This window comes from Thrips palmi, unplaced genomic scaffold (genome assembly GCF_012932325.1).
Source record: "Thrips palmi isolate BJ-2018 unplaced genomic scaffold, TpBJ-2018v1 HiC_scaffold_3, whole genome shotgun sequence".
In the NCBI taxonomy this organism is placed as follows: Eukaryota; Metazoa; Arthropoda; class Insecta; order Thysanoptera; family Thripidae; genus Thrips; species Thrips palmi.
The window spans coordinates 7,338,262-7,407,249 of record NW_023144630.1 but is presented as its reverse complement, the minus strand read 5'-3'; the positions used below and the strand labels follow the sequence as shown (position 1 = coordinate 7,407,249).

General features: G+C 47.9%; 5 protein-coding genes and 1 pseudogene across 12 annotated transcripts; 5 read left to right on the top strand and 1 right to left on the bottom strand.

The window, feature by feature from the left end:
* Positions 1–1,566: 1,566 nt before the first annotated feature.
* LOC117648490 lies at positions 1,567–6,772 on the top strand. Its single transcript, XM_034390996.1, has 7 exons — positions 1,567–1,597; positions 2,770–3,047; positions 3,348–3,563; positions 4,136–4,630; positions 5,324–5,398; positions 5,697–5,786; positions 6,139–6,772. Exons 1-7 carry the CDS (start codon positions 1,567–1,569, stop codon positions 6,202–6,204), a joined length of 1,251 nt encoding a protein of 416 aa, XP_034246887.1. The 3' UTR covers positions 6,205–6,772.
* Positions 6,773–7,930: 1,158 nt separating this feature from the next.
* On the top strand, positions 7,931–9,633 carry LOC117648079. Its single transcript, XM_034390277.1, has 3 exons — positions 7,931–8,086; positions 8,388–8,424; positions 8,994–9,633. The coding sequence occupies exons 1-3, from the start codon at positions 7,981–7,983 to the stop codon at positions 9,340–9,342; spliced, it is 492 nt and encodes a 163-aa protein (XP_034246168.1). The 5' UTR covers positions 7,931–7,980; the 3' UTR covers positions 9,343–9,633.
* A 1,357-nt stretch (positions 9,634–10,990) lies between these two features.
* Positions 10,991–18,166, bottom strand: LOC117648071 (annotated as a pseudogene).
* A 1,554-nt stretch (positions 18,167–19,720) lies between these two features.
* Positions 19,721–26,462, top strand: LOC117648090. Of its 8 annotated transcripts, none has more exons than XM_034390296.1 (6): positions 20,605–20,699; positions 21,555–21,651; positions 23,081–23,248; positions 23,654–23,824; positions 24,455–24,628; positions 25,958–26,462. In XM_034390296.1, exons 3-6 carry the CDS (start codon positions 23,156–23,158, stop codon positions 26,150–26,152), a joined length of 633 nt encoding a protein of 210 aa, XP_034246187.1. In that variant the 5' UTR covers positions 20,605–20,699; positions 21,555–21,651; positions 23,081–23,155; the 3' UTR covers positions 26,153–26,462. The 8 variants fall into 8 exon arrangements, 7 of the variants coding, with proteins under 7 accessions (XP_034246188.1, XP_034246187.1, XP_034246189.1 ...); XM_034390298.1 differs by lacking the exon at positions 20,605–20,699 and adding an exon at positions 20,862–20,909; XR_004587855.1 differs by lacking the exons at positions 20,605–20,699; positions 21,555–21,651 and adding exons at positions 21,675–21,802; positions 25,718–25,860 and having other exon boundaries at positions 24,455–24,699.
* A 2,939-nt stretch (positions 26,463–29,401) lies between these two features.
* On the top strand, positions 29,402–34,561 carry LOC117648202. The gene is made up of 9 exons (XM_034390544.1): positions 29,402–29,511; positions 29,918–30,061; positions 31,398–31,663; positions 31,807–31,973; positions 32,251–32,416; positions 32,705–32,923; positions 33,538–33,606; positions 33,779–33,868; positions 34,187–34,561. Exons 1-9 carry the CDS (start codon positions 29,478–29,480, stop codon positions 34,241–34,243), a joined length of 1,212 nt encoding a protein of 403 aa, XP_034246435.1. The 5' UTR covers positions 29,402–29,477; the 3' UTR covers positions 34,244–34,561.
* Positions 34,562–35,453: 892 nt separating this feature from the next.
* Positions 35,454–64,366, top strand: LOC117648129 (phospholipid-transporting ATPase ABCA1-like). The gene is given in 41 exon segments (XM_034390378.1): positions 35,454–35,597; positions 40,840–40,919; positions 41,078–41,171; positions 41,430–41,565; positions 43,982–44,017; positions 44,290–44,433; positions 44,635–44,743; positions 44,828–44,904; positions 45,185–45,281; positions 45,558–45,706; positions 45,909–46,026; positions 46,109–46,215; positions 46,828–47,050; positions 47,504–47,659; positions 47,904–47,912; positions 48,398–48,691; positions 49,294–49,526; positions 49,667–49,798; positions 50,070–50,175; positions 50,737–50,908; positions 51,099–51,284; positions 52,044–52,252; positions 52,736–52,787; positions 53,205–53,356; positions 53,560–53,712; positions 54,643–54,777; positions 55,542–55,654; positions 55,744–55,816; positions 56,459–56,637; positions 56,937–57,111; positions 57,459–57,574; positions 57,878–58,022; positions 58,107–58,221; positions 58,845–59,101; positions 59,669–59,824; positions 60,299–60,454; positions 60,941–61,075; positions 61,929–62,125; positions 62,703–62,820; positions 63,204–63,320; positions 63,742–64,366. Coding segments are annotated over 40 exon segments (5,442 nt in total). The 5' UTR covers positions 35,454–35,597; positions 40,840–40,853; the 3' UTR covers positions 63,787–64,366.
* Positions 64,367–68,988: the final 4,622 nt, after the last annotated feature.

Here is a 68,988-nt window from a genome sequence, read left to right as displayed (position 1 = left end):
TTTACCAATTTGTCAAACGGACTCATGTAGACTAAGGTTGAGTTATCTCCATTTTCCAATGAAATTTAGACCGAAAAGGGTTAAGTTGAGTTGACCTTTTCCATGTGGATTTCTCCTAAACTCTTGGATTGGGGAAAATTTATGAAATGATGGAACCATCTAAGGGGCAACACCAATAGTAAGACTCTTTTAAGTCAAGTTATTACTCCCGCTTCCTGGATCATTTAAAGCAAAAATTAGATTAAGTTAACATTACAGTTTGGGTTTCTACAGAGCACACTTATTTTTGGAGCGAATTCGCCATTACTGATAGAAATGATTTAAAAGGGAAATTAAAAAACTGCGAGCGAAGCGAGCTTGAAGCCAAAAATCAAAGAATTAGCCACTTTGCTGTATTTTTCTCCCCATTACGAGCTCAAAATGGCACTTTTGTGTCTAAAAATGGGGGGGGCGATGCCCCCCCCACCAGATTTTGGGGGGGGCAAGTCGCCCCCCCGCACCCCACTTCCGGCGCCCTTGAACGCAGTGGAAACACGGTTCCCGATCAAAATGAGTACCAAAATCATTTTATTTCAAAAATAAGGAAGAAAACGCAAGAAGTCTCAGTTTGAAGCTTGTATGGCCGTTTTTGAGTCCGGAACCGTGTACCCGGACGGTCGTCAGAGACATGTCCAGTCCGGGAACACCGTTCCCGTACGTAAAAGCGGCCCAGCAAACTAAATGAGAGTAATTTGGAATCAGCGGAGCGAGCCAGGCATTCGCACACTTTTCGACTGTTTTGAGATGTTACAACCATTTTCCGATTTCCACGCCCGCGGCCTTCTTGACATTAGCAGAATCGGGCCGGTCAAATCGAGTTGGTTGTAACAGCTCAAACCAAGTCGAAAAGTGTGCGAATGCCTTTGCTCGATCCGCTGATTCCGAAAATACCCTCATTTAGCTTGCTGGGCGCTTTTACGTACGGGAACGGTGTTCCCGGACTGGACATTCTCTGACGACAGTCGGGTAATCATGTACCCGTACCAAATTCATCGTACGAGGTCCGTTCAAAAGTAACTTGCGTCTTTCGTTGAGGGGTCCAAAAAAATTGTCTTATGATCGTGACAATTCTGTGAGGCGAAATCGGAAAATTGGATCTGTCCGAACGGTGTTCCCGGATGGTCGTCTGGACTTTTTCCCGTACGGGAACGCGTGTTCCCGGACGGTCGTAATGTGTTAAGTATGTTTCAAGTGTGAGGTATCATCTGCTAAAAATAGATGAAAGAGAATGGGACTTGACTTACCACACTTATTTTTGGACCAAATTTTCGCTCATGTTTACTTGATAGAACTGATTAGAGGTCACTGAATCAACTCGACTTGACCCCTTCATCCGCTTCCTGGATCAATTCAAGCATTGCGTTCCACTTCGCGGATTTCCCGCGGGTCGAAATAATTACCCTCCCATAGCCGAGCCAGCTCGCCATCGACCGCCTCCTCGAGCGTACCGATTAGTGTCCGCGCCGCCCCAGCGCGCCGCCTGCCGACGAGGCAGTGCTGCCAACGGCGTGGCGCGGCGAGGAGGCGATGGCCGACCGTCGGGGCGACGAACTGGCAGGTGCAAAGAGGAAAAGAGCTTTTAACTTTCAATTTGGGGACTAAGTGCAATACACTGCGCAGAAAAAACAACAACAAACCTACATCGATTTCTGTTTTTTTAAGATTAGGAATGGATGTACTTTGATAAGGTGCTACAATTGTGCAATGCACTCTCGGTCAAGGAACGTGACATCACGTTCAAACGAATGTGACGAAATGTCACGTTCCTTTGAACATTGTGGCACATTCATTTGAATGTGAATAATATAACTTCTGAGGGAATAAGCTAATCTATGGCTGATTCAACTTCAAACGAATTTGACACAATGCTCAAAACAACGTGATATTTTGTCACATTCATTTCGACGCGATGTCACGTCGCTGGAGTGAGAGTGTTATTCTTCAAATATTGGGCCGCTCCCATACTGCGCAACTGATTTGAGGGAGTGGAGGGGGTCTAGCCTTGATACTACGTCTTATCTTTAATTTATGAAAGTTAGGTTGTCCAGGTCACGAAGCGGTGGGAACGGGTGAAAGATGCATCTTTCCGTCTAGACCATGGTCTAAAATCAGCAAAGTATAGTATGCATACGACCGCTTAAGAGTCTGCAAGTCTTTTATCACGGCAGTTTCGTTTAGAAAACACGGTCAAGTTGTGACTAAACCATTCTCGTATAGAATACTGTCTAATGTGTTTGCCAAGAATACACTTAGTAATATTACGCAATCAAGTATAGAGAGAACGAGGGAGAGAAGGACACTTTGATAATGCTGGGTGTATCCACACTGCAAGAAAAAGTGTGGATAGTACAACAAAAGTACAACAGGGATTGCAGAAAGTAACGAGAATTGTACAAACCACAACGAGCCCTGGACTGCACAGCACTCGTCATGCCGGTTCCATTGTACTTTGTACAACAATTGTTGTACTTGAAAAGTACACTAGATTCCTGATAAAAAAATTTGCCAGAAATTTGTGTACTTTTGTTGTGGTTATTTCCTGCAGTGCATACAGTTTCCTGTGGTTCAATGCCCCGCGTTGCACGCTGACAAGCGTGAGCCAAACCGTGTCTCACCCTTGCAAACGTGGGACAAACGCGGATCACGCTAAATAGTGTGATACTGTCCCACACACTTGGATTTGCAGTGTGGAGTTGTTTGTGAGTGCTCCAGTGTTGTGCGTGCGCGCAGGCGGCTATTGGACCAAGCTGTGGACACTGCAGTGGCGTGCCGTTCTGCTGCTGCTTCGCCTCGGCGGCCGCAACTGCAGCTCGGGATGGCCGCCGACGGCCTCGGCGTGGTGGACGCGGTACGCCGTCGTCGTGCTGCTCCTGTCCATCGTGGTGGGCATCGTGAACGTGGGGAGGAACATCCTCGCCCCCCGCACAGTGTCCGAGACGGCGACGTACCTCGTGCTGCTCAACACGGCGGACATCGTGGTTAAGCAACTCGCCACCGTGGCGTCGCAGGTCAAGGACACGCTGCGCAAGCTGCGCAGTGGGCCACAAGACCGGCGGAGGCGGTCAACATCCCGGACGGGGTCTGACCTCCAGAGTCGCTAAATTGGACTCGAATCGAACGTTTGACCCCACCAATGGATTGCTCCCCGGACGAGGAATCCATTGGTGGGGTCACATGTTCGGTTCGAGTCCTGTTGAGCGACTCTGGAGCTCAAAACGCGTCTAGAGTTTCGGCCGCCTCCACGTGGGGCCCACTTGGGTAGATTATAAGCGTGAATGAATTTTGAAAGGTGGACCCTCTCGCGCCAGGTGATGACGATCGTGCGCCGGTCCGAGATCGCCCTCCTGGTGCAGGACGTCGCAAGCTACCTGTCGGCCTACCCGGCCACGTTGCCCTCGCTGCGAGGCATGAACGCAATCCTCGGGGTTTACGTGCTCAGCACGTTCCTGCCGGGCATCTTCTCCCAGGCGGTGAATTACGAGGTGCTGGCTCTGGCGCTTGACTCTGAGGGGGTATTCACTCAGGTAACCCACTTCACTGCAAGAAAAAGTGTCAGCCAAAATACATCAGGGATTGCAGAAAGTACAACGAGAATTGTACAAACCACAACGAGGCCCGGACTGCACAGCACTCGTCATGCTGGTTCTATTGTAATTTGTACAACAATTGTTGTACTTCGAAAGTGCGAAAAATTCCTGATAAAAAATTTGCCATGAATTTGTGTACTTTGGTTGTGGCGTTTTTTTCTTGCAGTGTAAATTCTTGCACTGTAAATGTCTCACGGTGAAAGGCTGCACCACCACATTATGGTGGAGATTTTCTCCTTAATGCAAACGAAATTCGTCATAATATCTGTAAGGATGGTGAATTCTCAATGATGGTATGTTATAAAGTCAGCTGCACCACCATAATATAGAACAGTTTAACCATAATACATAAATTATCTTCTAAATTTTCCGACGATCGGGAAATCTGGCATTCGACGTCTCTTCTGGTTATAAAAAGCCTCAAAAATATCAGGGAATTCGGAGGGAGTAGAGGAGTAGCTTTTCTTATTTGAGATTGCTTTTCATTTTCGCTCACCGGACCTCCTCAGTCCATGCTCTCCATGGCCGTCCTGCAAGACACCCTGGAGCACGTGCTGCCCTCGCTCTACCTGGCGTTGCTGGAGTGCGCGTTCGTCGGGGTCCTGGTGGCCGGGGTGTTCCTGGCGGCCGACGTGGCCGACGACGTGCAGGACCTGGTCGCCAAGCTGTCCTCCACGACGTGGGGGTCGTTGGCGTGGGACGGCGTGACCCTGGGCAGCGTCGAGGACAAGCGCGTCGCACTGCAGCTGCGCGAACTGCGCGCGCGGCAGCAGCGACTTCACGACGTGGTGGTGGCCACCAACTCCGCGCAGGGCGGCGTCATCCTCTGCTCGCTGCTGGTGACCGTCATGGAGGCGTGCGTGTGTGTGTACACTGGCGCCTCCCTGCTGACGAAGTTCGACTTCGAGGACGAGTCCCAGGGCTTGGTCAGCGTCGTGTGGGGTGTCAACCTCATACTCAGGTTCATCGTCAACTGCATCCTGGGTCAGCGACTGTGCAACAACGTGAGTGCCCTGGCGAAAATTGAGAGATGAGAACTTTGAAGGTGAGGTGTGGGCTAATCGCTTAAATTCATTCATTTATTCATTCAGTCATTTATTCATTCATTCATTTAATATTGAAAATGGTTGAATTGATAAACACCTGGACTAAGAGGGGTAAATTGGGGATGGAAAGTACAGGGGTAGAAAAGTCGAGGGGTGAATATTTCGGCGTTCTGGTATACGAGTACGAGTGAGTACACCTCACAAAACTCATCAATTTCACATTTTTTAAGTTTTTGGAGTTAGTTAAGCGTTCAATATGACACGTAGCACCCAACCGTGCCCTAAATTTGCAATTGTTTTTGTAACTTGTGAGTACATCGAGTACACGCTTATGGAGATGGAACCATGACTTTGAGCCATCCCTCGACCAAACTTACGTATGAGTGTGAAATACCTGTCAAGTGCCCACAGTGGGGCGTACTTTTCGTGCCCTATACTTTTCTCCCCCAACTTACTCCTAGTAACAAATTCACAAAAAGTATTTGGCGTGCTTTAGTCCGTTGTCTCCAAGAATTAGCTTAAAACTAGCTAATGCACCAGCTCCGATTGGAGGGGTTCTGGGGATCAGTCTTCCTCCCTTCCTCATCCTCTTCTGCGCTAAACAGATTTATTTTCACAGTGGTATTTGAAACGATGATCGTTGCTCTACAGCACACGAGAATATCCGTTACGCTGCAGGAGTTCCTGGCAGACAGTCCAATCCTTCCCATCCGAACGAAACAAGAGGTACTCTTCGTCGTGGCCTGTACACTGTTATTCAGCGAATGTGACAACGTTACATTGTTTAGAACGCGAACTTCGCCACTTTCGTTTGAATACCATGTTCATTGCAATGTGACACGGCCGTACCAAGAGGATGTCAGTCGTTTGGACACGAATCAACAGGCAAACGGATGTGACTTCATATTCAAACGAACGCGACTAAATTCACATTCTTACGAACATGACGTCACATTCGGTGAACACTAGTTCATTTTCATCAGTAACTTCAGTCTCAGTGTCCTTAAACTGTGTCATCTTGCAGGTCCAGGGATTCCTGCACCAGGTTCAGATGCTGGACAATCGGTGTGGCGTCTACGACCTCTTGTATTTCGATTTGACTACTATGAGTACGGTGAGCACATGATTAGCCCCTTCTCAATTCCCAACCATCGATCCCTCTTCTCCAAGGGGAAATCACTGTGAATTTCGGTGCACAAATATAATGTATTTCATTCAAAATTCGATGTATTTCAGTCAAAACTCGATGAATTTCAGTAAAATTTCGATGAATTTTAATGAATATCAGTTAATTTTACATATTTGATGAATTTCGGTGTACAGATCTGGCTGGAGTTATTTCCCCTTGCTCTTCTCCCTCCTATCTAAAACCGAAATGTTAGACCCCTCCCCTGTCGGTGTGCATATTTGTTTTGTATTACCTCGAAACTGAAATACTTCTATTGCTTTTTTTTATGGTCGCACAGGTCATTGCGTCCTTTGCAACGTTTTTGGTGATGCTGTTCCAGTTCGATAAGAAGAAGGCCATCTAAGTTGCATCTAAAAGAGCCAAGTGAACTCTCGTCAACCGGAGACTCCAGTGACTCAGTAAAGCTCATTCGTCATACCCACCAAAAATTCAAACTAAAGTTGAGGAACATCTTTTTTCGTGCCACATGTCACTGGCATCACGCCAGTCTCTCATGCGCGCACCTTTAACTTAGTAGTCCACTGGTGTTCAAAAGGAGGTAAATCAACGTCATCGAGAGTTAAACATTAAACCCAACCCTACTGCTTTCAGCGTCTACATTCGCGATCAAAATACTTCAACAATACCGTAAACCGGGGTAACTTGAGACAGCAAGGGTAACTTGAGACACTTCTGCTTTTCCACCTATTTGGAGCTGCCGCCTGGCTCGGCACGTTCAGAGGTCAAAACTGCCCTAGCACTTTTTTTCATACTTGTTTGGAAAGACGATTAAGCGTGTGAACGGCGGGTTGGGACCAAGCTGGTCAGATCTAAAACGATTTTTCAATTTTAGTAAATTTAACAATTTTAGAGAAGTGTTACAAGTCTCCCTTGGTACTCGAAACACGTCTTGCTGAGACCCAAATGACTGTAGTACCTTCCAACCCTATTATTTCAACATTCTAAATGCAGCATTGGTTTTGAGGGAAACCCATCATTCATCGGGTAATACTGACTTTTATAGAAAATGGTAACAGTGCGGGGTAACTTGAGACACCAAATTTCATTGAATTTGACGGAAGTTGAGTGGCGTTACTTGACACTGGCACCTCTTTGTACTACAGGGTGGTTTTAAGTAACGGACCTCTCCGTTCTAAGATCAAAACTAAGCCGCATTTGATCAGGAATCACTTTTTTAGACAGTGTAGAGGGTCCCAAGTGGATATGCAGCTTCAAGTTGGAGTGTTTTCTCAACTACACACGGACCAGATGAGATATAATAAATCTTGAAGTCTCATAAGATGAGGAATTTAATTACCTTTCCAACGAGCTAAATGTCATTGAAATCGGACAACTTACAGCCCAAGAACCGTCGATTTTTGAAGAAAAACAACTGTAAAGATAGTTTAAGGATTTTGAGTAAATTTTAAAAATTGACTAAGACTATATACATTTGCAGGAATGGACTTGTGTACGTAGAAATAAAGAAAAATGTCTTAGCAGGTGTGAGGGTTGGATGTGAGTTGAGAGAATCGCAGTACTTAGTTGACAGAGTTGGATGTGAAATGGGAGAATCACTGCGCTTCTGAAGTGCCGTTATCCCTCAAATTACCAAATGTAACTTTGATGAAAAAATCTTAATATAAGGATCAAAAATCTTCTAATACATTCCACAAGTAGTAATTTTCATTGAAAATGGGTTAAATGTCTCAGAAAATCAGTATGGACTGGCTAAAACCCCACTTCCGTGAAAAGGCAAAGTAAAAACTAGGTGTGTCTCAAGTTACCCCATATGACGGGGTAACTTGAGACAACTTTAGAGGCCCATTACTCTCATTTTAGGAGACCCCCAAAAAATTCGTTGGGTCCAAACCGAATTTAATCATGTGAAATAAAACATAGTTGGGATTCGGGTTGGTGAGAGAAGTTTTGTGGACACACGGTCCAAAAAACGTGAAATATTGTCTCAAGTTACCCCGGTTTACGGTACTAATTTTTACTGTTTCAAAGAGGATCTTCGCTATCACTGATCAAAACGACTTCCAAACGCCTTTCCTGTATGTCTGCGTCGGTAATGAAGGTTATCTTAGTGTTTATCTGAGTGCTCTCGTTGGAGCTGTCGCTATTATCGTTCGTATAAATGAGAACTCCTTTTCCTGTAACTCATTTCTGCGTTGGAAGACCAGAAGAAACGTTCACAATGGCGCGAGTCTTAGATGTTGTTCCTCTGATGCTTCTCCTGGCAGGTGAGCTCATAAGTTTTATGTCACAAAATCCATGTTACACAGCAAAATTTGAATCTATTATGATAAAAATTTCTGTGACTGTTGTTAATGAAAACTCTAGGCAACCATGTCACAAAACGTCTGGATTGATTTTTCTCAATTGTTACGCCACATTCGTTCGAACCTGAATAAGTAAACTCCCACGTCCAAATGAATGTAACACGACGAGTCTGACATGGTTCAAGTCGTCACAAATGCGTCTACTGCTGCGACGACACTCTACTTCTGGAATTTAACGATGAATACTGTTTCTGTCACACAGCTACCAGTGCGCAGCCATCAACTTTGGGGGAACCCGGGTATAACTTCACTTCCATAGAATGCTTCCACACTGTGCGAAAAAACCACAGTGAATCTTGGTTATTTCTTTGCCACGATTTACTGCAGTTCAGAATACAGGATTTACTGTACCTGGCTGCAGGATTTATTGCACCTTGTACAGAATTTTCCGTGCTCCACCTCTGTTGCACAGTAAATCCCGTAGAAGTACAGTAGATCCTGTAAAAAGTACAGCAAATCCTGTATTCTGAACTACAGCGACAGCTGTACTAATCGGTACAGGAATTACTGTAGTTTTTTCGCATAGTGCAAAGACATGGCAGTCGCTGCCATGACCCTGGAAATCTGAGAATGTAACATCACAGTCGTTGCAACGTGAAAACTGCCATGGCCATGCATGATTAAGATACTAAAGCAGCAAACGCAAATGTCACTTAAACCTACTAGCATATGGGTCACGTAAGTTAGTCATGCCACATTAAAATGAAGGCGCCAGTTGTGTTTTTCTTGGGTGTAGTGTTGATCCACGGCCGTTTTGACGTTGAAACAAATGTGACGTCTCCACCATAGTCAAAGAACTTATTTACAGTGCTGCAAGCATAAGTCGCGTTGGCACCAACACGGTGCAGTTCGCCTCGCCCGCCACGTACCAGTTCATCATTGTCACCATCTCGACCAAGTTTGGCGCTGCGGATGGTGGCCACACCAACTCTGCCCGCTTCAGTGTGGAGGTCAACGGCCAGCGCCTCGAGACGATCACCAACTCGCTCTCCATCCAGAAGGGAGGCAACAGCGGCCATTACTGGGGATACGAGACTTACGCCGTCTCTCAGAAGATGCTGACGTACGGAGTGTTTGCTGGCAACAGTGTGAGAGTCAATTTCCTTGACGGAAACTTGCACATTGCCAGTGATATCCGTGTGGACCTCTCTAACTAGATTTAATGTGGCCCCAGGCCACCGTTGCAAAAAAAATTATAGTATATTTTTATTCAATTGAAGTGAAGCTATAATCCTCATTGCAAAAATAATTAAAGTGTTAACTATGTTATTAAAATTCTCAACCATGCGAAAGAAAATTCATACAGCTTCTCGTATACTTTATTGTATTGTATTATGGCACTCGTGTGTATGCCACCCATGCTTTTAAAAATAAACATTCTTTTAATATCTTAAGCTTACGCTTGCTGATGATTTCTATAAAATAAAGTGTTTAGGATACACTGAGAATGAAAGAGTCATAATTACGACTATATTTTTGGGTGAGATATTCTTTCGAATTTGGGTGAAGAAACCATCCTTACCATACCCAAATTTGCGAGATAGACCATGTAGGCGTCTAACAAACCCGTTGTCGCCAAATTCAGGCAAGAAAACCTTACTCAACCAAATTTTGGCAAACTTTTCATTCAAACATATCGAAGTGTGCGGAACAAGGGGAATACTTTGCACGTGGTGAATAGCGTCGGCTATCTTTCGGACAGTCAGCCGTCAGCCTGTCGGCCAACTTTTCATTCAAACACATCAAAGTGTGCGGAACAAGGGGAATACTTTGCACGTGGTGAATAGCGTCGGCTATCTTTCGGACAGTCAGCCGTCAGCCTGTCGGCCAACTTTTCATTCAAACACATCAAAGTGTGCGGAACAAGGGGAATACTTTGCACGTGGTGAATAGCGTCGGCTATCTTTCGGACAGTCAGCCGTCAGCCTGTCGGCCAACTTTTCATTCAAACACATCAAAGTGTGCGGAACAAGGGGAATACTTTGCACGTGGTGAATAGCGTCGGCTATCTTTCGGACAGTCAGCCGTCAGCCTGTCGGCCAACTTTTCATTCAAACACATCAAAGTGTGCGGAACAAGGGGAATACTTTGCACGTGGTGAATAGCGTCGGCTATCTTTCGGACAGTCAGCCGTCAGCCTGTCGGCCAACTTTTCATTCAAACACATCAAAGTGTGCGGAACAAGGGGAATACTTTGCACGTGGTGAATAGCGTCGGCTATCTTTCGGACAGTCAGCCGTCAGCCTGTCGGCCAACTTTTCATTCAAACACATCAAAGTGTGCGGAACAAGGGGAATACTTTGCACGAGGTGAATAGCGCCGGCCGAGGGGGAAATCACTCTTAAAAACTGTGACCCGACTACTCCCTATTACGTTCTATTACGCTATTACAGAAGGCTTATTACGCTCGAAAATATCCAGATTTAGGCTAAAATTGGACCCCGAAAAGGGAAAATTTTAAAAAATTTGGCTATTACGCTATTACTATTACGCGTAATACTAAGAATTGGTGACCCGACTATTACGCGAGTGATTTCCCCCTCGGCGCCGGCTATCTTTCGGACAGTCCGCCTGTCGGGCACGCGGTGCTTGGCTCGCGTGCTGCTGGATGGGTTGCCTACTGAGCAGGCGCTAAGTCTCACGATTTTTCAAATTGTTACTGAGACTTAGTCTAGCTCAATAAGAAGGTGTATGTGTATTAACATCTAGAGGAAATAAAAACCTTTTAAAACTTGAACTTGCAGCGTTTGTGTGTATGTTTTTTTTTTTTTTTAGGGTAGGGTTGGAGGTTAAAACCAGTTCGTGTAGGTTGCAATAATCACAGACTTTATTCGTCCTTGTCTACACTGTCCATTCAAGCATGGCAGCTCTCGGGGATGTTGACCTTGAGGGACTTGTTGGCGCCCTTCTGGCTGAAGTCGGGGTTGGCACCCTTCTTGATCATCTCGACCCAGTGGCGGGAAGCGGAGCTGTCAGACACGCAGTGGAAGTCGATCTTCTTCTCGACCTTCTGGGTGGGCTGGCACTGGGCGTTGCAGGCGGGCTGGGGGCGGAGGGAGAAGCAGATCTGGCCGTTCTCCTGGATGACCTTGACGCGGTGGGTGGTGCAGCCGGCGGCGGACTTGGGGGAGTAGTTGCGGCTGTTGGACTTGTGGCTGGAGTGGCTGGAGGACTTGCCAGAGCTGCGGCTGTGGCGGGGCTGGTAGCGGCCGGCCTCGTTGTCGCTGATGACGTCACCGTAGAGGATGTTCTGGGGGAAGCAGGCTGCCTGGTTGGCCTTCTGCTGCTGCTCCTTGACGGCGCCGGAGGGGTTCAGGGCCCAGGAGGCGGCGAACTGCTGAGCGTTCTTGAGGACGCAGTTGCGGGGGGCGGTGAAGTCGGTGGTCTTCTCGCCGTCGAAGGTGCCGCAGAGACCGCGGACCTCACCACGGTAGGACTGGCTGACGAAGAGGGTGACGCGGGCACCGTCGTACAGGATGGTGAGCTGCTGCTGGGGGAACCAGGCGCGGACGACGCCGGAGGGCATGGGGTACAGCTGGGCGAGGATCTCGTTGTTCTGGTCGCGGAGCTGGGCGCCCTGGCTGGCGGAGAAGGACACGGAGTGGCCGTTCTGCTTGATGTTGGCGTAGTTGGAGCTGGGGGTGAACTCGATGACGTCATCGCCGAAGATGACCTTCAGGTCCTTCTTGTCGTGGGAGCTGGAGGCGTCGCGGACGAGCACGGAGACGTTGTCGGTGGCGTCCTCCTGGCTGGAGGAGCTGGAGCTGGAGTCGGCGGAGTCCTTGGGGACGGACTGCATCATGACGTGCCAGTTGTTGCCGAGGTTCAGGGGGTAGGTCTTGTTGTCGAAGGTGTTGGCGGCGGAGCGGTCAACGACGCACATGGCTGCAAGCAGAAGTTAACAAAGTTATGTTCTGGCCACCTCCACCGGCCCTCTGGCCCTCGGTGTTCTTAAAAATACGCACTAGCTTTACCAGTGCACTTTTAATCTGCAGGACACTTACGGAAACCACCACGGAGAGCGTTGTAGGCGACGATGCCGGACTGGGGGATCATGGGGTGGACGGCGGCGGCGCGGGCAACCCAGGGGTTGAGGCGGACGTTGTTGAACTCGGCGGCCATGATGGGGGTCTCGATGGAGAGGTTGGCGGACTTGAGGTTGGGGGCGAAGCGGAGCTCGGCCTCAATCTTGTTGTTGTGGGCGTTCTTGGGGTTGACGAAGTTCTCGGAGTTGTACTGCCAGCCGAAGTAGCGGGCGGCGGCGTAGGCCTTGTAGGTGGCGTTCTTGACGCGCTGGGAGATCTTGTCGAACTGGATGTTGGCGGTGTAGAGGTCCATGATGTTGGCCTGGAGGGTGGCGTTCTGGCAGGCGGGCAGGAAGTTGTTGCCCTTCTCCATCTGCTGCTCGCAGAGCTGGCTCATGGGCTGGCGGCGGACGTAGTCGCGGCGGGCGGAGGTCTGCTTCATCTGGGCCTGGATGTTGACCTGGGAGGCGGAGGAGTCGAGCTTCTCGCCGAAGGCGATCTGGGCCTGGATCTGGCTCTTGGGCTCGGCGTTGAGGGCCTTCTGGAAGTTCATGAGGGGCACGTTGGGCATCTGGGCGGTGGCGGTCATGGCCAGCTGCTGCTCCTTGTTGTTCTCGGAGGAGCGGGCGGGGGACTTGCGCAGGTAGACCAGGACGCGGGCCTTGTCGTCGACCTGGGAGTTGGCGTAGGCGGCGGTGGCGACGAAGACGGCCTTGTGCTCGCCGTTGAACTGGGCGGACAGGTCGATGACGGAGGCGTTGCTGGCCTTGATGCCGGCGGCGGCGCGGCGCAGGAACTGCTCCTGACGGGCCTGGCTGTTGGCCTGGGTGTTGCCGGGGTTGGCGGCGTTCTGGCTGGGGCTCTTGGACTCGGCGTCCAAGTTCTCCTCGGAGTTGTGGGCGGAGCGCTTGCTCTTCTTGTGCTCGCTGCTGCAGTTGGTGCCGTAGCACTCGTCCTCGGAGTCGTTGTCGTAGGAGGCGGTGAGGGTCACGGACTTGGCGGAGGTCTTCTGGTGGTCGTAGGTGATGGCGACCTCGTAGGCCTTGATGGTCTGCTCGCTGGTGGCGAACAGCAGGGCGGAGACGCCGTCGTAGTTCTTGGCCTGGTTGTAGATGGTGGCGAAGTCAGCGAAGTCGTTCTCGCAGGCGGCGTCGACGCGGAAAGCCATGCCGGTCATGTCCTGGCCGACGGTGAAGTTGGCCTGGTGGGGCTTGCGGACGTGGATGGGCTTCTGCTCGGCGTTGAAGAGGTCCAGGATGTTGTGCTGGGCGGTGTAGGGGCGGCTGCGGATCATGGCGATCTTGGCGTCCTTGTTGGCGTTGATGGGCTGCAGCTTGACGCGCATCTCGGCGTTCTCGAGGTCCAGGTCGACGTTGGCGCGGATGGGCAGGTTGACGAGGACGTCCTTGTCGAGACCGGCGATGTAGCGCTGGTGGTCGAAGGGGGTGACGAAGCCGATCTTGGCCTGGGTGCGGGTGGCGAACACGAAGTGCACGTCGGCGGAGGCGTTGACGGCGCTGGGGATGCGGACGGCGTCCTTGGGGCCGTTGGCCATGTCGGGCTGGGTGCGGACACGGATCTCGCCGCCGACCTGGACGACGGTGGGGGCCTTGAGGGTGTAGACGAGGGGCAGACCCATCTCAGTGGGGAAGCCCATGGTCAGGGAGTAGCGCTCGTACAGCTTGGTGTAGTTGAAGGTCTCGCCGGAGCGGAGAGCGTTGGCGGCGTGCTTCACGAACTCGGGGATCTGCTCGATGGTGTGGTTGTCCAGGGTGAAGAAGCGCTGCTGGGACAGGGCGTTGAAGAGGAAGTTAGCCTCGACCTGCTCCTGCTGGTCGGCCTGGATGTTGAGCATGTTGGCGATCTGGTCGACGGTCCAGCTGCCGGAGTTGGAGCTGGAGGACTGCTTGCCGGACTTCTTGTGGGAGCGGGAGTTGGAGTTGGAGGAGCCGGTCTGGAACTGCTCGACGAAGAGGTCGAGGAGGTCGCTCACGCTGGAGGCCATGGCACCGGCCTGCAGGAAAAAACACGGTAAGTAGAGAAACAAGAACCCAAGCAGAGCGTAAGCTCCCAGAATGGACCAGCGTGAATCGGTTATGTCCTTGGTAGGGACGCACAGTGGGCCAGAAGTCCAGTGGAGGTGGCTGAAACTCAAGCGTGTTTTGAGCTCTGAAGTCGCTAAATATGACGCGAACCGAACAAGTGATCCTACCAATGAATTGCTCTCCGAACGCGGAATCCATTGGTGGGGTTACACGTTCGGTTCGAGCCCTATTAAGCGACACTGGAGCTCAAAACGCGTCAGGGATTCTGACCGCCTCCACCGGTCCTCTGGCCCACTGTGCTGAAACGAAGTGCGACTTACGCGGAAGTAGTTGGCCTGGAAGCCACCGAGGTTGGCGCGAGCGCTGACGAAGGCGGCGGAGGGGATGAAGCTGTCGTCACTGCCGATGGTGGCGAGGGCGGCCTGGTAAGCCAGGTTCATCTCGTCGACGTCGTTGGACTTGAGGTTGACCTTGGAGTACTGGATGCCGGCGGTGGCGTTGAGCATGTCGCGGCGGCGCGGGCGTTCTGGGCGAGCTCCTGGTCGTCCTGGGACTGGAGGTTGTCGGCAGCGGACTGGATGGCGGACTGGACAACAGAGCGAACCTGCTTGCTGGGGTCCTGGTTGGTGAACTCAGCCATGCGCTGGAGCATGCTGGCGGGGGGGTTGGTCTTCATGAGCAGGAAGACGGCGGCGGAGCGGATCTCGGCGGCGTCACCAGCGTTCTGGTACAGACGGAACAGGACGGGGCGGGCGACCTTGGGGGAGATCTTGGCGAGCTTGTTCAGGGCGACGACCATGTGGAGGCGCTGGAAGGTGGAGACCTGCTTCTGGCCCTCGAGGTAGGGCTCGAAGACGGCGAGGATCTTGGGGTGGGCGATGTTGCCGAGGGCACGGGTGTAGACCTGGACCTTGTGGCTGTCCTCGTTCTGGACGGCGTTCTTCAGCTGCTGGGCGAGGTAGGGGACGTAGTCACGGGTGACGGCGGAGGCCTTCTTGGGGTTCAGGCGGCCGTAGACGTGGGTGGGGTAACGGTTGTGGGCGGTGGCGTTGTCGACCTGAGCGCGGCGGACCAGGTTGGTGAAGGAAAGGATGGCGGAGGAGTTGAGGAACTGCTGCTTCTGGACCTCGGACTTCTTGATCAGGGAGAAGAAGGTGTCCATGTACTCGCGGGTGGGGGTGCGGGCGGTCTCGGGCAGGACGGCGAGGAGCTCGGCGGCCTCCTCACCCTGGACCTTGTGGTTCTCGATCCACTCCTTGATGATGGTCAGGGCGGGGCCGGTACCGGCCTGGGCGATGGCGTCACGGTAGACCTTCCAGGCGGTGGTCTTGGCGGAGGCGCTCTGGCTCTGGCTGGCGCTCTTGGAGGCGGGGGCGTACAGCTCGCGGGCAGCCTGCTCCATCTGCTTGACGTCCATGATGCGGACGAGGCGGGCGAGCACGGCGAACTTGGCGAGGGTGGCCTTCTCGGGGATCTGGCTGGGGTGCTGGAGCTCCTCAGCGATCTGCTGGGCGATCTTCTGGGCGGCGTGGACAGCGTTGACCTGGCTGGAGGCGGCGATGTTGCTGCCCTGGTAGCCGACGAAGTAGGGGAGCATGGGGTGCTTGGGGGGCTGGCTCATCTTGGGCTTGGACTGGAACCACTCCTCGCTGGAGCTGGTGCTGGAGCTAGAGCTGGAGGAAGAGCTGTCGGAGTCGGAGCTGGAGGAAGAGCTGGAGGAGCTGGAGGAAGAGCTGGAGCTGGAAGAGCTGGAGTCAGAGCTGGTGTTGTTGCGGTTGCTGCGAGCGTTGCGCTTCTTGCCCCACTGGGACTCGTCGGACTCGCTGGAGGAGCTGGAGCTGGAAGAGCTGGAGCTGGAGGAGCTGGAGTCAGAGCAAGAGCTGGAGGAGCTGGAAGAGCTGGAGTCGGAGGAAGCGCTCATGGTGTTGTTACCGCACTCCTCGCTGGAGCTGGAAGAGCTGGAGCTGGAGGAGCTGGAGCTGGAGTCGGAGGCCTGCTGGTTCTTGAGGGAGCGGCGGAAACGCTTGGCGGCAGCGCTCTTCATGCGGCTGTTCTCCTGGCTCTCGCTGGAAGAGCCGGAGGAGCTGGAAGAGCTGGAGTCGGAGCTGGAGGAGGAGGAGCTGGAGGAGTCGGAAGAGCTGCTGGAGCTGCTGGAGCTGGAGGAGCTGGAGTCGTCGTCGTTGCTACGCTTCTGCTTCTTCTGCTGCTTCTTGAGCTGCTCCTGGCTGGCGCTCTCGCTGCTGGAGGAGGAGGAGGAGCTGCTGGAGGAAGAGGAGGAGGAGGAACTGGACTCGTCGCTGAGCTCAGCGTTGTTGGTGGCGGAGAAGGGGTTGTTGTAGTCGTAGACGAGGTCCTTGATCTTGCGGGGGTTGGCGACGCTCTGGGGGGAGCCGGAGGCGGAGTGCACGGAGTCCAGGGTCAGGTTCATGCGGGAGACGACCATGCCCTTCTGGTTGTTGTAGAGCACGGGGCTGAGGATGACCTTGTTGGTGGTGACGGAGGACTGGATGGTGTAGCGCTGGAGGCTGCCGGACAGGACGACGCGGCTGACGGAGGAGCGGGCCATGAACTCGCCCATCTTGGCGGAGGCGGGCTCGGCGTCGGTCAGGGAGTTGAGGCCGAAGTGGTAGCCAGGGCGCTGCTCGCAGTGGCTGAAGTTCTTGGTCTTGACGATGTCGATCAGCTGACCGTCACCACGGAGCTGGGGCATGGGGGCGAGCTCGGGGCGGCTCTGGAGCTGGTACTGGGGCAGGGGGCTGATGTCGTACATGACCTCGCACTCGCCGGTGACGGAGTCCTCCATGGTCTTGTAGACGCCGTTGACGGAGTTGTGGCTGGGCTTGTTGTTGATGCGAGAGCTGATGAGGTTCTCGGCCTGAGTGTCAACCTGCAGCTGGCTGGCGATACCCTTGAGCATGTTCACCTCCCAGGTGGGGATGTTCTTGCTGACGATCAGCTCGTCGACGATACCGTTCTTGAGCTTGATCTCGAAGGGCTTGCTGCTGATGGGGAGCTGGTGCCAGCTGAGCTTGCTGGAGGGGATGGGGGTACCCCAGCCGGCGGGCAGCTGCTCGTTGATCTTGGCGAACTCGGCGTTGGAGACCTTGGCGATGAGGGCGTTGTCGGACTTGGGCTGCACAGACAGCTGGGCCTTCATGAGGACACCGGCGTACTGGTTGGCGACCTGGTGCAGGGCGGTCAGGGTACGACCGCGCACCTGGTACTTGTACTCGGAGCCGGACTTCCAGCCATTCTCGGAAGAGGCAGCAGCGGCGGCCACTGCGAACAAGGGGAAACGACGGTGAATTTCGGTTTACAAATCGAACGAATTTCAGTTCAATTTCGGTGAATTTCGAGCAAAAGCTACTGAATTTTGAGAAGGATTTCGATGAGTTTTAATGAATCTCAGTGAATGTCTACTTTTTGTTGAGTTGTATTGTCTTTCTGCCCGGGAAGGGGTTGCTCTTTTTGCCTGCCTGTCAGGCGGCTTCCTAGGGCTAAGTGTAGAGAAATCCACACTTCCTGGTGCGGAGTGATTCTCCACACTTGGACCTGTTGAGTTTGCAGTCTCCACCCTTCAAGAGTGGAGTAGCTCACAGAGCCTCCATCTCTTGGCATGGCGGAAACATGGAGGAGTCCAAACTGAAGCGTGGAGACTGCAAACTCTGCACTTCCAGGTGTGCCGTTTTCGACACGGATTTTCACAGTGAAATTTCACTTGGACCGCAGCAGGGTTCTCGTGCATGAAAAACTAAGAGGCAGTGGCCGGGTTGTGGGACTTACCGAGGCAGCACAGAAGCAGAGACTTCCACATCATCTTGGCGCTGTGGGATGCTTGGCACCGTCCAACGTACCGAACTGAGCCCCGCTCGGGGTTTATATACCGTCAAAAGTGCAAAGCGAATGCGATGGGGCAGTGCTGCGGCAGCACCCCCGCCCCCGGCAGTGCCTGGCAGTGCCTGGCAGCAAGGCGCGCGGGGCAAGGGTCACCGCCAAGTCAGCCGCACTGTGGCCAAGCGCGCTCCGTTTCGCAGCGAGTGCATTTAGGCGGTACGAAACGCCCCCAAAGTTTGACCACTGTCATTCAACCACTGTCATTCAAACTGCTACATCCACTTGTCTATGTTTTGCAATAAATCATTTGTTGCGATGTTTTGCAGCAATCACTGGTAAATCAAATGCTTTGAAACTATACTGTTAAAGGCATGCAAACAGTCTTCCATGCCCTTCAAGCACGCGAACCTTGTTATGCCTTTGAAGGGGCGTTAAAATTATGCTTGGAAGTCTTATGTCAATTCTGTAGCTATCGGACACAACCGCGTATCTACTATGGTATTCCCTATGAACATACGTTGTTGTGTCAGACGAACACTCAATTGACGCCCAGGATGTAAATTGTTTACGCCTTGTAAGGGCATGGGGTTTATGCCTTTGTTGCACCGGTGATGATTCCTAAAGATGCAAAATGTAGAATTTTAATTAATTGGACATCACACTGTGAGAAAAAAGTACGGAAAAAGTACGGAACATGTCTGGTCAATAATTTGCCTGGACCGTCCGTACTTCCCAACTACGGAACGTTCCGTACCTATTTTCCATACCCATTTACATGGGTTTATATGGAGCTAGTACGGAACGTTCCGTACTTTTCTCCGTACCTCCGTACTATATTTTTCTGTACCAATTCCGTACAAAAGTACGGAATTTTTTACAGTGCAAGAAGAAAGTACTATAAAACCATGCAGGGTTCGATAAACTATTATGGAATTTATAATGTTTTATTGCAACATGTTGCAGTAAAAGTTTCGCAAATGAATGACGGTGACGTGAATCAAACGCACTGAAAAAAGTTGACCAGTAGGATACGCCCATTAGGAGAATTATTTTATAACCCAAATTTCGGCGAAAAAACCTTAAGGTTTTAATTTGGGTGATGAAATACCTTCACTCAAATTTGTGAGATGGAAAATACCTCGCTCAAAATATGGCATTGATCAAGACTCTTTCCTTCTCAGTGAGGTAGGATCGGCTCGTTTTAATATGGAAAAGATTCAAAACAATGACCTGGACTGAGGAGAGAAATAACGATCGCACGCTCTCATCTTCAACAGAGCGTCATTTAGATCAGGATTCCCATCAAACTTGACAGTCGGTGGGGCAAAGACCAATCTATGTGCGGTCCATGTTATTGGGTCCCTTCCAGAAGACTCCCTTTGCTTTGCAATAAGCGTGCTTGTGTTTAAGGTCCGTCCACTGTACACAATGTACAGTGCATCCGCACAGAAACAGAGTTCCGTGGAGAAGCGCGGATTCGGCGCCTTGCCTGCCGGCCTGAGTCAGGCAGATAAGGAACCCTGCCGTCCGCAAGGCGGTGGCCGGCCGGCCGTCGGCCGCGTGGAAACCGGCCGATCGGGGAAGGAGCGCTGACAGGAGCGATCTCTTTCTATATCTCTTTCCATCAGGCGCGTGTCCGAAGAAAGGCGCGTGTCCGAAGAAAAGAAAGGGGGCGGGCGCACAGAGTGGATTGCTTCGTCTAGGTGGTGGCGCCAAGGTGAGGGTCTGGGTGCGCGGTGGGCCAGAAGACCGGTGGAGGCGGACAAGACTCTAGACGCGTTTTGAGCTCCAGAGTCGTTAATCAGGACTCGAACCAAACGTGTGACCCCACCAATGGATTGCTCTCCGAACGAGGAATCCATTGGTGGGGTCACACGTTCGGTTCAATACAAGCGCAGCAATTGATCCAAATAGCCTACCACCTTCGATGAACCATTTAGTCCCAATATACAATTCCAATTGAAAATCTGAGTGGAAAATTCAGGTTGAAAATTATTTTTGTGACGTGCCTCCTTACGGACGTATGCGATAAGTGTGTGACTTGTCACATGAAGGCCCACTCCCTTCAGGGATGTGCACTGTCAAAATTTCCTACTACTTTCCACGGGAAATGTACAAAAAGATATAGTTCGGAAAAAAGTACGAAACATCTGTACTTGTTCCCTGTGACGTCATGTAACGGGTGCGGACAAAGAGTACAGAAGGTCCGTAGTTGACAGGTGGACGTTCTAGGCAAATTATTGACCAGAATTTTTTCGTGCTTTTTCTGACCTTTTTTTTTACCAGTGTGAGTGCACAAGTTGTTCTTATCGCAACGCTGACATGTCACCAACACTGCAGTGGCTGCTCTGCGCAAGGACGAGATGTTGAAAGCCGGATGTGCGCAGAGCAACGTTCGTGTATTTGCAGCTGGGGGAGCCATTTGAAGATCCCGCTGGAATCATACTAGCCGGGTAGGGAGCAGGCGTCAGTGGACCCCGCGAGTTCACTCTACGTTGCGGTCACGTTAAGACAGATCCAATCGAAGCAGTTTCGCTGATGCAATTTTTAACGGAGTTCAGGGCACAGTGGGCTAGAAGACCGGTGGAGGCGGTCCAAATCCCGATCGAGGTTTGAGGTTCAGAGTCGTTAAATTGGGCTCGAACCGAACGGATGACCCCACTAATGGATTGTTCTCCGAACAACGAATCCATTGGTGGGGTCACACGTTCGGTTTGAGTTCTGTTTAGAGACTGTCGAGCTTCAAAACGCGTTTCGAGTCTTGACCGCACCAGTCTTCTGACCCACTGTGTCACGTGTGTCAGTCAACATGAAATAGAGGTTTGCGCCTGATGGAAGTTGCACCACAATGTTTATTTTATTTGAAATTTATCTTTTCGTTCCTCCCGTGGTTCGTTTCAAAACTACACTCACGCCCTCGGTTTGGACGTGACCGCCAAGGGCATCCTGGAAGCCAAAAAATAAATTCAAAAAAAATCTTTAAATTATTTAAACGTAACAGGGGGAAATTCGTAACAGTTTACACTGAAAAGTCAAAGGACGGAATTCATTCCATCCTAGGGGAAAGAAACAAAGTCTCGCCATTCTGTGGCGAGAAACAAAAGTCTCGCCATTTTTTTGGCGAGAAACAAAAGTCTCACTATTTTTTGGCGAGAAACAAATGTCTCGCCAAAACATGGCAATAATTGCAACCCCACTCTAATGGATACCAGGAAATATCCCAGTCAATTATTGCCATATTTTGGCGAGACATTTGTTTTTGGCGAGACATTTGTTCCTCGCCAAAAAAAGATAAATGGTGAGACTTTTGTTTCTCGCCACAGAATGGCGAGACTTTTTCGTCTCACCAAATTTTGGCCATCCGTCTCGCCATTCAGTTTTCAGTGTACACACTGCTCAAGAACCGTCAAGAACGGTTGCAATTCCCACGGAATGTTTTTAGTAATTTAACCGCGTTTTAACTAGGCTAACAATGGCGTGAGATAGCGATCGAGAACACAGAACAGGCGGGCAGTCACCGCCCGACAGAAGAGCTGCTGACTGCAGCGCCGCACCACGCCGAGTCTCGGCCACTCCAAAACCGCGCGGCAAAAGGACTCCCTGGTTCGTCTCCGGTTCGCGCCAAAACGGCCTCTGCCCTGCACCTCGCCCTCTCGCCTTGGGCACGCACGACCCACCGCACAGTGCACTGCGAGAAAAAAAGTACATAAAAAGTCCGTACTTCTGTCCTTTTTTTCCGTACCGTAAGTCGGGGTAATATGAGACGGAGTTTGGTTAACGTAAGATTCGCTCTAAGCCCGCTATTCGGCCACAAAGAGAGCCTCGACCATGAGAAATTAATTACTCTAGATGGTACCATTTTTCACTGTGAAGTTTGACAGGGATGAGTCATCAAATGCCACGAGCATTATTATTCAAACGAAGTAAATCATGCGTCTCATATTACCCCGAAATTGTCTCATATTACTCCGGCTTACGGTACCCATTTACATGGGTTCATATGGAGCTGGTACGGACGTTCCGTACTTTTCTCCCTACCTCCGTACTCAATTTTTCTGTACCATTTCTGTACAAAAGTACGGAAATTTTTTACAGTGTGGGCCAGAGGACCAGTGCAGGTGGCTAAAATTCTAGACGCATTTTAAACTCCAAAGTCTGTACACAAACGTGTGACCCCCCACCAATGGATTCCTCCTTCGGGAGCAATCCATTTGAGGCTCCACACGTTTGTATCGAGTCCCATTCAGCGACCCAAGCTCAAAAACCTATCCAGGATTTCGACTGCTTCCAACGGTCCTCTAGCCCACTGTGGGACAGCGCGCGCGGCTGCCCGGTCAGCAAAGGCAATATTGTCAATGCGAGTGCCATCCGTTCCCGATGAGTAGCGTGAGATTCGTCAAAACGAGGGGTCCGCTATTCAATAGATCTTATCTGGTTGTCTCCAGGTCAAGAATCCTTTGTTAAATGCTCGCGAATTTGTGTGAGTTTGATAACAGAGGACGGATAGGAAAGTTAACAGAGCACATTTTAAAACCCACTATGAATTTGCTGTCTATTTCGTTTATCACGGTAAAAACGGAGCCTGGTTATCCCAGGAAGCCAATGGTGAAGGCTTAAGTGATTTCCAGGGAGCTGCTGGGAAAACCAGGAACCGTTCTTACCGTGATAATTTTGCGGTGATAACATCATCATCTCTTTTTCACTATCTGTCCAAAATGGTGACAACTTTCAGAAATTTGCGTACATTTCAGACAGCGATTCGGGAAACGACCACACTTTCATTCCAGGAACGTGACATCACGTTGAAACGAACGTGACAAAGTGAACAAGCTGATTTTTGCCCAATTCACACCCAAACGAATATGACACAATGCTCAAACGAACGTGACATTTTGTCACGTTCGTTTCAACGTGATGTCACGTTCCTGGAATGAGAGTGCAGATAAGATCTTTCACCCAGGAGCGGTAAGGTAAGACCTTTTTGTTGACAGGAGCCTTGGAAGTCCGCCCGGTTTGGACGGGCTGGCCCGCGGCGTGCCGTGGATGCATCGGCCTTCGCAGCCAGGATGGGCAGAGGCATCGTCGGCCACCTGGTGCTCGTCACATCCCTGCTGGCTCTGCGAGTGTCGGCGGCAACGCGGAGCCGTGCCGACCGCGACGTAAGTCTTGTCCTAATACGAAATAGGGGAAAAGTAGACAAACAATCTGCACAGGGCCAGCCGGTGGAGGCGGTCAAAATCCCGGACGCGTTTTGACCTCACCAGAGTAGCTAAAAAGGACTCGAACCAAACGTGTGACTCCACCAATGGATTCCTCTTTCGAAGAGCAATCCATTTGTGGCGCACATGTTCGGTTCGAGTCCTGTGGCGGCTCTGGAGCTCGAAACGCGTCTAGAATTTTGACCACCTCCAACGATCTTCTGGACCACTGTGTGGTGGGATGAGATATATCTCACGCACTGCACACTCATGTGTTCGGCCGAGGTTTCGCCAACTTTCCGAGTCGAAACTAACTGTCATCTAAATGTGACTTGCCACCCGATATTCCGCTGTTTGTTGTGGCAGTGGCAGTGGCAGAAGTCTACGCGCCTCGTGCCCAAGATCCATGGCGTCACGGACTGTTCTGCTAAACACTACTCCACCATCGACAACGTTACCATCTTGCTCGGAGACGACGGCGGAGATTACGTGACTGTGAGGTGCACGTCTCATCGAGTCATGAAGACAATATCCAAAGTAAGAAGGCGGAGGCATGCGGAAATGCGTTGATCCTCTCTTCCCACGGGAGGCATCCTTGAGACAGCTGAAATAAGGGTGATTAACTACACAGCTTAAACAACGAGACTTGAGCTGTATGACAGTGAATTTGGCGAATACGAAGTAATATTTCTTCATAATGCTACGAATCTTTTTAGCAGTTTCATTGCAAGACAGAAAGAAACACTTTCGTTATACGAAGAAAAACCATCTTCGCGTTATGCTTGCGCCATGTCGTCTAACACTCTCAGAGTCGTACTGATTTTTTTCTCAATAATGTATTGACGTTTGTGCGAATTAATAAGCGTATTCACATTTTTACTTGTTTTTCAAACATTATTGTCAATTTTATCTTGACAAATCTGTTCAGCTTCTTGATGAAACTCGATTGTTCCGTTCAAACGTCAATGAGTATTGATAAAATGTCGATTGAAGAATAAAATTCAATAACTATGGGAATTTTTTTTCACCAGACATTTATGGTGTAGAACATTTACCCTTTAACGTGGGTAATGAAACTTCCCTGACCTAAATTTGGGTCATAAGGTATACTCGAGGCTCTTTCAATCTCAGTTTGCACTCATCAGGCTTACCTTGAATCAATTTCAGTTCGCTTTGATTATCAACCGCTGCCAACCTGGTCCAGTAAGCGCTGGAAGCTGCGAGTACTACCGAACGCTCACGTGGACCACAGGCGTATGCAGTTTCATTGAAGCGAAAGGAGTGATATGGACAACCTTTGTCGAAAGTTTCAACCCACCAGCAAAATGCCCAATTGACCAGGTGATGTTGCAGCTTTTCGAGTGCTCTCCTATATGGAAGAAACGGTTCCTGGTTTTCCGAGGAAGCCCATGGTAAAAACATAGGTGATTTCCAGGGAGTTCCTAGGATGAAACCGTTTTTACAGTGTATTCAGCTAAAACTTTGAAAATTGAAGGCCTTATGCAGCGGTAGTTTTATGTCCCAAAACAACTGTGGAAGCCTCGCAATCTACATTCAAGCTGTCATTATTTCTATCATTTCCTTGAAATCGGCCGCAGTGGCTATTGCAGTGAAAAATTGATGAAAAGAGACATTTGTTGCAATATCATGAGACGCTCATATGCCGTATCTCATAACGGTGAGGGGGCAACCACTCCAGAAATTCTGGGTCCACTTGAGCGCCTGAAATGCCTGGAGGTTTTTTGTCCGAAAGGCAAAAAACAAGCAAACTTGGTCGCAAAATCGGTTGAAATCTTTCGAAATCTGATGAAATCGGTTTGATCAAGAGATCTTGAGTCCGCAGTGGTCGCACCCGCGCTCAACGGGATACCTCGATGGATATTTAGGTGCGGAGGGTGGGTTAGAGACGCTTTCTTTCAAAGAGAAGCCACATATATGTTTAAGCAAAATTTTCAAACACCTTTGATTATCGACGGGCATTTATGCATTTGTTGGCTGTTCCATAAACAGATGGCTCTTGTACAGGTTTCGCTGGAAATTTTGGGTTGTTCGTTGCAAAAAGAGCAGACTTTCGAAATTCCATTGTTTCATCCGAATCAGATAGAGCCCCTGTGCCCTTGTCAGCAGTTTCCAACAGCATGCGCTTCATACGCTATGGTTATGTGATACTGTACTCATGTTGAGTGCAATCCTTATGGCACCGGACATGTCGAGAGGTCCTATTTCAAAAATTATTACCTGACCGTTTCCGAGTATAAGATCTTATCAGGTCGTTTCCGGATAAATAATCCTGCCTGAATGCGAATTTCTCTGAGCTTGAACATTGAGGACGGATCACAGAGTAAACTGAGCATACTCCCACACAATCATCACACTGTTATTCGATGGATGACTGACATTCGCTACTATGTAAAAGGATCTTTTGAATAGGACCCAAATACCATCGGTTGCTATGTTCAATGAGCTAAGAGAAGAAGAAAGGATGGAGCAATTATAGCGGCTTCCCCACCCGCGCGCTGCTACCCCGCTCGGAGGATAACAAACCCACCCTTGATCTGAACACAACAAAGCAGGTGGGTAGGGAACCGACCATCTTTGCTTCTTCTTTTCTTCTTCACCTTCGTCAAACGGCTTATTTTTTGGTGACATAATCCTTTTTTTTTAAAACAGCCCCACTACGAAGTAGTCAACGGGACGATCAACATGAAGCGCCTCGACACTCTGACAAGAGGTCTCAACATAGAAAAGCACACGTGGAAGGTAGAAGTTCGTCTGTACAATGAACTGAGAGATTTGATTCTCTGCGCGATAGTGGTTGGGGAGCCTAGACGCATGTTTGTAAAAAAAGGAGTGGATTCACCGTGAGATCGACATTTTTGTCTTGAAAATAATTTTATGCCATTTCAGCACATCTTGAAGTCTTGAGCGGAAGTGATCATAGTCGGCAAGATGATTCCTTGTTTCATACACCATGAGTTACAATCAAACTTGTTTCAGTGAATTTCGCAGGAGAATAATACGAAGCCACAATTTAAAAAAAAATATATGAGAAATACAGAGAAAACCCTTTTGCAAAACGAAGAAAAACTGTGCGCTTGCGCTAGTGTCTCCCGGATTTAGAGTGTGGTCTGAAGCAATAAGAATGGTGACAAAAATGAATAAAGCTGCAAGATGCTGGGCCTTTATGCCGAATTTTGCTTCCAGTTCTAAATATTACATAAAACAATACAGGCATTTCCTCCAAAATAAGTTTCCCCCTGCCCAAATAACCAAACCGGATGGTCACAAAGAGGTGTCAATGAACCTCTGGTAAAGCAGCACCTCGAAAAGATCACAACGTGGAAAAATAGGTTTACTGAAAAACAGCCTGCTGCAGCGTACCAAACGACGATACGTCACCCATTGGTTTAACCAGTTTATCAGTAAGGACATCGCGACAAATTTTTAAAATGTGTGTCAGAAGCTTTTATCAGGAGTGAAAATTTTCGTCGTCTGGGCCTGAGACTCTGTTCTTTTAAATTGAGGACAGGCCAAAAAAATCCACTTTACGGCCTTTAAGACTTCTTTGCTTTTCTAGACATATTTGCTCCTAGACATATTTGTTCTTCTGGACTTATTTGTTCTTCTAGACTTATTTGTTTATCAACACTTATTTGTTCTTCAGGACTTATTTGTTCTTCTGGGTGATGCTGCCTATCACAAACCCAAAGCCGAGTTTCCGGAACTGTTTGGTCGGCCAACTATTGGTGCAACAGGCAGCGGTCCCCGGGGACCTGCCGAGTGATTCCGAAAATTGTTTCCGTCGCTCTGTCTCTCTCGCACCTGCGGGTGAACTAGTCGGAGAGAGAAAGAGAGAGGAAGAGAGAGAGAGAGAGAGAGAGAGAGAGAGAGAGAGAGAGAGAGAGAGAGAGAGAGAGAGCTATGGACACGCTGTTCCGAAGCAGCACGCTGACAGATTCCGAGTCTTTCTCGTCGCTCGACAGCAGTCGACAGTCTTTGTCTCGCACTCATGGGGCATGCCTTTCAGGCGCGAGAGAGACGGAGCGACGAAAACGACTCTCAGTCTGCCATGTTGATGCCATCGCTGCCGTGAGGCACGCGTGCCGCGCGACGCTGCAAGGGGCGGGAAGGCAGTGCACTCACTCAAACAAACTGCAATTAAAGCCATTCGCGATCGGGAAGTCGGTCAGAGTTCCGTGCCCCTTCCGCGCAGTTTGAAACCAATCGGGTAGGTGGTCTGAAGCGCCCTGCACTGAGACTGAGAATCCAAACGCTATGAGTATAGCGTCAATTGGTGCAATGCAAAAGCATTGCACATGAAGTCAATTTCTTATTGCGATGCATTAGCATAGGGATTTCGGGACCATTGACGTGGTGCAATATGCTATCGCATTCACTATGGTGCGATATCTCAGCTGCTTGACCATTACGTGTAACTCATACGTTTGGAATCTCGTGTGTCTACCGGGCTTGCGTCTGAGCCATGGGAGATAACTCTTCGAATGTGTACACCAAAATTTATCAAAAATTTGAATTGCTGAAATCATCATAATTTTATCGAAACTCCCATATTCAGAAGTTTAGCCCAATACCATCAATTCAACTGAAGTTTATTTAATTGTACACCGAAATTCAGTAGGATCAGACTGGAAATACCGCACATTCAGGTAGGCGTTCCGATCTCTCCAATTTTAAATGTTGTGATTCCCCAATTCACAGAGGCAAGGCTGGAAAATACCGATTTCGCTCCTAAACGCGCAAACGTTTTATATGAAAAAAATTAGGCTTTAGCATGAATGTTGCCCTTCGCAGGCTGAAACAATTGCCTAAAGGACTGAAAGACGTTTTAGAGGTACTTTTTTGGTCTCATTTGACCGGTTTAGGTCACTTCTGCCAATCGAACTTGTGCATTGCAAAAATATATGTGCGTCATTACAACCATAGTTATTTAGAACAGAGTTGAAAGATTAGTTCAAAAAAAAGATCATGATTTGGTAACCTTACCCTATGAGTATAGCGTCAATTGGTGCAATGCAAAAGCATTGCACGTGAAGTGCAATGCCTTCTTATTCCCATGCATTAGCATAGGGCATTTTCGGGACGCATTGCACGTAAGGTGCAATATGGCTATCGCATTGCACGTATGGTGCGATATCTCAGCTGCATTGCACCATACGTGCTATACTCATAGCGTTTGGAATCTCAGTGCGTCTACGGGCTTTGCTGATCTGAGCCATGGGAGATAACTCTGGTCGAATGTGTACACCAAAATTCATCAAAAATTTGAAATTTGCTGAAATTCATCATAATTTATCGAAATTCTTCCCAATATTCAGAAGTTTTAGCCCAATATTCATCAAAATTCAACTGAAGTTTATTTAATTTGTACACCGAAATTCAAAGTAAGGATCTGACATGGGAACATACCGCACATTCAGGTCACGGCGTTCCGATCTCTCCCAATTTTAAATGTTGTGAATTCACCGAATTCACAGAGGAAACAAAGGCATGGAAAATACGATTTCGCTCCTGGAACGGAAAAACGTTTTTATATGAAAGAGTGTAAATTGGGGTAGGACTTTGAGGCATGAATGTAATGCCCTTCGCAAGGCATGAAACAATTCGCGCCCGTAAAGGACGTGAAAGACTGTTTTTGCCCCAAGAGCGTAGTTTTTATGGCTCTCTTTACCGGTTTAGGTCACTTCTCCGCCAACCGAACTGTGTGCATTGCAAAAAATATATGCTGCGTGCATTTACGTAATGTCCATGTATATTATAAGTTAACAGAGTTGAAAGGATTGAGTTCAAAGAAAAAGATCAAGAATTTGTTTCCATGAGTAAACGCCTTTGAGGTAGGCAACCCATCGTGTCCCCCGCCAGCCTCAGCCCGACACGAAGGGTTGCCTACCTCTCAGGCGTTCAGCGCCCGTCCTCCAAGATAAGTCCAAACGGAACCATTATACTGTGCGGCCACCGGCAGCCTGCGCATGAATGGTTTTTTTTTCAGTGCCTGAGCTTATGACTTGAGTAGGCATAAGTTTACATTCGAAGCTACTAAGAAACTTGTACTTCTCTATTTAGGTGGGCAAGTACTTCGTCACCCTTGCTGTTTAAAGTCTCAGTCTCTCTCTCTCTCTCTCTCTCTCTCTCTCTCTCTCTCTCTCTCTCTCTCTTTTTGGCGTGTGAAACGATGGTTCCATGGGTTCCATGGCTGGAGCAACTGGGTAAGTGCTTAACAGCGATACCAAATTTTAATAGATTCGACTTCACTTCTTTTTTTTTAGCGAAGGAACCGCTGTAAACAATGCCCACTAGCAGAGGGAGTTCTTTTAATAGATGCATTGACGCATGGCATCGGCAGACAGCCTCTTGAGTTTGGGATACAGTAGTGTATGTACAGCGTAAAGCTGTCGACATGTCTTAGACACTTTTTTGGCTGACAGGGTCTGTCAGACACTTTGGGCTGACAGGGTCTGCTTCATGCAGTCAGAGCACCTTTGAGCTGACACGGGATGCTTCATGCTGTCACCCACTTTTAGCTGACAGGGTCTGCTTCGGTGTCGTTGGGCTGACTGAGTCTGCCTCACGCTGCAGACACTTCGAGCTGACAGGGTCTGCTTCAATACACAGGGAGACTGATGGCTGCCATGAGACTGATCAATCCCAACAAAACCCTTGGCGTGCCTCACCAGTTGGCCTTCACGACCGAGGTCAAGTTCTTGTGGATCACCAAGCGCCTTCTGCTCATGCTGCCCGTCACCTTCACGCCCGCAGGTGAGCGAATCAACGACAATTCACATCACACATGTTCGAAGAAATTTCCCAACGTACGAAGAAAATGGCGCGAGCATAGTTCGAAGGTGGTTTTCCTTCGTATTAGGAAGGTTTTTCTTTGCATGTTACAATCAAACTATGAAGGAATACTGCTTCGTATTATGCTCGCACCAAATTCACTGCAACATAGCTCAAATTTCATTATAAGATTCAGAGTGCGGTTTGTGTGAGTCAGTGTACTGTTCCTCATCTGTCCGCCCACTGATTCATCTTCATGTGACGTTGTTATCAAGGACTCCACACTTCAGAATTCAGTCACCCAGCAGCACTCTCAAGTGGTGACGCGAGACACGCACCAGCGTCACAGTGACGACGTCCCCGCAATAGTTCCATGCCCGACGTCACAGTTTATCGCACGTTATTTTCGTTCCCCTTTTTTTTTACCGAAGCACGCTCTAAATGTCGTCAGAAAAAATTATGTACTTTCGTACGAAAATATACAAGAAGAGTATATCTTTATCTACAGTGACTGATAAAGTAACATTTGGTTAGGCATGAGTTGTAAAATGCCAAATCTTGACCAGGAACAAGCAGTGCCATTTTTACTCCGTGTTCCAAAATTACACCAAAACTGACAATAAGCTACAATCTAATTAAGCCTTACGAAATGAAGTAGCTTCATATAACATCGTATTTTGAACATAGGTAAGCTTACAAAGAAAATAGTTCCTAATTTTCGAACTATTTCTTCGCATAACAAAGTACATAAGATTGTACTACGTATGCTCAAAATACTCCAAGGTTTTAAGCGAGAGACCCGACACTGCAAGAAAAAACAACAACAAACGTCCACAAATTTCTGGCAAATTTTTTATCTGGAGTTTATTGCACTTTCAAAGTACAACAATTTGTTATACAAAGTACAGTGGAACCGGCGTGACGAGTGCTGTGCAGTCCAGGTCTCGTTGTGGTTTGTACGATTCTCGTTTGTACTTTATACAAGCCCTAGTTGTACTTTTATTGTACAGTTTTTGTCGAGGGGGAAATCAATCTTAAAAACTGAGACCCGACTGCTCCCTATTACGTTCTATAACGCTATTACAGAAGGCTTATTACGCTCGAAAATATCCAGATTTAGGCTAAAATCGGACCCTATAGAGGGAAAATTTTAAAAAATTTGGCTATCACGCTATTACTATGACGCGTAGTACTAGGAATCGGTGACCCGACTATTGCGCGAGTGATTTCCCCCTCGGTTTTTGATGTACTATTCACACTTTTTCTTGCAGTGTCCTGGACTGTTCTCCCCAACTGAACACGTGGCTTGGTCCGGCAGGTGGCATGCGGTTTAGGTGGCGCTCCCGCCAAGTCCTGATCATGGTGTCGGGCTGGATGGTGACGTCCTCGTACATGGTGGTGGCGATGACGTCAGTGGCCAAGCGGCGCTTCGCCGAGCTGGCCGGCAACCGGCTGGACATGGTGGAGGTGGCGCCCCTGCTGGTGGTGATCGCCATGACGACCTTCGCCTTCGTCCTGCCCACCGCCGTGCTGCTCTCCACCAAGTCCTTCGGGCGACTGTCCTGCGCCTGGCAGCGCACCGAGGTTAGACGCACAGTGGGCCAGAAAACCGGTGGAGGCGGTCAAAATTCCAAACGCGTTTTGAGCTCCAGAGTAGCTAAATGGGACTCGAACCGTACGTGTGACCCCACCAATGGATTGCTCTCCGAACGAGGAATCTGTTTCAGGCGTTGTACCGAAGCCTCACAGGCCTCCATCTGCGGCTGGGTATCCAGGCGTTGGCACCCACCATCGTGGTGACAATGATATTCATGAGCTCCTTGGTGTTGTCCCTTGGCGACTCCATAGACATAGAAGCCTGGGAGCTGCCACCGTTGGCACATTTGGTCTTTAGGTAAGAACAAAAGGGGTTGATGTCTCTCTTTCCTTTGTCTGGGATGAGCTTTGTTTTATCCATTTATTATTTATTTTTTGTGTTTATTTATTATTTTGGGAGGAGGGAGGATATGAAGGCTGCGAAAGACCAAAGTCTCCACAACTTGGCAAACCGTCTGGAGCGCCAAACAATTGAAGAAAGTGGTTCTGGAATTCTCCCCACCTTGCCAAAATTAGGCATTATAAGCGGCCTGACCGACAAATATTGGCAAGATCATGATCCCTCTGATAGATAGTGATGACGCTTCCAGCCTGTGGTGCATGTGTCACGGATGGATCTGCTGCAACATCGCTGTCGCCTCCACCGTTCGGGGACTCGCCGTGCGATTGCGACAGGACTGTTGCCGTCTCGGGGTGCGGGGTGTGCGCCTGCATCGCCTTCTTTGGATGCAGAGCGTCAAAGTAGGTGGCCACCTCAATCAACGAACAGCGCGCCTAATATCACACGTTGGCCGAAACTAGGCATTGGGAAAACTTTACGGACTATGTTAGGCCTTACATTGAAAAGCAGCATGTTATAACAAAGTATTTCAAGCATACATAAGCTTACAGAGAAAATACTTTGTAATTTACTAACTATTTCTTCGCATAACATAGTGAATTAGTTTGTAATATGCATGCTCAAAATACTTCGTAAGGTTTAAAGCGTGAATGATTCATTCATAACAATGCTTGGACTGCATTTTGCAGCTCCTGCACATCACATGCGATTGCTACACCAACATCAATCTGGTGTACCTGTTCTACATTTTCGTTGCGAGCGTCGCCTTCGTATTCACGTACATCAAGGCGCTGTTCATAGACTCGGGTCACTCTGTGGGACGCTTGCTGGCGATAAGTGTCATAACCCTCACCTTTTTCGGCAATATCATGCTCATGTGTTACCCTCCTCAAATGGCTGTCGATGCGGTAAGTAACTACAGAGGAAAGCCCAAGATTTAAAAAAAAAGTTTTTAAGCGTTATTTGGACTTCATTTTTGGCTGAGCGATAGGAAGCCTGTTACTCCAGTGCGGTTGAAAAGTTTTGTCTGTCTGTCTGTGTGTCTGTCTGTCTTCGTTGTGACACTACTCCTCCTGAACGCTCGCCGATCTGCTGAGATTTTGCAGGGTTATTAGGTATGTTCTTGGCTCGGCACACGGAATTTCAACCATCCTAGCTCAAGTGGTTCAGTTTTTATAGCTGAAACACCTAAAAAACGCAAAAATCAGTTTTCTTTCGGTAGACCTCTCTTGCCTATGAAAGGAAGAGTATGGGAAAAGTTACAAGGGTATGATTGTACTTTGTAGTGCAGGCACTCTTCTAGAATAAAGTCTGGGGCAGCCCCACATGCAAAGTTCTGAAGTAATGATGATGGACAAGCATTGTCTGCCGGAAAGGAAACCTAGCACCGCAGGCCAGGTAGTACCAGCCGGTTGGAGAAAGCAACACAGGGAATGTTACACAAGAGCGGTCTTTGCGTAAACCTACCTTTTTATAAAACGTGGCCGTTGTAAAGCTAGTAAAAGTTTTCCTTATTTTTCAGCTTAAAGTTACAGCGAGAGAGCTGCTCCGACTCCCGATGTCACATCAAACAAGACCTTTTAGAGCTGAGGTAGGTAAAGTGGCTTTCTAGAAGTGTTCAACACACTGTGTGGTGGGGCCAGGACTAGTTCAGTTAGAGCCACCCACAGTCTTTGACTTCTTCTGAAAACTTATGTTGCGCTAGTGTAAACAAGAGAATGGCGAGAGAGGGAAATTTGGTTTTGCATTGACTTCTGTTGCAGGTGTTTTACTTCTTACACGACATAAGACTCGCCAAAGACAAGGTCACATATTATGGATTGATTGACATAAGCAGATCACGTTTTGTTACGGTACAGTTCAAGCTCTACACACATCAAAACCAGTATTAAGACCCGTTGGAAAGAAACCAGATGTTGACCCATGACGTTCTTTGCTCCTCGACGTTTTATATTAAAACATCGTTGAGCGCTTTGAACGTGCGATTTTTGCATGTATTGAGCTTAGGCGCAGTGATGCGAAATGATGGCCTGCTGGTTATCAATGCCCCTTTCTCATTGCTTTTTTTCAATTTATTCGCGACCTAAGGGCATTGGGTCTAGGGTATTATGTAATGCTGGAAAGGTCCTCGCAATATTTCTGCTTAGTATAGCTGAGTTTTCTTGTTTCAGATGTTTGCGACTGGGACAACGTACATAGTCGTTATGTCCCAGATGGCTCTTCTGTGATGTCAGCATAGCATGTCCAACGCAAGGGAACTTTTTCGTCCAACTTAGGACATTTTCCTTCCGGCAGAGAATAGCAAAATCTTGCGGTTGGCTAGATAGACTTTGCACATGGCGTCTCCATACTTCTGGCTCTGTGGCGCTGTGCTTAAAATAATCTAATCTCCCATAGTCGTAGATATTTTAACACAAAGAGAAGTGCTATCGTCAAAATTGAGGCCATAACTTTGGACACATATACTGAGGTAAATTTGGAGAAAGGCAATACACGTAGTAAAATATTTAAAATTATGTTTTTAAATAAAGATGAAGGAACGTAAGTAACTGGAAAGAATGAAGTTCTATTATGGCCGATCTCCGTGCACCCTCCATGCACAACTTCCTGTGGCGGAAAAGTGACCAAACCGTTTTGCGTTTGTTTGAATTCCATTTGCGGTCATTTAATTGCGATGCCAGAATGGATGAATCGCGACACCCAAACGAATTTGTACAGGGTCTCTCAAAATCATGCGAAATTGTGTACAAATTTGTGCGAAAATTGAAAGGAATTTAATGTACACACGATTCCCGGAGTGCGTAACCCACCCCTCGAGTTGTCTGCTACAGCCGAAATCCTACGCAAGCACTGGTAGCCAACGAATGTGATGTCATATTCGTTTGAATGTGAATTTTGTCACATTCGTTTGAATGTGAATTTTGTCACATTCATTTGAATGTTGATTCACGTTGAAACGAATGTAACACCCTACTTAAATGGCCGAGTCACGTTCAAACGAATGCACTCTAAATGTTGTACAGTGAAGATTCTCCACATTATGGTGAAAATGTTCCATATTATGGTGGTGCAGCTGACTTCGTAACATACCATTGAGAATTCACTGTACCCTACAGAGATTTTGGCGAATTTCGTTGGAGAAAATGTCCTCCATATTATGTTGGTGCAGCCTTTCACCGTAAGACATTTACTGTTACTGTGTGTGACATCATATTCAAACGAACGTGACAAAATTCACACTGCAACGAATATGACGTCACATTCGTTGGCTACCAGTGAGGTAACGGCACGAGTGGGTCGATTCTTTCTCTTTTTTCCGCTTCAGGGTGTCGCATCGATACGCAGCAGGCGATCGCACGCACGGCATACGTTCTTTTTTTCGAATCGACCACGCTAACGCTGCCATCGTTGTATCTTATCTGGGAGAGATAGGGCCGCATGGCAGTTTTCGCGAATGCCGGAACGTCTAGACAGCTGATCGTCCTGACAGTGCATCGGCACGCCTTCCTGGGGCGGGTACGTGCACCGAAGCGCGCGGGGTCCGTCTTTATGCGTGCTTCCGGCCAATCACAGTGCAGTGAGGTGAGGAGCAGCGACATCCACAGTGCGCCAGAAGACCAGCGGCCAAATTTCCGGACGCGTTTTGAGCTCCAGAGTCGCTAAACAGGACTCCAACCGAGCGTGTGACCCCATCAATGGAGAGCAATCCATTGGTGGGGTCACATGTTCAGCTCAAGTCCCATTTAGTGACTCTGGAGCTCAAAACGCGTCCGACATCCACAGTGTACAAGTGATCAAGTGCCTTTAAAGTGGACATTGAACGAATTTGGCCCTGACACAGGGAGAACATGGTCGGATCTGAGCGAACCCCAATGATTCGAACAAAAAATTTGTTCGTTCAGGGACGAACTAAAGTGCTCGACCACGAACTATTTGAAGAATTTAGCGCAAGTGTGTTCTTGGCCGAACAATTCCTCTGCAAGTTTACGTTGTGTGTCGCGCGACGTGCACAGAGGCGGCAAACGGGCGTAAAAAGCTTTCGTAGATATAAATGGCACTTGAAAAGCAGTGTATCTTTAATACAGTTATGCTCGGTTATGTAATTAAGGGGGCTCATACGTTTTGAAATGGTCAAAATATCGGTTTTCTGGTTACGATGCCTTGAGAAAAAGCACTCTTTTCCGCGTCTTTTAAGCCTAAGGAGAGGTCCGAATTCGTAAAACTCGCGCCACAGGAGCTCGCGCAGCATTGTTCTGCACTGTCCACCAACACGTATCCAGCGACCCCCGGGGGTGGAGGCGTGACCTTTGACCCCTGTTTTCTCAGCTCGCCTTTTTTTGACCTTGCTCGTAAGATAACTACTGACTCGCTTTGGTTTGAGGTCTGAAATTTTAACTGAGTGTTCGCAACATCAGTAAGCATAGAATTGACTACAATGACGAGGATTGGACAAGATTTAGTTGATGAAAAAAAATTTTCAATTAATAAATTTGATACATTTTAGTAAAAAAATGAAGATAATTTTTTTTCTCCCAAACTACTGAACTTAGAAACACAATTGTAGTCAATTCTATAGCGGGCATAGAAAGGAGTCTCCAGTAATTTTTTTTTTCAAATCGAACCAGAATTGCGGTCTGAATCTTACGAGAATGAAAATTTTAGACTTCATCATAAAATCTACAAAAATGGTCCAATCTCAAACTTTTTTTTTGAAATGTTTATTTTTCTATTTTTTACTAGGATTTTTACCCAGAAACTCAAAAAATTTTGTCCCAAAATATTTAACACTAAGAAAACCGAAGTCATGTTTAAAACGTATGAGCCCCCTTAATGTAAGGGACTGTTGGAGCCTTCACCGTTCGGCTTGGAACAACATTGTGTTCAGATCGGCCGGTTCGAGAAAATTTCTGATTTGTTGGGATCAGATCGGATTATTTTTGTTTAAATTTCTTGTTTGTGTTCGGGACGCATTAGCTTAACCAGTGTGCTCTCGGGCGAAAAGAGCGGCACACTTTAGTTCACCAGGGTACAGGTGCACTCACAGGTCCATTAGGGGGGATTAGGAAGGATCACCGGGGCTATAGTACAGTGGCACTACCCTAAAACGAACTCACGTGGTTGCTTGTTCACTCGAAAACAAATCACCACAGAATTTTGTGACATGGTTAAGCAGCCTTTTCCATAGTACCTGTTACAGAAATTTATACCGAATACAAATTTTTTCTTTGTAACTCGGTTACAGAATTTCGTAACGGTTCCAAATTTCTGAATACTTGTTATTCTTGCCCAACTAAGCAAACGAGCTCCTAAATATTTCAAAAATCATAGGACGGGCCAAAGTAGCCGATTATTATCGCCACTTTCCTCATGTTTCAAAACGTTCTTTGCAACCAGTGTTCTCAGTGCTCTCTTCAGTGTGTACTCACAGCGTGTACTCAGATGAGTACACACCTTCAGGTGCATAATGGACAGACGTGCCAAGGTGTGTACTCACCTGAGTACATTGTTAGAGGAGTGTGATTGTGAGTACACGCTGAACAGAGTGTTCTTGGTGCACTGTTGAGTTGCCAGAGTTTGTGTAGACATTTCCGTTCCATGCGCCCAGCAATCCGAGCTAGAAAGCGCATTTACTGCAACCGGCCAGTTTCTAAACATTGCCTTGGTGCTACAGATGACATTGACCGGCACAAAAAATAATCCATAGAGATTTGGAGTGCAATCTTAAGATTATCTTCTCAAGTTAGTGATAAAATTATGTAAGATGATGCATGTGCGCGTGTATTAAGACTGCGTTGGGGCATTTGAACCCTGAGAGCAGGCCAAGTAACTGTAAACACTGTTTACTTTGCAAAAAGTTTTCCGGAGTGCCCAGCCTACGCACAGTGGCCCACAAGGCCGGCGTAGGCGGCCAAAACTCAAGACGCGTTTTGAGCTCCAGTCACGAAACAGGACTCGAACCTAACCTAACCTAACCAATAGATTCTTCGTTCGAAGAGCAATCCATTGGTGGGGTCATTCGTTCGGTTTGAGTGCCGCTTAGCGACTCTGGAGCCGAAGACCCGTTCAGTATTTTGACCGCCTCCACCGGTGTTCTGGCCCACTGTGCTTGCGGGGAGATGGTCGTATCCGAGGGGTGAATCACAAGTGTACTCATGTGTACAAATTTGGCCGTACTCAGTGTACTCACAAGTTTAAAAGGGCGAAAGTTTTTGGACCGATTTGGCGTTGAGTGCTGTTTAAAACGCTAAATAAAGCCTTAAAATGTGTTTAAATGTGAAATTTATGAGTAAATGCAAGGTGTACTCACCCGTACTCATGTACTCATGTGTACACCAGAACGCAGAGTGATTCACCCCTCGGTCGTATCGCACCCCGAGCCACGTCACAGCCGGTCACACCGGCCGGCGTGTTGTGGTGGTGGTGACTCAGTCGGGGCTGGGCGGCCGTAGGCGGCGGTCCCAGCCGAGAGTCCTGTGGACGGCCGGTCGGGCCGGTCGGCTCGCCTAGGCGCGCTGCCCCAGGCTGGCCGCGCCACGCGTCATAGCCTTATCGATCGCGGCCCGCTGACCTTGGACACGGCCGAGGACTCGCACTCGGCACGCCGCTGTAAGTGATGTGCCCAGCGGACTGACCTCCGCACTCAAGTTGCTCGTCCAGGGCTAGCGGTACTCTTCGTACCCCTGTGCCGGTGGAGGCAGTAAGTGACCGCATGGCTTAAGGCACGAGGAAACAACCCTAGCCAAATTTGTACACCACAATTCAGCAAAATTTGAAATTCACTGACACTTATTATTAAAATTCATCGAAATTCGACTGCAATTCGTTTGATTTGTGCACCTTAATTGACAGTGATTTCCCCTTGGCTCAAGGCACAGTTGGTTTGCTCGCACTCATACAAGCACGTGTGGAGGAGTCACAACATAGAAATGTTGCTGTTTAGGTTCAACTCTGTGAAAACAGTTTCACTGCTGGATTTTGTTTGAGACCGAAACGGTGACTTGATCCCCAAGAAGGACCCTTGACGTCCTCGTTTCCTGGGGAGAGAGTTACTCAAGAGTGGTTCTATAGTTGGTTGCCCGCCAGAACTTTCAAATTTTTTATTTCATGTCACCGTCACCAAATCGGCAGATATTTGCACGCTTATGTAAAGTGACACTGTGAATGCATCAAGGCCTGTGATGCGGCTAGATTACTCGGATTCAACAACTGGTGCGCGCAGGCAAAGTCCAGTGGCGCCCTTTCGAGCTGTGTACAGTGTACGTACGCAACAAGCACCTGATTGTCAGAGCTGGGGAATGACACCTGACACCTGTAGCTTCACGGTTCCCCCATTTCAGCTAGTTGTGCTGCCGGGTCCTGCTCGATCTAAGCCACTCTGAATTTAGTCGCATGCTTTTACAAGTGCACTTGCACCCTGAACCGCACAGTTTATCACTGTACGAAGGAAACCTTTTCAGGGGAGCTTTCGTCTCCCATTTGGCTTCAACTTTGCAACCACGAAAAATGTTCTACTTTAAGGGGAGGTTCTGGTGAAAAAGCTATTTTCTCCTAAATAGGTCCCACTGTGAAAATTTGTTAAAAATTTGATGTCTTATCAAGTATTTATTAAAACTATTCATTGGGGAGGCACATTCTATGCCCTGAACCCAGTCGCAGAGCCATTTTCTCCCATTTAGGCTATAACTTGAAAAACCTTCTTGCGCATACTATTTTGTCGTAAAAGGTTGGCTTAGACATTTTTCACTTCTTCGATTCATTTTTTAAAAATGCCGGCATGCACACCTCAAAATGTCAATTGCATTTTTATTCGCAAGCTTTCTAACCAAGCATTTCACTATAATTGATCAAAAATGTACCAAATAGACAAATTTTAGGGACTTTTTAGCTTAAAAAGTTAATAATTAATGATATAATGGAAGTTTTGAGCTATACATGCCGGAATCTTTTGAAAATGAATCGAAGAAGTGAAAAATGTCAAGGTCAACCTTTTACGACAAAATAGTATGCGCAAGGAGATTTTTTAAGATACAGCCAAAATAGGCTCAAAAAGACTCTTCGACTGGGTTTACAGCCTGGCATGTGCCTTCAAAAGTCAAATTTTAGTCTCCTCAATGAAAAATTTTATCTTCCAAACAAATTATGACTGTGGGATCCATTTGGAAAATGGCAAGATTTTCACCAGAACCTCCCCTTAAAGAACTTCCACATTACCTGCAGGATCGCGCTAACGGCTCAGTTTTGAACTTTTAATATTCGGCGTCTTCCTTACACCAACTTACTGTAGCGGCTTAGTATAAGTGCAAGATGTGGGACAACGGACAAAATTTTTAGCCTCAAGGTTGAACTTACAGCTTTCAAACTTGGACGCTGACTACTTGGAAAAATCTCTGCACGTGACCCAACAATTACTCCAAAATACGCAATGACAATTACGCAATTAAAAAAAAGAAGCGAAATTCTCACAGAACTGGTGGGACATTCATCAGGGCCAGAAATATCCCGTTCAAGAACCATAAACTCCCACGGACTTTCTCATTGATTTCTCAATCAGGATGAAAGCCTTGACGCTGACGGGCCTCCTTTTGAACACACTATCTATAATGATTATGCTGAGTGTGCCTTGTACCCCTTCTTAGCAAATGAAGCACAAGTTATTTAAATTTTTTTCAAAGCCTTCGTTTGTTTTCTTTGCATTCAGAGCAATTCTACATAGAATTTCAGTTGTGTGCTGAAGGCAGCCGCCTTGGCGATATACGTTGGGTTGAATGCCAACCGACATTCGCAATTATTGAATATTTACAACACTTAATTCTCTCTTTTGCAGGTGCAGTAATAAAAATGGGGATCATACTGAAGCTGAGACTACTTCTTTGGAAGAACCTTATCGTTAGAAGACGGAACAAGGTAAGATCAAAGCCATTTTCACTCTCCACCCGAAACCAAAAAATGGCAAATCAAAGATATGCAGAACTGAAACAGACAATCTATTAAGATCTTTATATTAAAAAAATTAAACTAGAAACCAATTTGGCTGTAAATCAAATCCACAACTTTTCTTTCAGATCCGGTTTATATTGGAAGCTGTGTATCCCCTTTTTCTTTTCGTGGTACTTGTCATCCAGAATCCACAAGGAACCCCACATTACTACAATGAATGTAAGTTACCCGTTCAACGATTATGGTTTCACGTGGAAACGTAACTCAACCCAGACCACTGGTGGAGTAGCTCACAGAGCCCCACCTGTTGGCGTGCGAACGTGAAGCACTTCACATTTGAAGTGTAGAGACTGAAAATTCCCTACGCCACAGCATTTTATGTGTGGAGTTCTCTCGGGAGTTCTCCACGTGTGAATGCTAGCAAAATTACCTCAGGGAGGACATAGTCTATATTGGAAGATTTTTTTGTCCCCGCAGGCCACTTTTTGGGGAAAGCTCTGCCCTCTGCCGGGCAAGTTCCGTTTTTGCACTCCCTCGTTAGCGGAGCCGTTTCAAACAACTACTGCCTCGCCAAGAACGGCAGTGTTCAGCCTGAATTCAACACACCATCTGGGTAAGTTGACGAATCCTGTGTGCAAAGGGTGAATGATATTGAGATATGAAGTCAAACAATCTCCAGAAAGTGACGAATTCTCTCATTTCACAGTGTAACGAAACACCGAAAAATGCGAAAAAATTATTTAATGATTTCAATCGATAAAATTTAAAACAAAAACATAAAAGAAGGTCATTGGTGACTGTTTGCGTACCCCAGGTGCCCACCAACAGCAAAAAACTACCAAAAAGTGAAAAAAACGTCGAAATTTTGACGAAACGTGGTGATTAAAAAAACAAAACAAAAAAAGGAGCAGCCAAATTTTTTACAGAACATAGATAGATGCCCAAGTAAGGTCCCTGCCAAGTATGGGTCCGATCGGAGGTGGGGTCACAGAGATATCGGCATAAATGTGCGAAAAACACTGCAAAAATCGACCAAAACTACTAAAAAATGGCCACTGGACCCTGGCTAGGTGTAGCGAGCACCCAGTTTCAGCAAAGCTTCATAGTTTTATGTTAAAAGATTGTCATCTGACGATGTGGGGCTCATATGGAGTGGGGTCACTGAGAAATGGCTGAAAAATTGCAGAATTAAAAGGCAAAACAGGCCTTAGAAGGCCACCAAAACCAAGTTGGGTGTAACGAGCACCTAATTTCCACATGACTTGATGGTTTTGGGTAGAAGGATGATTACCTGATGATATGGAGTCCATATGAACTGGGGTCATTAAGTAATCGATGAAAACTTTCAAAAAAGTGGTCAAAAACTTTTGCAGGAGACCACTACACTGAAGTTGGGTGTAACGAGCACCTAGTTTCTACATGACTTGATGGTTCTGGGTACAAAGATGAAAATCTAATGATATGGAGTCCATATGGACTGGGGTCATTGAGTAATCGACGAAAACTTGCTAAAAAGTGGTCAAAAACTTTTGAAGGAGACTACTACACTGAAGTTGGGTGTAACGAGCACCTTGTTTCTACATGACTTGATGGTTCTGGGTACGATAGTGGTGTAAGATAGTGGTATGGTTGTTAAATCCTTTTTACTTATAGCTATCAATTTGAAAAACAATTAAATTTGCTTGAAAACTCAAATCCAGTGAACACTCGCTTAATATTATACAACTTATTCAGATAATCTGTTAGTTCTTTACAACTTTCAATTAATGAAGAAACTAAGTGCTTGTTACACCCAACTTAAATGTTGTGGTCTTCTGCGACAGTTCTCAATGACCCCAGTCCATATGGACTCCATATCATCAGATAATCATCTTCGTACCCAGAACCATCAAGTCATATAGAAACTAGGTGCTCGTTACACCCAACCTCAGTGTAGTGGTCTCCTGCAAACGTTTTTGACAACTTTTTTGCAAGTTTTCATCGATTTCTCAATGACCCCAGTCCATATGGACTCCATATCATCAGATCATCATCTTCGTACCTAGAACCATCAAGTCATGTAGTAACTAGGTGTTCGTAACACCCAACTTCAGTGTAGTAGTCTCCTGCAAAAGTTTTTGACAGCTTTTTTTGCAAGTTTTCATCGATTACTCAATGACCCCAGTCCATATGGACTCCATATCATCAGGTAATCATCCTTCTACCCAAAACCATCAAGTCATGTGGAAATTAGGTGCTCGTTACACCCAACTTGGTTTTGGTGGCCTTCTAAGGCCTGTTTTGCCTTTTAATTCTGCAATTTTTCAGCCATTTCTCAGTGACCCCACTCCATATGAGCCCCACATCGTCAGATGACAATCTTTTAACATAAAACTATGAAGCTTTGCTGAAACTGGGTGCTCGCTACACCTAGCCAGGGTCCAGTGGCCATTTTTTAGTAGTTTTGGTCGATTTTTGCAGTGTTTTTCGCACATTTATGCCGATATCTCTGTGACCCCACCTCCGATCGGACCCATACTTGGCAGGGACCTTACTTGGGCATCTATCTATGTTCTGTAAAAAATTTGGCTGCTCCTTTTTTTGTTTTGTTTTTTTAATCACCACGTTTCGTCAAAATTTCGACGTTTTTTTCACTTTTTGGTAGTTTTTTGCTGTTGGTGGGCACCTGGGGTACGCAAACAGTCACCAATGACCTTCTTTTATGTTTTTGTTTTAAATTTTATCGATTGAAATCATTAAATAATTTTTTCGCATTTTTCGGTGTTTCGTTACACTGTGCATTTATGTCTACCATCACCATCTTGCTTCACTAATTTGTGTTCAACACACTACCATTACCGACCATTACCATCTTGCTTCACTAATTTGTGCAACACACTACCATTACCGACCATTACCATCTTGCTTCACTAATTTATGTTCAATACACTACTTTGCTCACTATCTTGCTATTGCTGTATTAACTATTCAACAAAGTTCGATTCACTATTCAACTCATTCATGTTGCTCCCCATTCTTTTTCTCTCCAGATTGAAACTTCACTCGTCTAACGGCAGATCACCAAGGTAATTACACCATTTCCACATATCGGGGACGTCCTGGACTTTTGATTCCTGTAATTTTACCCCGTCTTCCTGGGCTGCAGTCCGTTGTGAACACGTGGTTCGGTTGAAAACTGCCTTTTTGACAGTGTCCCTGGCACATCCCGGAAAAATAATCTTTCCACGGCGAGCCTGGAAAACGTGTGTCCAGTTTTTAACCGTGCAAGTCCCCAAATTGCTGAAAGGCTCTCAATATAGTTCTGAACCCCGTTGAGATTTTACTTTCTCCGTTTCAGGGCTGTTGAACGGGGACGGGGATTGGCCGATTGGATGCGAGTGTCGTCATCGGACCCAGCGACCTGCTCTGATGTCGTACGCATTATGTTGACGGTGTCAGGATCAATGACGAACATGTGGAGTGTTGTCAAACCTTTCATAACGTGAGTATCAACTTCAGACTCTGCTTTGCGAGGCTGTCAGACCCATAACTCGTTTCTCTCATACTCTGCAATTAACTGCACCGCGTTTCCTTGTAATACAAAAGAATGCTTCGTAAAAGTGAAGTCGTTCTTAGTACAAGCTTTTCTGCATGAAGAAAATGAACCATTGAAGGCATGAGTGATCGGACCTTAATTTTACAGAGGCAAGATACTGTACTATCCGGACACAGTCGCGACGAGTAAAATTATGCAAGAAGTCAATGACACATTCAACAAGATTACAACGTTCCCGCCACTGTTTCCGGTCCAGGTGCGTCAAGTTGCCGATCGCCAATTTTCCTGAATAGTGCGAAATAGGTTGACTGTTTCCCTCATTTATGATCTCATTTTTCAGACCTTCCTCGAGATGCCGGATGGAATAGAAACCCTAGAACGGTTGACTGAATTATTTGGAGACCCGGCCGACGTGAAGTAAGTCCTACCATTTTTTTTTTTTTTTTTTGCTTAACTTGCAGTCTTACATTGAAATTTGAGCTATGTTGCAGTGAATTCGGCGCAAACACAATACGAAGTAATGTTCCTTCGTAACAAAGTATTTTAATCGTCAGATTCAAACAAAGACCTTAATACGAAGAAAAACTACTTTCGTTTTGTGATTGCGTCATTTTCTTCGTAATATTGGGAAATTTCTTCCTATGACATGTCGAATGTATCCAAAAATCCATCCATTAATCTATTCGTTCTTTATAAGGTCCATCCGAAATCTGTCTGGCCAAAAATTCGACGCATCAGCACTTCCAAAGTCTTTGACCGATGCCTACGAAGAGTTCCGGGAAGCGTTTGAGAAGGTGCGCGTTATCAGGAGGCATTCGTTGCTCAGTAAATCTTATTCAAAGCATTCTCTTCGTATGGTAAAGAAAACGATCACGTCGAAAACGTTCCCCAGTTTTCCGAGTTTATCCACGGCTAAGACATAGGCGATTTCCAAGGACTTTCCTTGGAAAAACCAGGAACCGTCTTTGCCGGAATTGTGAAGTCTGCGAAGAATTACTTTGAATTTTAGAAGAAAGTCTTTCGTTTCATTTGCTTTGAGTGTTTGTAACTCTTCAAAATCCGTTGCACAGTGCGTCAACCGTCAGAAAGTGGAAGCAGTCCCCGCAGAATCGGCTTTGACGGAGTCGTGGAAGCTCATGAATTCCAGCAACCTGTGGGCACTTGTCTCCTTCGAAGACGTCGGCGATGAGCTCAAGCCCTTTGTGCACTACAAAATCAGGCAAGTCCAATTTCCTATTTCACAGTGGGCCAGAAGGCCGCGTTAGAAGCGTGTGACCCCCAGTAATGGATTCTGCGAAGAGCAGTCCATTGGCAGGGTCACTCGTGCGATTCGCGTCCCACTTAGCGACTCTGGAGCTCAAAACCTGTGCGGGATTTGGATCGGCCACTGTCACTAGGTGAGTTAATACTCCGCTCTACAGGGTTGATGAGAACACCTTGCCACCGACTAAGGAGATCAAGAGGCCCCTCAAAAAGACAAAACGTCTAACGCCACTTCAAAACCTACGATATATTGTCTTCGGCTTTGCATACTTGCAGGTTAGCCTACATGTTGTATTGCTTGACCAATGGCTATGATTACTTCATCTTCTGATGTTGACACCACGCACATGGGTTCCAGGATATGATAGACAGTGCCATCTTGAAAATCCACACCGGAAGGACCGAGGCGACTCAACCTGGCAGGATTCTCCAGCAGTTCCCATCCGCAGCGTTCAAGACCGACGAGTACGTACAAAATTTGCTCTGATGAAACAACATGGCCAACAAATTGTGTAAGACTACACACGGTGCAAACGTTCCCTGAACTGGTTGAAAAAGGCATAAAACCTTCGCCCTTCAGGGCTTGAACAGTCTTTTCATGCCCTTCAAGGGCGTAGGGCTTTTTGGTGAAATTTCAATGCCCTTTCGAAGGCTTTCACGCCTTTCCAGGCACTGAAAAACCAAACGTGGTCTAGACCGCACCAACTGGTGTGGTCAAATGGGTGCCGTATTGACCACATCACCACGCACCAAACGTGGCCAAACGTGGTCTAGACCACACCAACTGATGTGGTCAAAATGGCACCTACCTGACCACACCAGTGGTGAGGTCTGGACCACGTTTGGTTTTTCAGTGGGGGCGTAAATCGTTTACGTTCTTTAAGGGGCACAGACCTTACAAAGAATAGCAGCTTGTTATAACAAATTATTTTTAGTGTAAATGGGCTTACAAATGAAATACTTCGTAATTTACGAACTATTTCTTCGTATAATAAAGTAAATTCTTTTGTAATGTATGCTCTAAATACTTCGTAAGGTTTTAAGCGTGCGCTTGATGATTCCAATTCCTTCCCACAGCCTTGCCGACCTGCTGACGCAAGTGCTGCCGCTGATGATGGCGCTGGCGTGGATCTACACCTTCTCGCAGACGGTCAAGGGCATCGTGGTGGAGAAGGAGGAGCGCGTCAAGGAGGTGCTGGCCGTGATGGGCATCAGCCGCGGCGTGCAGAGCGCCGGCTGGGTGGTGGAGGGCATCTGCAGCACCTTCCTCACCTGCATCGTGCTCAGCGTGCTCCTCAAGGTGAGAAAAACATGGCAAAACACACCCAAAACAAACAAAAATTTACTTCTTGGATCGAAAAAATATAACTTTTCTTGGTTTTTAGAGAAAAAAATTCCTGATCCAAACTTTTTTTTCGCTTGAGAAAAGTTTTCTTAGGTCAAGATTTTTTTCTTAAAAACCAAGGAACCATTGGTCTGAGTGCGCTGAGGATCCCAACGTTAAGACTGAAGCGTCAGGAACTAACCGTCTCACAGTGGACCAGTGGAGGCGGCCAAAAGTCTAAACGCGTTTGAATGTCCAGAGTCGCATAACAGGACTCGAACAGAACGTGTGACCCCACCAATAGATTCCTCGTGCGGAGAGCTATCCATTGGTGGGGTCACACGTTCGGTTCGAGTCCCATTTAGCGACTCTGGAGCTCAAAGCGCACACTGAGCTTTTAACTGAGCCCCTTTTGGTTCTACTTTTCAGTTCGGCGGGCTGATGACGCACAGCGACATCTCGGTGCTGTTCGTCCTGCTCTTCTCGTTCGTCGTGTCCATGCTGTCGCTGGCGCTGTTCGTGTCCACCTTCTTCTCCAGGCCGACGTTGGCCGGCCCGTGCTCGGAGAAGATATTGAATGGAACAGTCGACATCTACTGTGGCCTGCAGCGTAACTCTTACGCTTTGATCAGTCCTATAAGGATTCGATGACAAATGTGACCGTCGAAGATTCTCGATCGAATTTCAATGATCGGCAATCGTCAGTGGATTTAAGATTTGCTAAAATCAAGATTTCTTGAATCTTGACCAGTTCTTGGATTGTTTTCCCTCACACGGCAAAATCCGGATTGCTGTTTATCGAGAGCCTGAAGCATTGTAATCTCAGGAGTTCCTGGCGGTAATAGGGAACTTTCCTAACGTACGAGCAATTCTAAATCCTTCATCGATGAAGCACAAGTTCGTGGGCTAGCCTAAGAGCTTTTAATAGAGGAATTCTTCATTTATCAAGAAATCGCCAGTTGGCGTTTACAATCCTGAGTGATCCATGAATACTGTCAGGGAAAATTCTGCAGTTTCGAGTTTCAATGAAATTACAATAGATCTCTTATGAATTCGTAAAGAAGATTTGAACTAAAATTAAGTTATCATATTCTTCGATAAGTACAAAGTTCTTTGGAGTTGTTTTCCCTCACAGTAAAAATTCTACGAAGAAGGCCTTGTCTTTTCAATAACGACAGAAAATGTATTAGCATGAGACGAATCTACGAAAACGTCATTTAGTAGAATTCGCTGCGTGAATACGAAGCGTATTCTTCATAATACGTAGCAATTTTACAATGCCTTCATTTTGGTCTTAGTTTTGAAAAATGCTTCGTAGGCTAGCCTTTAAGAGCCTTTAAAAGCGCTTTTAAGAGTGCTTACTGACAACTTGTCTGGCAGTGCCTGGCCTCCACCGTGGCGCTGGCGGAAGCCACCCAGATCATCTCCAGCCAGGAGATGCGCGGCGACGGCGCCCAGTGGAGCAACATCTTCCTGAACGCGGGCGTGGGGGAGCCCGTCACCCTGGCGGCCTGCATCGGCATGATGTGGCTGGACGCCTGCATCTACGCCCTGCTGGCGTGGTACACTGAGAACGTCTTCCCCGGTCAGTATCGGTACACTGTGGAAATTTTTGTTGTCACTTGATGACATTACTGTGATAATTCTGAGTACTCACGTTGAATGACCACAAAATTTCAAGGTTGACATTTTCCGCCTTAATAGACAATGTTCATTCAAAAGCGAATTGATGACACTTGCTTTCGACGACCATTTTGCAGTTCGTGAGAGATTGTCACATTCTGAATAATGATGAAAATGGTGTCTTATCCATCGTTTTTTTAAACAAGTACAAAAATTTTGCAGTGCCAATGTTCACGGCTATACTGGTGGTTTTCACGTCTAGTTGTCATATTAACAGTGAAATTTGATCCGAAGCCTACTTCTTTTTCTAGTGAAAATTTCACTGATTTGGCAGGCTGAAGTGCGAGGAAAACTGTTACTCTTCGGGAATTACTCAAAAGAACTTACTCCACTCGTTAGACGTTACTTGTTTGGGTCAAGCCGCGAAAAGAGGACAATGTTACTGGCGCATTACCTTCGAATTTTTAGTTGTACTTGTTGTAAGCCCGAAACAGAGGTCAAGAATTTATGGTCTTACAGAATGCCGTGACATCAAGGTGTCTCCATGGGCCGCTAATATGAAGTTATGTCTCACCGGTCACCTATCAAAATCTGAGTTCCAGAATCCTAATATTGATGCGAATGGACCTGACTTCTTCTTTCTGTCCACAGAGGAGGCTGCAAATTTCGAACCCGAACCGCAAGGCTCAGTTGTAGGGGTTGCCATCGAAAACTTGTCTAAAGTCTTCGGGAAGCAAAAACCTGCCGTGAACGGTTTGACTCTCAACTTCCATCAGGACCAGATCAACTGCTTCCTCGGGCACAACGGTGCTGGAAAGACGACCACCATGTAAGCTATCACCACAATGCCACAATTTTCCATAGTTTTTTTAATGCTTTTAAATCCTTTTGTTAGTAAAGCCCAAAATAGTTCGTAAGGTTTTCGTGGTGTGGATGTACGAAGTAAGAGTTCTCGCTTCCGTTTTGCAGCTCCATGCTGACAGGGATGTACCCTCCCACTGCGGGCACCGCCCGTCTCTTTGGCCGCGACATTCGCACAGAGATGGACGACATCCGGACCAGCATGGGTGTCTGTCCGCAGCACAACGTCCTCTTCAGCACGTAAGTGACGAGGGGTGCCTCCATTTATTACTTAACGTTTTCTCACGGCTCTGTCCTTTTTGCTTCTCATGGACTGCCAGTGAGTTCGAGAGAGTCATAAGACGTTACGTAATTTGTGAATGAAAAAGCACCCATGCTAAACTCGCTCTGAAGTCACTTCCTCTGACGGATGCAGCGCTACACTGAAAAAAGATTGTCACTTCAGGACAAAATAGGGCATGAAATTTCCATGACTTAAATTTGAATTGAAGTTTATTGATCTTTTCCGCAGTCTGACGGTGGAAGAACACCTCCTCTTCTTTGGCCGGATCAAAGGAATCTCGGAGGAGGTTCTGAAACAGGAAATCGACTACATGCTCAAAGAAATGGGTCTCGAGGTTCGTATGATCGTGACACTCCGTCCGTTTACAATCGCACGACCATTTCAGTCTCGCAATAGGGTACTTCGGAGGAGAGCTAGAACGGAAGTTGAGAAGAAATCTAAAAACACAAAGGCCGGCCTTGTATTAGAATAACTCTGCCGAAGCGGCAGAACGGCGACTCAGACCCATGCACTGTAAGAAAAAGTGTGAAAAGTACAACAAAAGTACAACCAAAAACAGGCATTGTATGAAGTACAACGAGAAATGTACAAACCACAACGAGGCCTGGATTGCACATCACTCGTCATGCTGGTTCTATTGTACTTTGTACAACAATTGTTGTACTTCGAAAGTACAATAAATTCCTAATAAAAAATTTGCCAGAAATTTGTGTACTTTTGTTGTGGTTTTTTTCTAGCAGTATGCATTCTTACAGATATCGCCTACTTTGTTCTTCTTGGTTTCTTCTCAATTTCCGTTCTAGCTCTTCTCCGAAGCACCCTGTTCGGTTTGGAGAGTAACTTTCACAGCAGTTCCTTGGTGCTTGACTTATTAGAAACTTTTCTCTCTCTGCAGGACAAACGTAAGGCGAGGTCCAACACGCTGTCTGGCGGCATGAAGCGCAAGCTCTCGGTCGGTATGGCGTTCGTCGGCGGCAGCAAGGTGGTGTTCCTGGACGAACCCACGGCCGGCGTCGACCCGTTTTCCCGCCGTGGCATCTGGGAACTGCTCTTGAAGTTCCGGAAAGGTAAGTGCAGCACAGTGGGCCAGAAGACCGGCGGAGCCGGCCGAAACTCTAGACGTGTTTTGAGCTCCAGAGTCGCTAAACAGGGCTCGAACCGAACGTGTGACCCCACCAATGGATTCCTCGTTCGGAGAGCAATCAATTGGTGGGGTCACACGTTCGATTCGAGTGCAGTGATTCAATGTGTTTGCAGGTCGCACCATCATCCTCACGACGCACTTCATGGACGAGGCGGACCTGCTGGGGGACCGCATCGCCATCATGAGCGAGGGTCGCTTGCAGTGCTGCGGGTCGAGTGTGTTCCTGAAGGAGCGGCTGGGCACGGGCTACCACTTGACGGTGGAGTGGAAGGAGAACGACGACCAGACGGTTGATAACTGTGAGTACTCGACGGGAGATATTCATCACACTCTAAATGTTGTACAGAGAAGATTAGCCATATTATGGAGAAAATGTTCCATATTATGGTGGTGCAGCTGACTTCATTACATACCATTGAGAATTCACTGTACCTCATAGATATTTTGATGAATTTCGTTGGTATAAGGGAGACAATCTCCACCATAATATTTAGGTGCAGCCTTTCACCGTAAGACATTTACAGTGCAGGCCTACTCGGAAAGGGAGGAGTCTCGCATCTTTTAGTTTCATGCTCATTTAATCACTAAATGCGTCGTAGAAGTATCAATTCTTGACAGAGGACATTTTATTTAGTAAAATCACGATTCCTTTGAGTAAAAAAGATAATTCTGAGACTTCCTGCAGTTTCCGGTCTTGTTTTTGTACGTCCTCTTTCAGGTTGATTCTTTTGAGACTTAGTATAGAGTCATCCATGTACACCGTTTGCTCAGTGGGCCAGAAGACCAGTGGAGGTGGCCAAAATCCCGTTCGTGTTTTGAGCTCCGGAGTCGCTGAACAGGACTCGAACCGAACGTGCGACCCCATCAGTGGATTGCTCTCCGAACGGGGAATCCATTGGTGGGGCCACACGTTCGGTTTGAGTCCCATGTAGCGACTCAGGGACTCATGAAGCGTCTAGAGTGTTGGCCGCTGCGCCGGTCTTCTGGCGCACTGTGCGACTCATCGGAAGCATTTTCGGAATCTCGGAGGTGTCGCTAACGACTGCCGCCTGCCACAGGGAAGGCGTTACTGACGCAAGAGGTGCTGCTGAAGGTGCCCGCCGCCCGCCGGGTGTGCTCCGACGGCCCGGAGGAGAGCCAGGCCGTGTTCGTGCTGCCGGACCGCCACGACGTGGACGCCATCACGGCCTTGCTGGAGGAGCTGGAGAAGAAGCGGCACGCGCTCAACGTGGCGTCCTACGGCGTCTCGGACACGTCGCTCGAGGAGGTACGCAGTGGGCCAGAAGACCGGTGGAGGCGGTCGAAATCCCACACACTAAATGTTTAGGTAGAATTTTGTACGTGCAACTTGCACGATTTTGTGCATACGTGGAAAATGCATAATATCATGCGTAAAGATGCATGAATTTATGCAAATTCACGCATAATTTTATGCACGACGGCACACAAGTTTAAAATTATGCATCACCACGTACAAAATTGTACGTTAACATTAGTGTGCAGACGCGTTTCAAGCTCCAGAGTCGCTAATGGGACTTGAGCGAAACGTGTGACCCCGCCAATGGATTGCCCTCCGAACGAGGAATCCTTTAGTGGGGCCACACGTTCGGTTTGTGTCGTTTTCTTTTTCAGATCTGCATTTGATTTTGTGAAAATCTAACTCTAAGATACCACTCCTGCCGGCATAGTGTGGTAGGATAACTGGCATATACTGTAGATACTTCATCATCAATGTTTCCTGGCTTTGCAGATCTTCCTGAGAGTGGCGGAAAACAAGGCCAACGCAGAGACTCCAGCGAGCAGTGAGTTTTGCCCTGTTCATTCCGAGTTCCCACTACTTATCCTTTTCGTCGAGAAGTCGTTTTCTTCTGCTTTTGATTTTTAACCCTTTCATACAGTATTCACGGCAAATGCGGTTCCTGGTTTTCCGAGGTACACACTAAATGTTTTTGCACAAATTTTGTACGAGACATCACAGTTTTTTGAGCGCACGAACTTTTTCGTAAATGGCGATAAATGTGCAGTTTTTCGTACGAAAATTTTACGAAAATTTCGTGTGTACTAAAAACCGTCATGTCTTGTACAGCATTTTGTTCATAACATTAAGTGTGTAGCCCACCCGTGAAAGCATAGGCAATTTCCAGGGAGGTCCTGGGAAAACCAGGAAGCCATTTTGCGGTGTACTGCACACTTGCAGCGCACTAACGAGAAGTTTGCAGGTGACGTGGTGACACTGGAAGACGACTCCTCGGCGTGCGATCTCTTCGAGGAGCCGCTGTCCGGGTGGCGGCTGCTGGTGCAGCAGTACGTCGCGCTGACGATGAAGCGCTACCACTACGTGCGCAGGGACCCCAGGGCACTCTTCACGCAGGTCAGTGGGCCAGAAGACCGGTGGAGGCGGTCAAAATCCCGGACGCGTTTTGAGCTCCAGAGTCGCTGAACAGGACTCGAACCGAACGTGTGACCCCACCAATGGATTGCTCTCCGAACGAGGAATCCATTTGTGGGGTCACACGTTTAGCGACTGTGATTTTACTTACATTACATTGATGAAAATTGTGGTTTTTGATGTAGCTGGTGCTGCCTGCCTTCTTCGTGACGCTGGCGCTGGTGCTTTCCAACTCGCAATCCGGAGCCTACGGACCACAGCCCGATCTACTCCTGCGGACAGAAATGTTCGGCAACCCGGCCGTTGGCTTCTTCGAGCAGCTACACGACGCGCCTCAGGTCAGTGCCGCTCTAAACCGCCCTAAACGAAACGACTACACTCTAAATATGGGATGCCCAGCAACTGGGCGCCTTTGTCGCCCGCCCCACTTTTTAGGGTGCCAAATGTCGCCCAATTCCTGGGCACCTTTGTCACCCAGTCTCGGGGTGGACAAACCATTAAGAAACCTGCCTTCACCCATGGCTCAGCAGCGACTGAGGTGCCGAAGGTGCCCAGAATCTAGGCACCTTAGTCGCCCAGGATCTAGACACCTGACCATGCTCTACCATGCGAGAGGGCCGGCTACTGTATGATTTGTCCACCCCGAGACTGGGCGACAAAGGTGCCCAGAAACTGGGTGACATTTGGCACCCTAAAAAGTGGGGCGGGCGACAAAGGCGCCCAGTTGCTGGGCACCCCATATTTAGAGTGTAGTAGTTTAGTGAATACTACAAATCGCTAAATACCATATCAAATCCTATGAACTATTTTATGCCGTACTAAGAAAAGTAGCTTGTTATAACAAAGTATTTTGAGCATACATAAGCTTACACAGAAAATACTTCGTCATTTACTGACTATTTCCTCGCCTAACAAACCAAATAATTTGTACCGCAAAAAGGCTCTAAATACTTCCCTCCGCTGAACCAAAGACGCTATTTTTAAAGCGGCACTGTACGGACCTTGACTTTACTCTTCACCCTCAGATTCTTATGATGAAATGGTCATCGTAACATACGTTGAAATGAGAATATACGTACTACGATAAAATTCATGCGTAATACGATGAAATCATGTATACCTTACGCTGAAAAGCATATTACGTTTGTGCAAATTAATGCGTATCTTACGATGAATAACCATCGTAATACGTGTAAAAACGATCAAAAGATGTTGAGTGTGTTGTTCCATAAGCCTTTCATCACCGAGCAATGCTTGCCTCTCTCCAGAGCACGTGGAGCGACCGCTACCTCTCCTCGATGTTGTTGGACGGCGTGGGCTTCAACCTGGCCGCAGGGGACGCCATTCGACGAAGCGAACGGACCAACGACGTCAACGACTGGACCTGCAGCAACTCGCCACCGGTCAGTCACTGTAAAAAAATTCCGTACTTTTGTACGGAAAATGTACAGACAAATATAGTACGGAAGTACGGAAAAAAGTACGGAACGTCCGTACCTGTTCCATAAGAACTCATGTAATCTGGTACGGAAAAATAGTACAGAAGTTCCGTAGTAGGTCAGGTACGGACGGTCCAGGCAAATTATTGACCAGACATGTTCCGTACTTTTTCTGTACTTTTTTCTGGCAGTGGTCTCTCGATGAAGTCTCTGACTTCGTCTCCTGATAGCTATTTTACCGCACCGCAAAATTTACCGCGTACTTCAGAGGAGTGTACGGAGTGCACGATAACAAGGAATGTACTAGCAAGGACACATCTATACAGCTACAGGAGTGCACTAACAAGGACACATCAACAGGAGTGTAACAGGAGTTTGATTGACAATCATAGCTACAGGATTCAGTTCATGAGGTGAGAGTGTGCTTTCTTAAGTACGCAGAAGTGTCATGTTAGACAAAGTAAACAGGTAAGCTTATACGAGTGTTCTTGCTTAAGTACACTCCTATAGGTGTGTCCTTTCTCCTATGGCACTCGTATAGGTGTCAACTGGCACTCGTATAGGTGTCAACTAAGTTCACATTAGATCTAGTGCATCCAGTTACGTTGAGTTACCGACTACTCTTAAATCTCCGCGTCTTATAGAACCAATCTGAACTAGCCGTCATTCATTCAGAATCCATCAGTTCCATCGCACTTACTTTTGTGCTATTTGCATTTGTTTTCCAGAGCACCGATGCACCTTCCGTGACTCTTCCGAGTGGAGAGCTGTTTTATAATGCTACAGACTCGGAAGTCGAAGACTGGCTCGTTGGGTCTGAACAACACTGCAAAGGGAACCGGTACGATCGCACTCTCAGCATCCGACCTCTCAGCGATTTCAACATTGAGCTATTCACTACAGTAATAAATCTATTTCTTTACCGAACAGGTATGGCGGTGTCTCATTTGGAGCTCAATACAAAGCTACGCCATCTATATTGAATCAAGCAGACAGTGTTAAGGTAGGTGTACGCCAGACCGAAGCTTAATGTGGAAATGTTCTCAGCAATTTAGTAGTTCCGGCCAATGAACAATCCGTATTTTCCGACGCTGAACAAAACCTTCGTTAGTTCTACATGTTTGGGTCTTATCTAAACGTGCCTCACTATCTATACTGAGCTGCGATTAAATTTTCTAGAAACTTAAATCGCTACCCAAAGACTTGTTTTATTGATACCCATGAAACTCTTCCATGAATCTTTGAGCGAAACAGTTGTTAGGTAGTCTGTTTCCGTTTGCATCAATGTATAATTAAACCTATTATAAAAAGTCCACTCCTGAAATCTGTTAATAATCTTTTACTTATAATCGTTTAGATGATAACTGAACACTCTCATTCCAGGATGACATCACGTTGAAACGAACGTGACAAAATGTCACGTTCGTTTGAGCATTGTGTCACATTCGTTTGGGTGTGAATTGGCCAAAAATCAGCTTGTTCACATTCAAACGAACGTGACACAGTGCTCAAACGAACGTGACAGTTTGTCACGTTCGTTTAAACGTGATGCCACGTTCCTGGAATGAGAGTGAAGTTCATACAATTTTGCTGTCTTTTAATTTTATTTTTTTCATCGTCGAATTTATTATGTTACCTTACACAGGTGTGGTTCAACCCCGACGGCTACCATTCGGTGCCCACCTACCTGAATGCCATCAACAACGTGCTTCTGCGAGCGTCGCTCCCCGCCGGCACCGACGCCAGGCAGTACGGCATCGCCACGTCCAGCTGGCCGCTGCCGCCGGACCCCGTCAAGAAGCACACGCAGATCGTGGACCCACTGTAAGTGTGCATCGAGAAACCGAACAGTGGGCCAGAAGACCGGTGGAGGCGGCCCGAATCCCGGACGCGTTTTGAGCTCCAGAGTCGCTAAATGGGACTCGAACCGAACGTGTGACCCCACCAATGGATTGCTCTTCGAACGAGGAATCCATTGGTGGGATCACACCTTCGGTTCGAGCCCTGTTTAGCGACTCTAGACCTCAAAACGCGTCCGGGATTTTGACCGCCTCCACCGGTCTTCTGGCCCACTGTGCAGCGCGGAGGAATGTGCTCTTAACTCAACTGGACTCTGACTGCAGGGAACTGAGTGTGGTGCTGTCGTCGGCCATCACGGTCATCTTCGCCATGAGTTTCGTGCCTGCGTCCTTCGTCATGTTCCTGGTGGAGGACCGCGTCGTCCAGACCAAACACCTGCAGCTCGTGTCGGGACTGCGCTCCTACATCTACTGGGTGCAGACCTACACGTGGGACTTGGTGAGAATGAGATTGCATGGTGACGTGCCTGTGGGTGGGAACTGAGAATCAAAGAGACTGAAATTTTGGGTGAGGTATGGATGGTCTGTCAAATTTTGGTGAGGAGTTTTTTTTTATCGTCCAGCTTGGGGTGATGAAGGTTTTCTCACCTGAATTTGGGTAATTGTCTACCTTGTGTAGATACCATTCAAATTTGAATGATAAAACAATCCTCACGCAAATATAAGCAATCAAACACACCTCACCCAAAATTTCGCAAATTATCAAGAACCCTTCCTTCTCAGTTCACTTCAGCACTGCGCAGACTGATTCCGAAACAAGTCCTCATCTAATCGTTTACTTTGCAGGTGAGCTTCTTGATATCCGAAATACTCGTCATCATCATATTTTTGGCCTTCCAAATTCCGTCCTACACGTCTGGCAACAATCTGGCGGCCGTCTTCCTCCTCATTTTAACCTATGGGTACGTGTCCCTGTAAAATCGATAAATTTATCTAGTTTACTGGTGAATCGATAGCGTAGGCTGAAACTGTAGACGCTTTTTGAGCTCCAGAGTCGCTAACAGGACTCGAACTGAGCTTGTGACCCACCGATGGATTCCTTGTTCGGAGAGCAATCCATTGGTGGGGTCACACGTTCGCTTCGAGTCCCATTTAGCGACTCTGTAGCTCAAAACGCGTTCGGGGTTTTGACCGCCTCCGCCGGTCTTCTGGCCCACTGTGCGTCTTTCTTCCACTGACATACCGATTTGACCTGTTTGTCACAGAATGGCGTGTACGCCGCTGCTGTACCTCTTCTCGTGGATCTTCCGCGTTCCCACAATGGCCTTCCTGGTGCTGTCGACGGGCAACTTGTTCGTCGGACTGGTCACCACCATCACCATCATGGTCATGAAGATTACGGCAGACCCTGTGAGTAGTCTAGGACCAGATAAAGAAAAGGATACTTACCAAAAGGAAATTCATTATTTACCCTCATTTTCTTTCTCTTTCCAGGATGTTGTGAACGTGGTTTCGTCGTTGTTCTTGGTTGCCCCACAATTCTGTCTGGGTCAGGGTCTTATGAACATGGCCATGAACTTCTTCCAGAACCAGTACTTGGAATTTCAAGGTACCTACTGTTTTTGTTCAAGACATGATTTCACTGCCAGTTTCAGGACACGCCATGTGATGGCTTGGCTCCATGGGATTGAACTCATTGCAAGCAACCAGTGCACAGTGGCCCACAAGACCGGTGCTGCTGGCGGCCAAAACTCCAGACGCGTTATGACGTTCAGAGTCGCTAAACAGGACTCGAACCGAGCGTGTGACCCCACCAATGGATTCCTCGTTCGGAGAGCAATCCATTGGTGGGGTCACACGTTCGGTTCGAATCCTATTTAGCGACTCTGGAGGTCGAAACGCGTTTGAGGGTTTGACCGCCTCCGCCGGTCTTCTGGCCCTCTGTGCTGTGGCCACCGGCTGTTCATTCATTCATTCATTCATTCATTCATTCATTCATTCATTCATTCATTCATTCATTCATTCATTCATTCGATGAACCAATGATTGAATCAATCAATCAATGAATTAACCAATCAATTAATGAATTAACCAATCAATTAATGAATTAACCAATCAATTAATGAATTCACCAATCAATTAATGAATTCACCAATCAATTAATCAATTAACCAATCAATTAATGAATTAATCAATCAACCAAAGCTAGAAAGATTGCCCTCTGCCCTGCAGGCCTGGACCCCAAGCCCACGATGTCTTGGGACGTGACGGGCAAGTACATCGTGGCCATGCTCGTCATGTCGGCGGTGCTGGCGTGCGCCGTCTTCCTGGCCGAGCAGAGCACACACTGGTGGCACGGCTTCATGCAGAACAAGTCCAACTTCGTGGAGAGCAGGGAGGCCGAGGAGGAGGACGTGCGTCGCGAAGTGCAGCGCGTCGATGCGGGCCACGCCGACCAAGGGATGCTGGTGCTGAAGCGACTCACCAAGGTAAACTGGCACCTACACTGAGAATCCAAACGCTATGAGTATAGCGTCAATTGGTGCAATGCGAAAGCATTGCACATGAAGTGCAATGCCTCCCTATTCCCATGCATTGGCATAGGGCATTTTCGGGATGCATTGCACGTAAGGTGCAATATGGCTGAGGCATTGCACGTATGGTGCGATATCTCGACGCATTGCACCATACGTGCAATACTCATAGCGTTTGGAATTTCAGTGTAGACACTAAATGTTTTTGTGCAAATTTTGTACGAGACATCACAGTTTTTTTTGTGCACACGAACTTTCCGTACAAATTTGTACAAAATTTTGTACAATTTTGCACAAAAATGGCGAAAAATGTGCATTTTTTTCGTACGAAAATTGTACGAAAATTTCGCGTGCACTAAAAACCGTGATGTCTCGTACTAAATTGTACATAACATTAAGTGTGTACACTGGTTAAAAAACGAAGCCGTAACATGGCGTTTTTCGTAAAGCGTTCACTGTGAAAATTTGGGTTGTCACACGCGTACGCTAAGCGTTTCTGTACAATTTTGTTCTGATTTGCAGCGCTACGCGCGGAAGGCCACCCCCGCTGTGGCCGGCGTGTCCTTCGGGGTGGAGCGCGGCCAGTGCTTCGGACTGCTGGGCCTCAACGGCGCCGGCAAGACGTCCATCTTCAAGATGCTGACCGGAGACACCCTCATCTCGGGTGGCGACGCGCTGGTGAGTTTCCAGTGTGTCAAGGAATTGGTTCAGGATGCAAACTGCCGTTCCTCTTTCGTCGAACACAAAGATGCCTTTAACTAATAGTTTCAAATCTCGACAGTTTTAACTTAAAATTTAATGAATGGAGTAGAAAACAAAAGGGAAATTGGACCCTAGTTGTTCGAAGCGTTTAATCGTTTTATCGCAATTTTCTGGCAGAGTTTCGCTCAATCCGGGAGATAACTTGACTCCATCCAAATTTGTACACCAGAATTCGTCAAAAATTCAAAATTTACTTGAATTTATTCAAATTCTTATCAAAATTCAGTAGTTTTTGCTCGAAATTCATCGAAATTTACCTGGAACTCATTTGATTTGTACACTCAAATTCAGTTGTTTCCCCTTGTATTGTACGATATTTTGTCTTGCTTTTTAAATGTAAGCTTACTTATTAATTTGTCGCTTTAATTCTCTCTTTCTCCACGCTTCCAGGTTAGCGGCCGCTCCGTGCGCGCGGACATGGACGCCGTGCGCCGCATGACGGGCTACTGCCCGCAGTTCGACGCGTTGGTGTCCCTCCTCACGGTCAAGGAGCACCTGGAGCTGTACAGCAGCATCCACGGAACGCAGGCCAGGCTCCGTCCCACTGTGAGTACATTCCACTCGGCCCTTTAAATTGTAGAAGGCCTAGAGACTATTTATATGTACCCACAGGGTGTTAAAAAGTGTTCCAAAATTTCAACACAAACTTTGGGCAAGGGCGCTCATCACTCGTATGATGGAGCACTCTTAAAAGCCTACGAAGCACTTTCTTCATAACTACAAAGAAAATGAAGGCATTGTAGAATTGCTTCGTAATACGAAGCGTTTCTTCGTAGATTTTACAATGCCTTCATTTTCTTCGTATTACAAAGCGGTTCTTCGTAGAGTTTTTACTGTGAGAGTGTACAAACCAAATTCCTGTCTACAATGTTTGTGCGTGGTGTCACACAACTTTGCGCATACGTGCTGTACGTACGTACAAATTTATTCTCAATTTCTGAAAACTTCCGTGCGCATCGAGAAACACACTCATGGCACTGCAGTCTGTTCCAAATGAGTAGCAGTGTACAAGAGCGTCGTATTTCATTTCAGGCCGTTCGTCGCGCCATTCAAATGTTCGACCTGGAAAAGCACCAGGACAAGCAAGCGCGGTCGCTGTCCGGCGGAAACAAGCGCAAGCTGTCGGCGGCCATCTCGCTGGTCGGTGACCCGTCCCTCCTGTACATGGTGAGTCTCTCTCTCTCTCTCTCTCTCTCATGCACAATCTTGTGACACAATTTGACTCATATCCCTCCGATAAATCATTTTTCAAAACTTAAAAAAACTCTCTCTCTCTCTCTCTCTCTCGCGCGCGCTCGCTCTCTCTCTCTCTCTCTCTCTCTCTCTCCGTTTCTCTCATGCACAATCTTGTGACAAAATTTGACTCATATCCCTCCGATAAATCATTTTGCAAACTTAAAAAACTCTCTCTCTCTCTCTCTCTCTCTCTCTCTCTCTCTCCTTGGGTGGGCAGAGGACATTTTGATGCCTTCAGGGTAGGTATCCCACCGTGGCGATAGGGGTAACGCCCAGTATGTAAGCAACCCATCGCGCTTCTAAGCGCCCTGAGGATGAACGCCTGGTGTGTAGGCAACTTATCGCACCGCTTCGTCCTGTGTGGCGTCGACCAGCGGTTATGTGTCGCTTGTCTCGTCCTCATTTGAACTTGAACTTGAGAGGCTAGACCACAACTGATCCTTTGCCGTGAGGTAAAGGGAGGTAGAGTTCTAGACTTTGGAACCCCAGAGGGAGGTAGTGGATCAGAGAAGAGGTCCTAGGTCCTCTAGGCCGGAGGACGGTGGAGGCGGCCAAAACTCTAGATGAGTTTTAAGCCCCAGAGTCGCTAAGGACTCGAACCGAACGTGTGACCCCACCAATGGATTCCTCGTTCGGAGAGCAATCCATTGGTGGGGTCACACGTTCGGTTCGAGTCCCATTTAGCGACTCTGGAGGTCAGAACGCGTCCGGGATTTTGGCCGCCTCCACCGGTCTTCTGGCCCACTGTGCCCCGTCGTCACCAGAGTCTCCGGCCTGTTTGCAGGACGAGCCCACGACGAGCATGGACCCGGTGGCGCGGCGCTTCGTGTGGCAGCGCGTGCGGCGCGTGGTGGCGGCCGGCCGGTCCGTGCTGCTCACCTCGCACAGCATGGAGGAGTGCGAGGCGCTCTGCGACAGACTCACCATCATGGTCAACGGCAAGCTCACCTGCATCGGCAGTCCGCAGCATCTCAAGCACAAGTAGGTCCCGCACAGTGGGCCAGAAGACCGGTGCAGGCGGCCAAAACTCCAGACGCGTTTTGAGCTCCAGAGTCGCTAAATGGGACTCGAACCGAACGTGTGACCCCTCCAATGGATGGCTCTCCGAACGAGGAGACCATTGGTGGGCTCACACGTTCGGTTCGAGTCCCATTTAGCGACTCTGGAGATCAAAACGCGTCTAGAGTTTTGGCCGCCGCCACCAGTCTTCTGGCCCACTGTGTCCCGGCAGGAATTTGGGTCATTATGGGTCACACAGCCTGATGGTCTCAAGTGATGAAGTATATTGAATCATTTTGGCCGTTGGACTTTTCGAAAAACGGCAAATTTTCCCGAAAGAGCCGAAAAACAGCAGTTTGGTCGTTTTCACTTCTCAAATTTTTTTGCGGTTCGATCCCTAAGTCCTGTCACGTGTTACAAAAAAAAAGTCTAAACTGCTATCAAAATACCCAAGAAATGAATGATTTTTTTTGTTTATTTTTGTGATGACCCGTATCAGTATTGAGGAAACCATTTGTTGACCATTCATAGAACGCTAACGGGGTCTTATTTGAAACAGGTACGGATCCGGGTACATGGCAGTGGTGCGGTGTCCGATAGAGAGGGTCGGAGAAGCCCAATCAATGCTACTGAGCCAAATGCCAGGCACATCTGTCAAGGAAGCACATCTTTATCAGGTAATATTTCACTCAGGTGAAGGAAACTGTGACAGAAAATGTGCTGTAATGTTTACCTCTATGACTCCAAACAGTTGCAGTATTAATAATTAAGTTGTTGCTTTTTTTTTTTCAAAATGCAAGTTCCGTTTTCTCTAAAGAGTAGATTTTTATAAAGAAAGTGATGAAAAATCCGCAACAAGTTAACGTAAACTTACTTTTTGTTAGCGTAAAATAAAATTAAATCTTGCATGTTACTTTTGCCATGGACCACGCTCAAATTTTATTGAATTTTTCTATAGAAACTCTACATGTAGGATTACTTTCATTGTGCTTATAGCCGTTAAAATACGGAAAATGCATGATCTCAAGATTTTCTAGAGCCAAACGCCGTACTGTTGCAGATTAAACTCCAGATACCACCTGAAACGCTGTTGGCGAATATCTTCCATTCGCTGGACAATGCCCGGCGCCATGGCTGTGTGACTGACTACTCCGTCTCGCAAACCACGCTTGAGGACGTAAGTTGCTGGCAAGACATTAAAAAAACATTTTGTCTCTGTTTTTTTTTTTAAGTTGTGGGCACAAAATTAATCTTGAGCTTTAAAGACATAGCCCACATGGCAACCGAAAAATTGTGAAAGCTCCTCCCTCATAATCTTTAATGAAGAAAACGATGGAATGAAGAAGAACCATTGTTCAGTTTCTATATTTTTCTAGCAACTTTGGGCTTAACTACGCTATGAGTTCCATATGAGTTACATAAGATTCTTTAATTAAGGATTTAATTAAGTCTTCTCCCTGTCAATGTACGCTGTTTCTAGTACTGTCAAAGAAATATTCGCATTCCTGATAAATTTTATGCATGTTTAACATTTTTGGCGAGAACTGATTTATAACTCATTGACAATCTTTCAAAACCATGTGTTGTCTTTTTTTCAGGTGTTTATGCAGTTTGCTGAGGCGCAGAAATCACAGTCCTCATGAGAGGATGAACGCAGCTATCTTATCAATACAGTACTTTTATTTTTTGGACTGGAAATGCACAAGTTGCAAGGTGCTGCTTCAAATAGGTGTACTTAATTAACTAGGTATGAAAATTCCAAAGTCTGATTTTAAAATTTGGGTTTGATGTTCAGAGGAGAAGAGCTAAAAATCTGTCGTTAACTTTGAAACCAAAATTACATGCAAGCCGTTGTACAGTAACTAGAATTGTGATAAGGATTTTTAAGCATATAGGCTATGAGTGAAGTTTTTTGGAAGAGGCTGGAATCTTCCCTTTTATTTCTTGAAACTTAAAATCTTGTCACACAGCAAACCTTTTACAGTGTGCTATGCAAGACGTTTGAGATCCAATTTTTGGTTTGGCTTGGATTTTCAGAATATGGCACCCTGGCACTAGATGTGTTTCTAAAACGAGGGTTCTGTGACTGATCTTATTGTTCCTATGCAAAGATAAGGAGTGATCATCTCCCCCATTTCGTGTGCTTCACTGTGACCAAAACATTTTTAAAACTGTGATTTTAGTGACATGTGACTTATTTAAATAAAAACACAAACAAATGGATATGTGCGTGCATTTTATTTTGTTTAATCTCAGACGACACCAACAAAGGCAAATCTACGATAAGTCTGTGTCAAATCCACATTAAATCTACACCGAGGGGCAAACAACTTCGTCATAAAATTTGTACACCGTTATTTCAAACTCGTTATTTCACTCTATTTTAAAATTATTTGAAGGGTATTTCAACGTTATTTCGCGTTATTTCACGATTTTTCGCGTTACTTAGCCGTTATATCACCGTTATTTCAACGTCATTTCAATGTTATTTCACCGACATTTCACGTTATTTCAAGGAAAATGTGCACCTAAATTCCAGTTGTTCGCCCCTTGATACCATGCGACGAAAAATTGGCAATGTGTAACAGAGAACACTGTGAGAAAAAAGTACGGAACATGTCTGGTCAATAATTTGCCTGGACCGTCCGTACTTGCCAACTATGGAACGTTCCGTACCTTTTTTCCGTACCCATTTACATGGGTTCATATGGAGCAAGCACGGAACGTTCCGTACTTTTCTCCGCACCTCCGTACTACATTTTTCTGTACCATTTCCGCACCAACGTACGGAATTTTTTACAGTGTAACTCGGAGCCCTCTGAGGAGCGCGGTCTGTGCAGTCTTCCTTATCAGCATGCAGCATGCCGATAGCGGCGGCCGGCGGCTCTCACGCGTTCTGGAGGGTCCGGGCCCTGCGTGGGCCGACTGCATGCTGACACCTTTCGTGGTGTACCTACCTGGGCAGAAGGGTCGGGCGCGCTTGCTGCGGCGCGGCGAGCAAAGCACGCAGAGCGCCGTGTGTTGACTTTGCCGACACTCTGTCACCGACCGTATTCCGGTTTACTATGTAGAGGGTTCTCTCTCTCTCTCTCTCTCTCTCTCTCTCTCTCTCTCTCTCTCTCTCTCTCTCACACACACACACATACAAGCTCTCTCGCTCTCTCTCTCACACACACGCTCTCTCTCTCTCTCTCTCTCTCTCTCTCTCTCTCTCTCACTCACTCACACACACACACACACACACACGATGCTAGAGAGACTCAGACTCTCGAGCCACAGGTGCGCCGACTGTCTTCCTCTCTACCGGATACTGGAGAGACTGAGAGACTTCCAAAGCGCAGCCGTGACGACTCTATTCCTCTGAGTCTCTCTATTCTCTAAAGCCCACACAATTAGAGAGTCTCAGAGACCCTCCCGAGTCGCGTCTCTTCTCTATTTGTACTCGTCACCAGAGAGTCTCCTAGAGACTTTCCGTCCGAGTCGCAGCCGTCACGACTCTCGTTCTCTGCGTCTCTCTACTCTCTACCTGACCCAAGAAAGTTCGAGAGAGACTCTGTCTCGAGTCACGGCCGCGACAACTCTCTCTCTCTCTTTCTGAGTCTGTCTACTCCCCACCCATCATTCAGAGTCTCAGAGAGACTTCGGAGTCGCGGTCGCGACGACTCTCTTTTTCCGTCTCTAATCTCACACGATTCTAGAGAGACTTGCGAGTCGCTGCTGAGACGGACTCTCTCCCTCTAAGTCTCTCTACTCTCTTCTCTTCACCGATAACCGACAGGTGCGGCCCCCCCCCCCCCCCGAGTCATTTTTGCCCTGCCCCTCCGCCAAAGTTGCCAAAAAAATAAACAAAGGCTCCAGGACCCTTCCTTATCTCCGCTCGCAGCCGCCAGGACGCCGCCGATCATACCTGGGCCAAGCAAACACGGCAAGGCAGTCGCAGGCAGATCCTTTCTCTGTGGGCGAACCGTTTTTCTGGAACGAAGGACAAAATTTTCACGCTTGCAAGCGTCGCGCCTGCACAGTGGGCCAGAAGACCGGACGAGGCGTTCAAAATCTCCGACGCGTTTTGAGCTCCAGAGTCGCTAAATGGGACTCGAACCGAACGTGTGACCCCACCAATGGATTGCTCTCCGAACGAGGAGTCCATTGGTGCACAGTAAAAACTCTACGAAGAATCGCTTCGTAATACGAACGAGGAATCCATTGGTGGGGTCACACGTGCGGTTCGAGTCCGGTGGTGCCGTCGACCAAAACTCTGGACGCGTTTTGAGCTCCAGAAAACGTTAAACAGTACTCGAACCGAACGTGTGACCCCACCAATGGATTGCTCTCCGAACGAGGAATCCATTGGTGGGGTCGCACGTTCGGTTCGAGTCCCATTTAGTGACTCTAGAGCTCAAAACGCGTCTCAGAGTTTTGGCCGCCTCCACCGGTCTTCTGGCCCACTGTGCGGTGCACTGTTTGTGCGTGCCGTGCGCCCAGGTGTGCATTATGCGCTCGCTGCCCCGCCGCAGCCCTTTGCACTTGTTTGTAAGGTTTATACGACCCCTCCCCTGCCCCCGTCCCCTCGCCCGTGGCAGTGCACCTGCGAGACCGGAAGCGGCGACGCAGCCGGGCAAATTAGACAATTCGGGACGACACGCGGCGACACAGTGGGCCAGAAGACCGGTGGAGGCGGCCAAAACTCTGGACGCGTTTTGAGCTCCAGAGTCGCTAATCAGGGCTCGAACCGAACGTGTGACCCCCTAAACACTTCCGCGCCGAAGCCTCACCTAACATTCAGCCGGTGCGAGAACATGGTTCTCGTGGCGTGAAAGTGCTATGGATTTCTCGTTCAGAGAGCAATCCATTGGTGGGGTCACACGTTCGGTTCGAGTCCTGTTTAGCGACTTCTGGAGCTCAAAACGCGTCCAGAGTTTTGGCCGCCGGCACCCCCGGCACCGGTCTTCGGGCCCATTGCGGTCCGACCGGGCCTGACCGTGTTCGGTCCGACCGGGCCGACCAAGCGTTGGACAGTTTGTCCCACGTCATCTACGTCATCTAGAGCATGCCTGCCTAACACTTTGATTTGCAGTGCAGACGGAAGCCGCGAGTTCTAGCTCTACACGGTAAAAACGGAACCTGGTGGTTCCCAGGAAGCCAATGGTGAAGGCATTTTGGCGATTTCCAGGGAGTTCCTTGGGAAAACCAGGAACCGTTTTTAAAACCGTGTTGTGTTCCAGCAGTGTAAGTGCCAAAGCGCATGTTGCGACCGCGTCGAAAGTCATCCAACCCACAGTGGGCCAGAAGACCGGTGGAGGCGGCCAAAACTCTGAACGCGTTTTGAGCTCCAGAGTGTGACCCCACCAATGGATTCCTCGTTCGGAGAGCAATCAATTGGTGGGGTCACACGTTCGGTTCTAGTCCTGTTTAGCGACTCTGGGGCTCAAAACGCGTTCAGAGTTTTAGCCGCCGCCGCCTCCACCGGCTTCTGGCTCACTGTGCAACCTCAGCTCTCAAAATCCGAATTTTCACGTGGCGTTTACTACCGTTCGAAACGTCTCGCCGTTAGGAATACGTTGGTGTGCTTCAACCCGTTCCGATTTTTAACGCAAACTTGACAAGGCTTGAGCGGAAGGCGTTCAGCGCCTGAACGCGCCCCTCCCCCACACTGCCGCCACGCAGCCGGCCGGCACCTGCAGGCCGATTCCGAGCGGGAGGTGGTACTCCCTCCCTCTCTCTCTTGCACCAGTGGGAAGTCACGTTGTAGTGCGAGAGAGACAGCAACGGGTGGTTCGGATCGGACGGGGCACCCACTACCCCCCACCCTCGCCGGCCGTGCCGCCAGCCAGCGCGAGCGACGCGAGGAGCGAGGCGCCATTCGCTCGCACTCGCAGTTGCAGTCCAGCAGAGCTCCGCGGCGCCACGCGGACCTGTTCACCGAGGAGCCCCTGCAGGCCATCAACACGACGCGCGGCGTGCTGCGTGTCGCCGAAGTCGCGCCCAGGACGGCGACACAGCGCCATGCTCGCGTTCGACGCCCTGGTGTCCCACGCGGTGAGGCCATCGCCACCAGGACGCCGTCGGCGGCCTCGCCGTCATCCTGCAGTGTGCCGCCGTCGTGTCCAGGGCCCACTGCACCACGCCGTCGTCCTCGGCGAGGACGGCGCCGGAGACCTCGAGCCTTCTGCACCTCGCCGTCGTCCTCGCGTCCACTGCACCTCGCCGTCGTCCTTGGTGAGGCCGGCGTCCTCTCATCCTCCGCACCATGGCGACGCCGGCGGCCTGCCACCTGCTGCACCACGCCGTCGTCCTTGTTGACGACGCCGTCGACCTAGGCGCCTGCTGCACCTCGCCGTCGTCCTCCGGTGACCTCTGCTGCACCTCGCCGTCGTCCTCCGGTGACCTCTGCTGCACCTCGCCGTCGACCTCGTGCCTGCTGCACCTCGCCACCGTCCTCGTGTTCAAGACCATGCCGGTGGCCTCTCGGCTGCTGCACCTCGCCGTCGACCTCGTTGAAGACGCCTGCGGTCGTCCTGGCGCCTGCTGCACCTCGCCGTCGACCTCGATGGCGACGCCGGTGACCTCGCACCGGTGCAGCACGCCGCCGTCGTCTTCTCTCGTGGAAGATGCACTTCGCCACGAGAAGGACCGCCACAACTTTGGCGCGCCGTTCATGTGAGTACCCGGTACCTGTTACCGTTTTAGCTCTCCATCTTCAACCACGAGGGGGCAACCACTCGTAATGTTTTTGTACACAGAATTCTTCAAAGGTAGGGATTTTGTCCAGATTTGGCTGGATTTCGCGTCAAAATTAAGCCAGATTTCGTGAGGTTTTGGTGGGATTTCGCGAGATTTCACCAGAT

What these genes read in the sequence shown, in the direction of transcription:
- LOC117648490 (XM_034390996.1), top strand. Translation starts at nt 1,567, where the DNA reads ATGGCCGACCGTCGGGGCGACGAACTGGCAG. An exon ending in GTCAGCGACTGTGCAACAAC is followed by an intron (nt 4,631 to 5,323) that starts GTGAGTGCCCTG and finishes GTTGCTCTACAG; the next exon opens with CACACGAGAATATCCGTTAC. An exon ending in ATTTGACTACTATGAGTACG is followed by an intron (nt 5,787 to 6,138) that starts GTGAGCACATGA and finishes ATGGTCGCACAG; the next exon opens with GTCATTGCGTCCTTTGCAAC.
- LOC117648079 (XM_034390277.1), top strand. Translation starts at nt 7,981, where the DNA reads ATGAGAACTCCTTTTCCTGTAACTCATTTCTGCGTTGGAAGACCAGAA. An exon ending in TCTGATGCTTCTCCTGGCAG is followed by an intron (nt 8,087 to 8,387) that starts GTGAGCTCATAA and finishes TCTGTCACACAG; the next exon opens with CTACCAGTGCGCAGCCATCA. An exon ending in TCAACTTTGGGGGAACCCGG is followed by an intron (nt 8,425 to 8,993) that starts GTATAACTTCAC and finishes ACTTATTTACAG; the next exon opens with TGCTGCAAGCATAAGTCGCG.
- LOC117648090 (XM_034390297.1), top strand. Translation starts at nt 23,156, where the DNA reads ATGGGCAGAGGCATCGTCGGCCACCTGGTGCTCGTCACATCCCTGCTG. An exon ending in GGAGCCGTGCCGACCGCGAC is followed by an intron (nt 23,249 to 23,653) that starts GTAAGTCTTGTC and finishes TTGTTGTGGCAG; the next exon opens with TGGCAGTGGCAGAAGTCTAC. An exon ending in TCATGAAGACAATATCCAAA is followed by an intron (nt 23,825 to 24,454) that starts GTAAGAAGGCGG and finishes AATCAATTTCAG; the next exon opens with TTCGCTTTGATTATCAACCG.
- LOC117648202 (XM_034390544.1), top strand. Translation starts at nt 29,478, where the DNA reads ATGGTTCCATGGGTTCCATGGCTGGAGCAACTGG. An exon ending in TCCATGGCTGGAGCAACTGG is followed by an intron (nt 29,512 to 29,917) that starts GTAAGTGCTTAA and finishes TTCAATACACAG; the next exon opens with GGAGACTGATGGCTGCCATG. An exon ending in GCGCCTGGCAGCGCACCGAG is followed by an intron (nt 31,664 to 31,806) that starts GTTAGACGCACA and finishes AATCTGTTTCAG; the next exon opens with GCGTTGTACCGAAGCCTCAC.